Raw genomic sequence first — 67,570 nt, 5'->3', positions numbered from 1 at the left:
TGCCCTAGAGGTGACAGGCTCTGTATCCCTGTGCCCATCCCCTGAGCCCTCCCGTCCCCAGTGCCCTAGAGGTGACAGGCTCTGTATCCCTGTGCCCATCCCCTGAGCCCTCCTGTCCCCAGTGCCCTAGAGGTGACAGGCTCTGTGTCCCTGTGCCCATCCCCTGAGCCCTCCTGTCCCCAGTGCCCTAGAGGTGACAGGCTGTGTGTCCCTGTGCCCATCCCCTGAGCCCTCCTGTTCCCAGTGCCCTAGAGGTGACAGGCTCTGTATCCCTGTGCCCATCCCCTGAGCCCTCCTGTCCCCAGTGCCCTAGAGGTGAGAGGCTCTGTATCCCTGTGCCCATCCCCTGAGCCCTCCTGTCCCCAGTGCCCTAGAGGTGAGAGGCTCTGTATCCCTGTGCCCATCCCCTGAGCCCTCCTGTCCCCAGTGCCCTAGAGGTGACAGGCTCTGTATCCCTGTGCCCATCCCCTGAGCCCTCCCGTCCCCAGTGCCCTAGAGGTGACAGGCTCTGTATCCCTGTGCCATCCCCTGAGCCCTCCTGTCCCCAGTGCCCTAGAGGTGAGAGGCTCTGTATCCCTGTGCCCATCCCCTGAGCCCTCCCGTCCCCAGTGCCGTAGAGGTGAGAGGCTCTGTATCCCTGTGCCCATCCCCTGAGCCCTCCCGTTCCCAGTGCCCTAGAGGTGAGAGGCTCTGTATCCCTGTGCCCATCCCCTGAGCCCTCCCGTCCCCAGTGCCCTAGAGGTGACAGGCTCTGTATCCCTGTGCCCATCCCCTGAGCCCTCCTGTCCCCAGTGCCCTAGAGGTGACAGGCTCTGTATCCCTGTGCCCATCCCCTGAGCCCTCCCGTCCCCAGTGCCCTAGAGGTGACAGGCTCTGTATCCCTGCGCCCATCCCCTGAGCCCTCCCGTCCCCAGTGCCCTAGAGGTGACAGGCTCTGTATCCCTGTGCCCATCCCCTGAGCTCTCCTGTCCCCAGTGCCCTAGAGGTGAGAGGCTCTGTATCCCTGTGCCCATCCCCTGAGCCCTCCCGTCCCCAGTGCCCTAGAGGTGACAGGCTCTGTATCCCTGCGCCCATCCCCTGAGCCCTCCTGTCCCCAGTGCCCTAGAGGTGACAGGCTCTGTATCCCTGTGCCCATCCCCTGAGCTCTCCTGTCCCCAGTGCCCTAGAGGTGACAGGCTCTGTATCCCTGTGCCCATCCCCTGAGCCCTCCTGTCCCCAGTGCCCTAGAGGCGACAGGCTCTGTATCCCTGTGCCCATCTCCTGAGCCCTCCTGTCCCCAGTGCCCTAGAGGTGACAGGCTCTGTATCCCTGTGCCCATCCCCAGTGCAACTGTGTTAAATTCTAACAAACTTGAAGGTTTCACAAATAGATTTACAAAAAAAAAAAAATGTTTTATTGTATTTTCCTGCTACATTCTGCTTTAGAAATGTTATCGGCCATCCCTATCCCACGGGATGGAAAAAGCCCCTGGGGGTGTGTGTGTGTGTGGGGGGGGCTATGACACAGTGCTCGCACCCCCCACCCCCGTCCCCCCCCCGGTTGCAAAGTGCGTCAGCCTTCATCAGGAGCGATCACCAAATATCAGAAAAAGAGGAAGTTTGTCCCCTGAACAGTTCCCAGGTGCCTGCACTCCTCCCTCCTTCATCTCCCCCCCCCCCCCGAAATGTGCTTCAAGGATTCCCCCCCCCTCCCCAAGTCAGTCAGTGTGGGGGGAGAAGCTGTCGCTAGACGCCCCTGCTCCTCCTCTTCCCCCCCCCCCAGAATCAGGGTTGGGGGGCGTCTCCCTATCCCCCTTCCGCCCCTGCTCTGCTGGGGGTCGGGGTAGAAGGTGCTGGAGGTGGGAGGGGTCTCGCTCCGGTCCTAGGTCAGCCACTTGGCGATGCAGGTCTCGTAGACGGTGACATTGGAGTGCCACATGGTGTGGGGGACGCCGCACACGGTGTACAGGGCCACGGACCCCCGGGCGTGCAGCGTCTTCAGCCCAAAGGAGTCCTGTAGGTACACCTGGGGGGGGGAGACAGACGGAGAGGAGTCAGGGGGGGTCCCCGGGGGACCAGCGAAGACTAAACCACACCAAGACAGATACAGAGAATAACCCCATGGTGGAGAGCCTGTACTCCCCACCCCTGAGGATCCTCTGTGCCCGTCCCAGGCTTCACCCCTCACTCCCCCACCCCTGAGGATCCTCTGTGCCCGTCCCAGGCTTCACCCCTCACTCCCCCAACCCTGAGGATCCTCTGTGCGCGTCCCAGGCTTTACCCCTCACTCCCCCATCCCTGAGGATCCTCTGTGCTTATCCCAGGCTTTACCTCTCACTCCCCCACCCCTGAGGATCCTCTGTGCCCGTCCCAGGCTTTACCTCTCACTCCCCCACCTCTGAGGATCCTCTGTGCCCCTCCCAGGCTTTACCCCTCACTCCCCCACCCCTGAGGATCCTCTGTGCGCGTCCCAGGCTTTACCTCTCACTCCCCCACCCCTGAGGATCCTCTGTGCCCGTCCCAGGCTTTACCCCTCACTCCCCCATCCTTGAGGATCCTCTGTGCCCCTCCCAGGCTTTACCCCTCACTCCCCCCATCCCTGAGGATCCTCTGTGCCCCTCCCAGGCTTTACCCCTCACTCCCCCATCCCTGAGGATCCTCTGTGCCCGTCCCAGGCTTTACCCCTCACTCCCCCACCCCTGAGGATCCTCTGTGTCAGCACGAGGTTTTTTGAATCCCAGTACCATTTTCACCCTCCCCTTCCCATTTTGGTCTCACCTCAGTCTACCTACCCCCGAGTCTCACCCTACCCCTCTGCCCCTTTAGCCCTCCACACATGGAGGAAGAGTAAAGCCTCCCTCCCTACCTTCTGCTCCTCCATTGCCGTCACTTGCTCATCCTCATCGTAGAATCCAAAGTGACTGAGGGGGAGACAAAGAGAAGTGTGAGACGGACAGACAGACGGGCGAGGTTTTAAACAAATTCTTTTAGGTGGGAGTCTGGACCGTGTGTGCATGCGAGTGCGTACATGTGCGTTTGTGTACTTTTGTGTGCATATCCAGGTCTCCTCCTTGTGCGAGTGTGGGTGGGTGTCCCTTTCTGTTACGTGCGTGTCTCCGCTCTGTGCGTACGAATGCGTCCGTCTGCATCTCTGCTTCGTGCGTCTGCGTGCGAGTCTCTAGCTAGATTTTCTGTTTTGTTTTTTTATTTATGAGCGGTAGACACGACAGCTTCTCGTGGTGCCTTCTGAAACGCCGGCCTACGGTTCTTTTCCTCCCGCGCGCGGGAACGCCGGGGAACGCCAGCACTGACGTCCCCCCCCCCCCCCCCCCGGGCTCGGTGGCGCTCACCTGGACTGCCAAGGCGTGATCACCCCGTCGTCCGGACCCCCGATCAGGACCAGCTTCCGGATCCGCAGGAAGTTCTTCTTCCAGTCTAGGGGAGCGGCAGGAGAGGATCAGACCCCCCTCCCCTTACATAATACGCACCATGCTCCCCCCCCCCCCCCCCCCGCTGTTATTCTCAGCTCGGAGGGCCCCACCCTGTAGATGATCGCAGCCCCATTTCCCTTTACAGCCGTGAGAGCGCAGTGCGGGCTCGCAGCGCGCCCTCCCCCCCCCCCCCCCCTCCTCCTTCCACGAATCCGCTTCGCCTGCGCCGAGGCGGATGTATATATTTTTTTAATGGTGTTAAAGGGTCGGCGGTGGGGGGGGGGGCGAGGAGGGGTGCTCCCCCCCCTTGGCTCCTCCTACCTGTGGCATTGGGGTTGCTCCTCTCCGCGTTGAGCGGCGCCAGGTACCTACTGCTGTTCAGGTACAGGTCTCGATGGTGCGGATCTGGGGAAAACACACAAAACCGGGGGCAGGGGGGGAACAGCGGCTGAAATTATAAACTGGTACCCTAGACGTACCCTGGGAGAGGATGAGAAGGAGGAGGGCCTACGAGCGATCCCCACCCGGCAAGGTCCGATCTAGCCAGCCCGGCTGCACCCCGGCCCGGAAATCGTAAGTGCTGTTTCCCCTCCGACCGTGCCCCAGAAATGCCCACCCCAGTGAGTACAGAAGGGGGGCGTCCGTCGGAGACAGACCTCACCCTCACTGCGTACGGGGGGGGGGGTGCGTGCGTCTAACCCCCAACCAAAGGCTTTCCGGGCTGTGAATGGTGGGGAGACGGGACTGTGGATCCCCTGCGTGTGGGGGCTCGACTGACGTGAATAATTACTGATTCACGCTTGCTGTGACCACAAGCTGTCTCGCGCTCGTTTTCAGCCCCACTCTACCCTCCCCTCCCTCGCTCTCCCCTCTCTCTATTCCTTTTAATTACAGATGGAGAAGCCCTCCCCCTCCTCCACTCACCATTCCAGTAGTTACAGATGGAGAAGCCCTCCCCCTCCCTCCACTCACCATTCCAGTAGTTACAGATGGAGAAGCCCTCCCCCTCCCTCCACTCACCATTCCAGTAGTTACAGATGGAGAAGCCCTCCCCCTCCTCCACTCACCATTCCAGTAGTTACAGATGGAGAAGCCCTCCCCCCCCCTCCACTCACCATTCCAGTAGTTACAGATGGAGAAGCCCTCCCCCTCCCTCCACTCACCATTCCAGTAGTTACAGATGGAGAAGCCCTCCCCCTCCCTCCACTCACCATTACAGTAGTTACAGATGGAGAAGCCCTCCCCCCTCCTCCACTCACCATTCCAGTAGTTACAGATGGAGAAGCCCTCCCCCCTCCTCCACTCACCATTCCAGTAGTTACAGATGGAGAAGCCCCCCCCCTCCCTCCACTCACCATTCCAGTAGTTACAGATGGAGAAGCCCTCCCCCTCCTCCACTCACCATTCCAGTAGTTACAGATGGAGAAGCCCTCCCCCTCCTCCACTCACCATTACAGTAGTTACAGATGGAGAAGCCCTCCCCCTCCCTCCACTCACCATTACAGTAGTTACAGATGGAGAAGCCCTCCCCCTCCTCCACTCACCATTCCAGTAGTTACAGATGGAGAAGCCCTCCCCCTCCTCCACTCACCATTCCAGTAGTTACAGATGGAGAAGCCCTCCCCCCTCCTCCACTCACCATTCCAGTAGTTACAGATGGAGAAGCCCTCCCCCTCCTCCACTCACCATTCCAGTAGTTACAGATGGAGAAGCCCTCCCCCCTCCTCCCCTCACCATTCCAGTAGTTACAGATGGAGAAGCCCTCCCCCTCCCTCCACTCACCATTCCAGTAGTTACAGATGGAGAAGCCCTCCCTCCTCCTCCACTCACCATTACAGTAGTTACAGATGGAGAAGCCCTCCCCCCTCCTCCACTCACCATTACAGTAGTTACAGATGGAGAAGCCCTCCCCCTCCTCCACTCACCATTCCAGTAGTTACAGATGGAGAAGCCCTCCCCCTCCTCCACTCACCATTCCAGTAGTTACAGATGGAGAAGTCCTGCCCCAGCTGGGTGTAGCAGATTCGGTAGAGATTTGACTTCATGTAGTGGGGGAAGAGATAGCGCAGGTAATCTGTGTCTGAGGGGGGGGGGGGGGGGGAGAGGAAGGAGATGACAGGTAAGCTACAGGAAGAGCACTACTCTCCCCCCCCTCCCCTCCACTTCCATTTCACATTGCCTCCCGTTCTTCAGTCTCTCCCCTCTCGCTCCACCTCTGTCCCCGGCTCCCTCCATACCTCCGACTCTCTGCCTCGTCCCTCCCTTTTCTTGTCACTGTGCCCCTGTGACTCCCCTCTGCCCTCCCAGACACACCTCGTTAGCCCCTGAAAGCAGCCCCCCCCCCCCCACCGTCCCCAACAGCCTGAACTAAAGACCTAACAAACTCATCGCACCGCCGAGACCAGGGAGGTCGAGGACCGCTCTCCCTACCCTCACCCCCCCCCCCCCGTCCACACACTCACCCCCGTATTGCCCCATCTGGGGGGGAGGACAGCGAGATGAAGGTGTCCACGTTGTGATCGGGCATGGTCTCGAGGAGACCCCGGCATATCAGCCCCCCTGCGGGAGGAGGAGAGGAGATCGGTCACTCGCTGTGCGATACTGACAGACAAACACACACACGTGAGCGCGCCGGACGCGATACCCGAGGAGCTCAGGGAAGTCCTGGCCGGTCCGCCGAAGGACCCGTTTCATGGAAACAGGAACGAGCCTGTACGATGGGAAACTGCCAGCCCATTAAGCCTCACCTGTGGCGGGTAAACGGATGGAGGCTCCGCTGTAGGAGAGGATAGCCTGAAGCATCCAGCAGCCAAGATTAGAGTGGGGGAGGCTCGTTAATAAACCGAGCAGCCGGGGATGGGGTGGGAGTCATTGGGTTAGGAACGGGGTAAATGGAATTCACTCCTGAGGAGAGGAAGGTAACCAGTGGAGCGCCTCGGAGGTCAGTCCGGGTGGGTAAATGGAATTCACTCCTGAGGAGAGGAAGGTAACCAGTGGAGCGCCTCGGAGGTCAGGCCGGGGGGGGGGGGGGGGGGCTGGTTCCGTTCCACACCTTTGCGAGCGAATCTGCGGAAGGAAAAATTATCCCCATTTGCACAGCACATTAACATCTGGAACGGATCAGACACCTCTCGAGGAGGCAGACAGAACCAGAGGTGACCAAAGCAAGCTGGAGAAGCGGCCAAATGATTGATCGGTTAAGATTCAACGCTACGGCGTGCCGAAATCCGAGAGATCGGCCAACGATGGGGGGGTAGATACCGATGGGCACGAACCAGGAGAGAGACCTTGGGGTGATTGCGCCGGATGATGTCCAGGGTGCAGCACGGTAGGAAAAGGTTGTGACCATAGCTGAGGGGGGTGGTGGGTCCAAGAGGCTGGAAGGCATAGGGAAAGCTTTTAACCAGCACGGAAAAAAAAAAAAAATGCCTCCGTACAGGACGCGGGTGGCACCTCACCCGGAGTCCTGTGTCCACTTTTGGAGGCCGCGCCTCCGGAAGGACAGAGACAGAGTGGAGGCGGACCAGAGAGAGGGCAACCGCAGCGGCTGCAGGGTTTACCTCAACAGGCTTGAACCTTACACCTGGTTTACCCTTCCCCCCCCCCTGCTGCTGCGGGACAAGCCAGAGAGACGAGAAACCTGAACCAGAAGCAACCCTCCCGGGACGCCGGACTCTGCTACGCCCAGGGCGGCACCGGAGAAAGAGAGCCAGAACTGCGTTTCCCTCCTGTGCTGTAACGAGAGGCGCACATTCCCCCAAGCTGAGAGAGAAAAAAAAGCGGAGACGTCCCGCCTGAGGAGCAGGAGAAATCCCGTCTGATGCTGGGGGAAAGAGGAGAATTAAACAGCGAAATCTGGTACCTCCTGTCCCCGGGCCAGCGCCGTGAGCTGAGCAGCGCGGGGGAAACGTTATTGCCCTTTCAGTACTCTGCGGAGTTGTGTTTTACGGTTATTGCTTTTATAGATTTTTTTCCTCTGAGTTTATTTCTTTCAGCTCCCGGCCGTGCTGCTTGGGCAAGCACAGGGACCTGGGGTCCAGCCAAGGAAGGCTCCCGGAGACGAAGGGCGTTGTTTCTCGCAGAAAGATTTTCTTAGGCCAGACGCACAGACGCGCAGGCACCATCCCGTGAGCCGGGGGAAACCGATTTTCCTAGCAGGCCGAAGGAAAAGCGGGGAAACCCTCACCACCAGCGACGCGCCCTGTGACACCCCCCCCCCCCCCCCCGGGGCAAGGTGCCTTTCTCGCCCGCGGCTTTTAGATCGTAAGCTCTCCAGGGCAGGGACCCGTTTGTACCCGAATCCTTAACGACTGCCGGCACGGTTGAGAGGCGGCGAGGCGAGAGAGGCTCTAATATCTAAAAGGACGTCTTTTTTTTTTTTTCAAGAAACGGAAAAGGGAATCCGAACGAAAGAAAACAGGAAACAGCGTAAGCACACCGGCCACTCAGAATGAAAGCCAACGGATCCAGGAAGGCAAAGAGAGCATTTGTAAAGAAGCTCGCCATGGAAGCAAAAAGCTCATCGGGAAAACCTTTTCAGGCACCTGAAGGCTTGGAGGGGTGCCAGTGTAGCCAATCTTTAAAAAGTGATAAAGGGGGGCGATCCAGGAAATTACAGACCAGCGAGTCTGACATCTGTGCCAGGCAAAATGGTAGAAACTATCATAAAGGACAAAATTGCTGAACATATAGATAGGCAGCGTTCACCGACAAAACCAACAGAGATTTAGTCGAGGGCAGTCTTGCCTCACAAACCTGCTACATTTTTTTTTTTTGAGGGCGTAAATAAACATCTGGATAAGGGTGAGCCAGCTGCTAGAATGTAAGGCCCTCAGGTGAGACCTCCGAGGAAAATAGAAAGTCAGGGGCGAGGGGGGTTGCTTCTGATGTTATAAGTGAAGAAAATTCTAATAAATATATTTTGAAAAAGAAAAATACAGAGAGTAGGGTTAAATGGTAAATTTTCCCAGTGGAGGAAGGCGAATAGTGCAGTGCCCCAGGGATCTGTTCTGCGTCAGATTGTTTGTTTTTTTTTAAATATATTTGTAAATGACCTGGAAATGGGAACAATGAGTGAGGTGCTCAGATTTGCCGATGACACAAAATTATCCAAAGTTGTTAAATCACAAGAGGACCTTGTGAGACTAAGAGACTGGGGCATGCAGATGGAAAAGGCGACCTCATCCTGAGTACTGTGTGCAGTTCTGGTCCCCACATCTCAAGAAAGATACAGCAGAGTTAGAAAAGGTACAGAGGAGGGCGACCAGGATGAGAAAGGGGGTGGAACAGCTCCCTGATGAGGAAAGGCTAAAGAGGTTAGGACTCTTCAGCGGGGAGAGGAGACTTCTGAGGGGAGATAGGATAGAGGTCTATAAAACAAGGAGTGGAGTGGAACGTTAATCAGTTGTTTACGCTTTTGAAAAGTACAAAGACCAGGGGACACACAATGAAGTTACTGGGTAATACATTTAAAACTAATAAGAGAAAATATTTTTTTTACTGAATGCATAATTAAGCTCTGGAATTCATTCCCAGAGGCTGTGGTGAAAGCTATTAGCGTAGCTGCGTTTAAAAACTATTTGGACAAGTTCCCGGAGGAAATGTCCATAAACCATCATTAAGGTGCAGGTGCAGAAATCCCTGGGATAAGCAGCTTGGAATCCCATCTAACCCTTGGGATCCTGCCAGGCACTTGTGACCTGGATTGGCCACTGTTGGAAACAGGATGCTGGGCTTGAGGGCCACCTTGGTCTGACCCAGCATGGCAGGTTCTTAGGTTCTAATGCCGTGAGCCGCCTTGAGTCTCATTTGGAAAAGAGGGTTAAAGAAACATCACAGAGTTATTATTATTATTATGTGCATGAGTCAGGAACTGAAGGAAGAGGGGACCGAAAGGGAGCTTGTTCCCCCTCTGAATGAGAGCAGGAAGCGCGCGGGGGCTCTGTGTAGGGTATTTGGGACCGGCAGCCGAGCCGGGTGGGGGCAAAAGAGCCCACCCCGTTTATTCCGTTTTATTCCTTAACCATGCCCATACTTTTAACCGGAAAGCGGGAGGGGCAAAGTTCAGCCAGGTCAGCTTACCCTGGCTGAAACTGCCCCCGCTTTCTGGACCACACTGGCAAGACAACGGTCAACAGGTCTCCTGAAGAAGTTTGCAGGATCAGAGAGAGAATGAGAGGGAAAGGAGACAGAGAGAGAGGAGAGGAGCAGAACCAGGAGAGGTAGAGAACAGGGAGCGGGATACGAGAGTCAAGAACCGTGGAGACCCGGGTTCAAATCCCACCACCCGCTGCCACTCCTCAGGCCCTTCAGCAAGTCGCCTCGGGTGCCCACTTAAGACTGCAAGCTCTCTGGGGAAGGGACCTGGTGTAGCCGAGTACTGATAACGCCGTAAGCCTTCTTGAGCATTGTTTGGAAAGGCAGGCACAAAAAAATCCCCAAAAAATATTAATTCCGTGGTATGCTGACATCGCAGTGGCGTCTCCCTACCGTGACGGCGCCCGGACCACGGCTGGGAAAACAGCGGAGGTGGTGTGTGGGTTGTCCTTACCTTGGGAGTAGCAGAGCAGGTGGACCCCGTCGGCCGCGTTCTGCATGATGGGGTACACGGCCTCCCCAAAGCCCCTCACCTGCTCCCACAGTGGCTTCAGGCTCTTCTGGTGGTCAAAAAGGTCGATGACTGTCACATTAGTGCCAGGGTGTGTCTGTGAGGTGAGGTGAGGGGAGACAGAGAAGGGGGGGGGGCATTAGGGGCATGTCCCAAAAATAACCTCTCGTACCTGTAATTTTTAAAAGTCACTAAAACTTTGGAATCCTGCACTTTGGCTCAATGCTTAAAGGCCCCTCCCCCAGACAAAATCAAAGTGCCCGAGCCTTAAACCAGAGCCCAGAGTCACGCGGACAGGGCCAGGGTGGCTCTGGGTTCCAATCCCATTGCACCAGGGCAGGGCTGCACCCCCCTCCCCATATGAAAAAAGAGTAAACATTTCCCCCTGTGTTTTGGGGTCGGGTTACCCCCTTCTCCCTCAGTCTTGGACAACTTTCAAAACGAAAGAAAAACCAGCAAAACTAAAAAACAAAACCTATTATTGTTCTTAGGAAGGCCAGGGGAAGGGTTTGCAGCTCTGGTTGCATGGGGGGAGAGTTATTATTATTATTATTTTACACAATGGCACTACAGGATCCAAAGAATATCTGGGGGCCACAGCGTCTCCTGGGCTGGGGCAGGTCCGCATCCTTTACAAGCCGGAGTTAAAGCAGAGATCAGAATGAAACCAAGTTTGAGGAAGGGCCAGAGCGGTTGGGTGGCTGGAGGGAGATCACAAGATGAGCCCCCAAGCCCCAGGGGGGGAGAGAGAGGCAGATCCACAGCGAGAAAAGGAAAAGGACAGACCCAGAGGAGAGCGGCTCTTGATGCACAATCTTGTACTTATTTATACAGTTTTATTTAATAAATAAAAGAGAGACAAATCACAAGCTATGATCCTAGCTTCCCTCGAATTGCAAGAGTTTATTACCCGGAAAAACAAAGCAGGAGGAGGAAATTCTAGGAAAGGGGAAGAAGAAGAAGAGGAGCCCGGAAAGTTTCCAGCAGGTGAGGGCCACTGAGACCCCCCCCCGGGGAGAGAGAGGGAGAGGCGGCCATCGGACCCGAGACCCCCGGGCACGAACTCGGGCCAGAAAGTCTAGAAGACAACAGGAGGGGAAGGAGGAGAGGACCCTCGCCAGCACAATGAACTCGTTTTGCTTTCCAGGAGCCAGGAGGCTTGCCCCCCCCCAAGATGGGGCTGAGAGAGGGGGCGCATGTAGAAGGGGGGGGGGGGAAGGTGCCCTGATCCTGGACCCTGCCCCCCCCCAGAGATGGGGCTGAGAGAGGGGACGCATGTAGAGGGGGGGGGGGAAGGTGCCCTGATCCTGGACCCTGCCCCCCCCCAGAGATGGGGCTGAGAGAGGGGACGCATGTAGAGGGGGGGGGGAAGGTGCCCTGATCCTGGACCCTGCCCCCCCCCAGAGATGGGGCTGAGAGAGGGGACGCATGTAGAGGGGGGGGGGAGGTGCCCTGATCCTGGACCCTGCCCCCCCCCCCAGAGATGGGGCTGAGAGAGGGGACGCATGTAGAGGGGGGGGGGGGAGGGGCCCTGATCCTGGACCCTGCCCCCCCCCAGAGATGGGGCTGAGAGAGGGGACGCATGTAGAGGGGGGGGGGGAGGGTACCCTGATCCCTGATCCTGGACCTTGCCCCCCTGCCCCCTCACCTGGTTGATGAAGCCCAGCAGGTCCCTGAAGTCGGCGGGGCTGTCGAAGAGCCCGTGGACGATGATGATGGGCTTGTAGGCGGCCATCAGCTGGGGGGCTAGCAGCAGCAGCATCGGCAGGGCCAGGGGCCAGCGGAGCATCCTGGCGGCGACTGCAGGGAGAAGCCCCCCAAGCAAAACAACCCCACAAAACGTTTTAGCAAAGGATGCAAAGGTGCAGCAGGGAAGCGGGCATGCAGCCGGCCAGCAATGCCGGGGGGGAGGGGGGGGCACCGAGGTCACTGCCACCCCGCTGTCCCCTGCCCCGATCGCAGCTCCCGGGGCTCTTCCTCCTCTTCCCCTTCCCGCTCTGTTTACTTTCCCCAGCGCAGCCTGGAAGGGAGCCGGGCAGCCCCGCCTCTCCCGGGGGCTGCGTCACCTCCTGGGCCACGCCCCTTCCCTGGCAACCGTGCGGGCTTCCCTAGCAACGGGGCCTTCTCGGCCTCCCCGGGCCTTTTGGCGGGCTGACAGTCACTTTGTGCATGCGTTATAGGAAATGCATTTCTGCTTCCCTTTCTCCGGGTGCCCTGCAGGCAGAATCATGCCCTTTTTTTTTGGGGGGGGGGGGGGGTTTCCAGTTCACTCGCTCCCTCTCCCTGTCAGGTGACTTTTGCTGCTGCTACAAGAAATCAAATATCTACAAATCCCAGTGGACTAACAGGGCAACCACAACTTTTTCTGGGCTCCATATAAAACCAAAGAAGAGATAAAAGGTTCAGAAGATGGAGATCCTTAAAACTGCTTTGCCATGCAGCCTTTCCTCGCCAGGGCTGACCTTAGGAAGGGGGGGGGGGGCGGCTCAGGGCGAATGCTGACTTTATAGTATGGAGGCTATCATGGCTATGCCACCCCCCCCCCCATAGTGCACGGCCCAGGGCGGTTGCCCCTATATGCTACCCCCCCTTCCCCTCCCTAATGGTCACACAATGCTGTACCTGGTTACCCTGAGATTTCTGTTGATTGGGGTGGGGAGAGGAATAATATGTACCCCCCCCCCCCCACTAATCCACACTGCCTAACCCCTCGCCCCTTCCCTCCCTCCCTCTAGTGATGACCTCCAGCATTCTCCCCTTTCCAGAGACGGTTACACTCTCTCCCTGACACCAGCGCTCCCACTGCTCCCTGGCTCCAGCATCCTCACTGCCCTCAGCCCAGTGAGTGCCAGCCTGACTGAGCCGAGTCCCCTTGCAGCAGCCCCCTTCCCCCAGTGTCTCCCCACCCGCTGCCTGCAGTGGCTGCACTCCAGGAATACTGACTGAAGGCGGGGGAGTGGCTAGAGTGGTAAACAGAGAGGCCTGGAGCTTTTCAGTCTTTCCTCAGGGACCCCATAATAATTGATGCAAATTCCCTGAGACTCTGGGGGAAAGCTGGAGAGTTCCCAGCTATGCATTAAACTGGTTTCCAATTATACAAATTCCCTGAGCCGGGGCGGGGAATCCTGCGCGTTTAACTGGTTTCCAGCAAGCTTCCAACCATCTTTCCCTCCAATCTGGATTCACAGATCACTAAAGCCCACTTTAGTTTTAGCTCTGATGCAACTTTTTTTTGTCCTTTAACCTTGTTTGTTCAGCGTGTTTACAAATCATTTAAACCAGTTAGAGTTTCAGTTTGAAGCTGGTTTCTCTCCAGATTTTACACAGAGGATAACTAAAGATCATAAATATATGTGGGGAGGTTTAGCCCAGTTACCTCTTCCACCCATGGATGCCTGGATTTAGGGCCTGCATCCGCGTACATGAGCTACAGGAAAGGCATGCCAGATCATGCTAGATCACCCTTACGTGGCGCAGCAGGAATGCTGCCCTCAGAGTGTGTCAGCCAGGCCCGGGGTGCAGCTGGCTGCGTGGCCTCGTGCGGCGGGGAGCACGTGATGGCTTGGAGCGGGACACAGGACTCCTGGCTTGGGGAGGGACGAGGGGACAGCACGGGTCCTGGCAACTCTGAATCTGATTAATCAGTAACAGGCCAGCGCAGGCAGGTCACTCCTGCCCTGAGTCTGGTGAATGCCTCAGTGTCTAAAAATACATGATAAATGGATTTCAGTCCATTTAGACGCTGATAAGGCCTGTGGATATGTGCCCAGGATAAACAAATAACCTCAAGGAAAGATAGTTTGGTATGACAGGGAAAGGCCCTTCCACTCTCCCCCCACCAAACGTCCCCTAATTCCTCCTCTTTACTTCCCCCAAGCCCACACCTGAGCAGGGGTGTGACACACAAAGAAACACCCCAGCCTACCTTCTGATGCACGAACCCAGAATCACAGGCACACTGACATAAAATGGGCACTCAGTGTGACCCCCACTCCCCCTCTCGTGCCAGAGCTGTCTCTCCTCCAGCCTGCCTTGCCTCACTCTCTGCATGGGTGCGCCTCCCTGCCTGTCTGTCTGTCTGTCTCTCCTCCTGCCCTCTCTTGTCGGTCAGGCTTTTGACGTATCCTTGAAAGGACTTCAGCTGCTTTTAAGTGTTGTATAACAAGTCCGGCACTTCGCCTGCTGTTTACCCTGTGTCAACAACACCACCTGCTGCTGCCACCTCTGCACAGGAGCCGAGACACAGCCCGACATTCCTGCCCCCCCCCCCCCCCCCGGCTGTCCTCCACCCTTGCTCCCAAAGAGCAGCCCAACCCGGCCAAAAAAATATCTGCGCGGCTCCTGGCGCCGACAGCTGTTAACACCTGCAGACCCGGATCCCAGTGAGTCCCTCGGCTGCTACTTCCACCAGAGCCCAGAGCTGCCACGCGCAGGCGCCGGGTTCTGATCCCACGGCTGCCACCAGCTCTGACTGTGCGACCGCTTATGGCCGAGAGCTCAAAGCGGTGACATCGGCAGGCTTGGGGGGGTCAACTTTCTTGATGACTTCCAGCAAAGTCACTCACCTTTCCTGTAATCCAATATAGACCATAAGCAAGCTTTCGGAAGCAGGGACGTTGCAATCAAGTGAGCGATCATCAGCGCAATATATCTGACAGCAGTAGTACATATCGGGGTGTCAGATGTTTTAATTGTGGGTGTGGCCACACTGTTGTGTGTTTCCCCAGCTAATGTCAGACGGTGACTTTTCCCAGTCGTTAGGTGACATCAGCTACAGCAGGAAATACATCTTGGGCATTCTGTTCCAGTGTTGGGCTGCAATATCTGAAACGAGTTTAATCAGCAAACAGTGCAAATGTAAACTGGGAGTGAAACAGACCGGGGGGGGGGGGGGGGGGAGAGGGACAGCACCACGGGGTGCATCCCGAGGGATCAGGTTTGCACAGAGAGATCAGTTAAAACAAACAAACAAACAAACAAAACAACACATCCTGAGCTTTGTGCTCCAGTGTCACCCTGCAGCAACTGAATGTAACCTACAGTAAGATCTGGGACACGCACGTACCCACACAGACATGCAAGTGAGATCCAAAGGGATCCAGCTACAGGAACCGCAGCACGATTTGATCTGGGAATCCGCGCACACAGGCACACAGATGCCAGCTCTGTGGGTGCTAGCGCACCCCCAATTTTGAGCAAACCCCTTCACCGTGGTAACCCCCCTCCTTTTCACTTGTTTAGAAAAGTTGGCTCCCAGGCACCGGGGGGGGGGGGGGGGAGGTCAGCTGCAGAAAGCCCACCAGATGCTGAGCTTTGTGATTCGGTGTCACTCCGCAGCCAGCGGGTGCAGTCTGTGTTTGCGCACGCACGTCGGCGCAGCCGGCAGGCTGCACTGCCCCTTTAAGAGCAGCTTTGGGGCGATTTGGGCGTCTGTGTCTCCTCCTTCTGCTTCTCAGGAAGTGACAGAAAACCTCTTCCCTCTGGGGCGGCAGAAGCCCTCTGCAAACACCTTCTCTTGTTTATTTAGTTTTGTCCCATTCCTCTTCCCCCCCTCCCGCATTGCAAGGGGGGTGGGGCAGTTGCAAAGAGTAGGGGGGTGGGGGAGCTGGGGACCCCCCCTCAGGATGATCTGCAGACCCGGAGCCAGCAGGGAAGCCCTGCAGCTGATCCTGGTGAGTGGCGGAAGGGGGGGTGGGGAGAGCGCGGAATGCGACCACTCAGCTGCTTTTATTTTGGGGTTAAGTTGCAAAACGGTGTCTGCTTTTTTTTTTTTTTTTGGCGGGGGTTCTATTACTGGAAACCTCTTTCCTTTAATCCCCCCCCCTCCTCTCCCTACCCCTAACCACAATCCTGAGAGAGCCCGACCGAGGTTGCCTGTGGGAATTCGCGAAGCGCGCACACTTTTCGCTCCTTGTATGTTTAATAAATATAAATCGGTATTTGTAAACTGTAGCTTTGATCTTTTTGCAGAGGTTACAAAGTATGCTTTTTCCTTGTTTTCTCTCTCTCTCTTGCTGCTGGAGTTTTATTTCCATCGGTTACGCGTTTTTTTTTTTTTCTTGGAGGGGTCCTTTGTCCTCATCCCCCTCCCTGGTCAGGTCCTGGATTCAAGGTGTCCCCCCCTCGCAGTGTGGGATAGATAGCATAATATTTGTTCACCTGCTCTGGCACCAATTTTGCATGCAATGGAAGCCTCTGGCTACCCTGTTTTTTTTGTTTTTTTTGGGGGGGGGGGATATTTCTGGGTCTTCTGTGGTTTCAGTGCCTTAAGGCACTATATGTGCATTGATTGGTGCCATTGCAGCACTATACATGCAATCACTGACTAGTGCCTCCTGTCACCTGTAGCACTACATACATACAGTGAGCTGGGTGTAACCCTTGCTGCCTCTCCCCCATTTGCAGGGCTTGGTGAAGAATGCCCCACCTCAAGGACCCCGATCCCCTCTACGATGCCTTTCCAGCTCCTTTCCATTGCCACGGCAGCCAGTGCCGCCCCTCGCGCAGACGCTGGAGCGCTACCTGCATGCGCTGAAGCCTCTGGTGAGTTCGGAGGAGCTGGAGCAGACCCACGAGCTGGTGCAGGACTTCGGGGGCCCGGACGGGGTCGGAGAGGCCCTGCAGGCACAGCTGGAGAAGAGGGCCACAAAGACTGAGAACTGGGTGAGCAGGCGATGCTGGGAGTGTAATTTTAGATATTTATTTCATATTTTATATATCACAGCAGCCAATGTTCTGTCTGGTGTACAAAATTTCCAACATACGTAGTAAAGGACGGCATAATGAAAAACAAAATTAAAAGCATAATTACAAAAATAGTAAAACACTTAATATACAACAAAAAAAATCCACAAAAAAGCAAATAATCTAGCAATGCTGCTGATAGGCCTGTTTTAAACATATAAGTTTTTAGTTGTTTCTTAAAAGTAGATAAATACATCTCCTTTTGTAGTTCTTGTGGAATTGAGTTCCATAATAAAGGTCCAGTGATAGAAAACGTCCTGTTTCTCTTGTCTCAGCCAAATGTACCAGTTTAAGAGATGGAACATCTAACAAATTCTGCCCCCACTGATCTCGGACTAAGAGATGGGTCCATAAATCTTAAGAAGAGAGCTAAAGACATCAGCTGCATGGGGAATGAGAGCTTTTTTTAATGAAAAGTAAATTTTTTGAGGCTAATCCGGAAACGAATTAGGAGCTAATGTAGCGAAAAAAAGTACTGGTGTAATGTGATCATCATAAGAACACAAGAAGTTGCCATATTGGGTCAGACCGAGGGTCCATCAAGTCCAGCATCCTGTTTCCAAGAGTGGTCAATCCAGGATACAAGTGCCTGGCAAGTACCCAAACATTAAACAGATCCCTTGCTACTAATGCCGGTAATAAGCAATGGCTATTATCTAAGTCAATTTGATTATTACCAGTTTATGGACTTCTCCTCCAGGAATTTGTCCTAACCTTTATTTAAACCAAGCTACTCTAACTTCCTTAACCACATCCTCTGGCAATGAATTCCAGAGCTTAATTGTGCATTGAATGAAAAAAGAATTTTCTTCGATTTTGTTTTTGAGTGTGCTACTTGCTAACTTCATGGAGTGCCCTCATTAACTTATTACTGAAAGCACAACTTGTGAGGCAGCATTCTGCATGCGTCGTAAGGCTTTAATTGTTGTAAAAGGTAAAAATAAACCGAGCTGACATCATTGGGAACAAATGCATGTAAGAGTTTTCTGAAATCATCAACAGGGAGTAAGGGTTTTAGTTTGCTAAGTTGCAATAATAAGAAAAAAAAATTTTTCTTTACCACATTCCTCACCTGTGAGATGGATAACAAATAAACTCCAAGGTTATGTATTCTGTTAGAAATTCATGTTGCCCCTTCCCCTGTAACCGCCTGGCGTTTCCTCGCAGCTGACTGCATGGTGGCAGCATGCAGCGTACCTGGAGAGCCGCCTGCCACTGGCGGTGCATTCGAACCCGGCCGTGGTGCTGCCCAAGCAGGACTTTGACGACTGGCATGGACAGCTCAGGTCAGTCCGTCCGTCTGTCTGTCGCGCTCTGTAGCTCTCCTCTCCCTTCTACAGCACAGAACCTCCCCCCCTTTTTCTCTTTTTTTTGTGTTTCAGGTTTGCCGCCAAGCTCATCGCGGGCGTCCTCGATTTCAAAGCCAAAGTGGAGCGGTGAGTCGGGAGCCGCCGATTTGGCCGACATGCTTTCACCCTTCCCCGCACCCCAGAATTGTAAAAGCGGGGGTCCCTTTCCTCCCCCCCCCCCTGGCTGCCAGGCCTCTCCGCACCGGAGGAGGCTGCGTGCCCCCAGAGTGCTGCACAGAAAGCCCTTTGGGAGCAAATTCAAGTGACAGGCACTGCAGAGTTTCATTAAGTTAAAAAAAAATGTGCAGCCACCTCTAGGGTGCATACTGCAGCTCCTAAAGTTTGTGGGGAGGGGGAGGGACTAGAAGAGCAGTGGAGGTACAATCAGCAAGGGGAGGGGGGGGGCAGGGATTTCTGACCCTCTTTGACAGCCCCTCCCTTTTCCTTCATCTCGCCAAAGCCACCTGCTGCTGTCGGAGTACATGCGAGGCCGGCCGCTCTGCATGGACCAGTACAATAAGGTCTTCTCCTCCAGTCGCGTGCCCGGATCCAAGCACGACAGCGTGCTGCTCTACTCCCGCTCCCGCCGCCCCCCTGTCCACATCACCGTGGTACGCAACTTCCAGGTGAGGTGGTGGTGCTGGGAGAGGGGCTGTAAAGGGTTGCAAGCTTCTCTGGCTTGGCTGTGTTTTACCGATGCTAATCTTGCTGAAATCTAGGGAGGAGTTTTTGCTTCTGTGCTTATCGTCTTCAGAAATCCCTTTTGCTGAGAAATAACAACATATATATGAAGACCAAAATTTAAAAAAAAACAAAACCCCAAAGGGGAACTTGGAAAAAAACAAATCAGAGGAGGAAGCAGATTGCTTTTATTTCTCTTTTCTGTAGCTTCCTACTTCTTTGTTCGCCCGTGGGTGGGAAGGACGGATAATAGGGTGTTTCTGATCATTTGGCTGGGTTTGAGGATTTCTCCGGGTCCCAGATTCCTTTCCTTTGCCCGGCGGGGGAAACAAAGGCCATCCCCTTGCAGTGGGGGGTTCTGGTTGTGCGGATTTTGGGGGGGATATGATTCCCAAGACTGAGTTCTACCCTGGTTTTGGCACAGTTCTTTCAGCTGGATGTGTACAACAGCGATGGGACCCCGCTAACAGTCGACCAGATTCAGCATCAGCTGCTCCAGATTCGCCACCATTCCTGGAAGACTGACAAGGAGCCGCTGGGGGTGCTGACGAGCGACCACCGGCACACCTGGGGAGAGGCGTACAACACGCTCATGAGAGGTGAGACCTACCCTCCCTCACTCGCCCCAGCCTGCTCCTCCATCCACCCTTCTGTCTGGTACTGCGTCCACTCCATTTGCCCCACCAAGCATTATACCCGGGAGAGGTGGACAGCACGTTCATCCAGCAAGCCGTCCATCTGCTTGTTCACCCACCAGTCTATCGATTTAGATCCACTCCATTTAATGTATTCATTAATTTAAAATATTTGTTGTCCGTCCTTTCTGCCGCCTGGCACACCTGGGGGGAGGCTCCACCCATCCACGCTCTCATTAGTTTGCCCATCATTGCATCCACTCCCCCGACCCCCACCCACCTACTGCCATATTTGTGGAAAGATGTACAACATGCTGAGGCACTTTCTCCCTAACCAACGCATCCACCCTCTGTCACACCGGGGGAGGAGGGGACAGCGTGTAAACACACCTGTTGAGAGAGGAGCATTCCCCATGCCATCCACCACAGGTCGGTCCACTTTCCACCATATCCTGGAGGGGGGGGGGGGGAGTTGTATAAAGACACCCATGAGAGAGGAGCATTCCTCCAACCCATCCATCCTCCATCCCACCTAGCACGAGGTACCTAACATGCTCAGGAAAGGTTTTTAAACCCCCCTCCGTACGGAAGGTCCGTGGGGATCTCTTTCTGGAGAGTCCTATAGTCCCTTCCGCTATCTCGTGTCCAGGCGGTTTACAGAGCGAGGAGAGCGAGTGGATGTAGGGTGGTTTTTTTTGTTTTTTTTTTCCCTGCCAGGGCTGAAAAATTCTCACATTGTGTCTGGATTTTTTCCTAAAGATCTGCCTAGCCTTCTGAAAGGTAATATGGTTTGCCTCTGTTCTTTCTCCCCTCCCCGCCTCCTTCTTTTTTTTTTTTTCTTTCCCCCACAGACAAACTCAACCGGGACTCAGTAAGCACCATCCAGCGCAGTATCTTCACCGTCTGCCTGGACGCCCCCGTCCTAAAGTTCTCTGAGGGCCACTACTCCAGCCGCATGGCTGCCCAGATGCTCCACGGTGGGGGTAGTTACTCCAACAGCGGCAACCGTTGGTTCGACAAGACCCTGCAGGTAATAGGGGTTGGGGTGGGGGAGGTGGGGTGCAGGATGCCTGGGGCTCTGCTCTGGCCGGGAGTGCGGGATTGGTAGAAGACCTCTGTTCAGTTCCTGCCGCCTTGGGCTGGGAGTGCTGGAGAGGTCAGTAGATCTGAATCCCATCCCCGGCATCTTCTCCCTGGTCGGGGGAACGTAGCCATGTCTTATTTGAATCTGCTGGCTGCTAGGGTTGGCCCGGTTGCTTCTGAGGGGAGGGAGGGGGAAGGTGGCCCAGTCATCATTGAATGGTGATGGCTAGTGACCCAGACATGGGGTGCGCTTATAACCAAGGTCTGGAGAGAGCCACTGGCTGTGACCTCCTGACTGAAGGCTATCGCTCTGATGGGTGGGCTCGAAGGGAAGTGGGGGAGGGAGAAGGTTAAAAATGAGGGTAGAGGGGGACCCCCAGATAGTTGCAGATGAAGACTCATGGCTCTGTAGCCCAATGAGGCTGGTTCTGATTGAACTGGAAACCCCCAAAGGAGCAAGCCAGGCCCAAAACCCCTAAGTACTGATCGGGCATGGAATTCTTCTGGTGCTATTTCTCTTTATTGTTTCTCTCCTTCCCTCACTGCAGTTTATTGTTGGTGAGGATGGCTCATGTGGTGTTCTCTATGAGCAAGCCACTGCTGAGGGACCTCCCATCGCCACCATTCTGGACCATGCCCTTGAATACTGGTAAGAACATAAGAAGTGCTAGGCTGTATTGGACCAAGGTCCACTGAGCCCAGCATTCTGTCTCCGGTGGCCAGATAGTCAGATCCCCCAACAGTTGACCTATTTCTTCTATCTCACTCCCAGGGATAAGACCTGGCTTTCCCGAATCTGCCTGGCTATAATAGCTGTGTTTGGACATTTCCTTCAGGAACTTGGTCCATTCCTCCTTTGAAAACCCCACTACAGTACATTAGTTGCCTTGACCACATCTTCAGGCAATAGATTGCATAGCTTGATTGTGCAATCAAGTGGAAAAAAATATATACGTCCTACGATTTGTAAGATTCTCGCCCCCATTTTTTCTGGGCGGGGGAGTTCTCGAGCTGGGTTCGACCTTTCTGGGGCCCAATGCTGCTGGGGAACCCTATCTGAACAGACCCAGAATTCTCATGGGTAAGCGACTTATTTTATTTTATTTTTTCCACAGCAGGAACCCCGACACGGTAAGGAGTCCCATGACACGCCTGCCCCTTCCTCGGAAACTCTACTTCTATATCACGCCAGAGATCAAGAGGGACATCGAGCACGCCAAGCAGAACCTGGACATGTGAGTTCACGGCAGCGCAGGGAGAGGCACATTGAGCGTGCAGCAGCGCAGGGGAGATGAAAGATATGTAATGAGGGGTGAAGCAGTACCCGTCGGGCTCTGTGTTGCCTGAACAGGGGTGAGAGGAGAGGTGCGCCGATAAGACCAGGCTGAGGGATATTGAGAGGTAAATCAAGATGGGAGTGTGGACAACAAGTGTTTGAAAGGGGGGGGGGATGTAACCCACCTTATAATTCACTTTTAGAGATTTTGCCCTTCTCTGCTTTCAGACTTATCAACGACCTGGACATCACCTGCTTTAACTACAAGGAATATGGCAAAAACTTCCCTAAGCAACATGGCTTGAGTCCTGACTCCTTCCTACAGATGGCATTACAGCTGGCTTATTACAGGTGTAACAAGAGTCCCTATGCAACCCTTGGGAATATGTTACTGGTGTAACAGGAGCTTTGAACAACTGAACACAAGGGAGGAGAGATTTGGTGTGGGGGGGGAGGTGTTGAGAAATTTGACTAGATGTATGAGAGGGGCACCCCTGGCAAAACTGCCTTTACAGACCTGAGAGCAGGAAAGGGAGATAGCCAGCCTCTCTGAGGCTGAGAACCGAGACACCCGAAGCAAGAGAGAGAGAGTTGGGTATCGCCTGAGACATCATGTGGAGATGTCCTGCAGGTAAAAATGAGGACGAGGGAGAGCCCTTGTAATCCAGTGAGTCGGTTGCATATAGTGCTCACTATGCTGCTGTTTTGCCTCCTTCCTCTCTTCCCCCCCCACCCCCCCAGGATGTACGGGTGTTTGTGTGCCACCTGTGAGACCGCATCTCTGCGCATGTTCCACCTGGGGCGCACAGACACTATCCGCTCCTCCTCCCCCGAGGCGCTGGAGTTTGTTGAGGCAATGGAGGACCCCAGGCGGCAGGTACAGGACCTGGGAGGGAGGGAGGCAGCTAATCTTGCAGTGTGTACGGTTCCACCACTGGGGGGGGGGGCTGCATGGGCCTGTACTGTCCAGGAAATGTGGACTGTTGTCAGTTAACCTTCCCCACACCAGTCCTAATTCCCTTTATATTAAACCTAAAGTCAAAGTTTCTGATCTCGGGGCCTGTGAATTGTATAATACCTGGGGCTATTAAGGGCAAGGCCCCTTGGATTATGCATATCTTTGCTCCTATGCGGCTTGGCTCAGGGACCCTTCATAAGCTGTGCCGAGAAGGAGATGGGAGTAGGAGGTGGATGGGAGAGTGGATTGGGGGACGGACGGACCCTGCTGTCCTGATATAATGCTCCGCTTAATCCCACAGATTGCAGAGAAGGTGGCTTCGCTGAAGAAGGCCGTCTTGTCCCACAGTGCCTACACGGACCAGGTAGCGCTCACATTTTTTTCGGGGTGCACTCTCCCAGCTCAGTTTGCTAGTGCTGCTCATGGATGCAGCACTCTACCAGATACGGTCCCTTCCCCCCCCAGAGCTTACACATGGGACCCCCCCAGCCCAGGATATTTTACTTTGCTGAAGGCCACCCAGTGAAGGCTTTGGGGGTGGGGGTGGCAGATGCTGGGTTCGGGGAACCATGGCATCCAGGGTCGTAATTCTGCCTTGTCAGCGCTGTAAGAGAAATCTTGGAATGCCCCTGTATTTTATACAAAAGGAGACAACTCTCGGCATCTAATCACTTTTTTTATAGAGCAAGTAATCATTCCCCCGGCCTCTAATATGTTGTACAGTAAGAGACGGCGTCCTAATGACTTACAGAGGCAGAGACCAACCCCTTCTCCATGCTGCACTGTGATTCGCTGCATGTCGGACGTTTTGCTGTTAAGCGTGACTGTGCGCCTGAGCACATCCTGCTGCTGCTATTCGGCGGCATGGCCTTCATCCTCCTCCTCCTCCTCCTTCTTTCCTCTCAGGCACTGAAGGGGCAGGCCATCGATCGGCACCTGTTGGGTCTGAAGCTGCAAGCCATCGAGGGCGGGGCCAGGGTTCCTGACATCTTCATGGACACCTCGTACGCCGTCGCTACCCACTGGAAGATCTCCACCGGGCAGGCGAGTCCCAGTAGCACGCTTGGGTTTGGCTCCCCTTCCTGCTGCTATTCCCTTTGCTTGTTCCCCCCACCCCCCATTAATCTTCCCTTCCATCTATCCGCTTGCTCTTTCATCCATCAGTTTCTCTGGGTTCTAGGGGTTCTCTGCTTCTCTCGGTCCCAGATCATTTTACTTTCTCCTCCTCCTGCTTTCAGTGCCTCCACCTGTTCTCCTACCCTTTTATCACTCGCTCCCCCCCATCTCCCTCGCCCGCAGGTGGCTGCGCGCACGGACTGCGTGATGTGCTACGGGCCGCTGGTTCCGGACGGCTACGCCGTGTGCTACAATCCCATGGCCGACTGCATCAACTTCGCTGTCTCTGCCTTCAACTGCTGCGAGGAGACCAACGCGGAGAAGTTGGCCAGGAGTCTGAAGGAGGCCCTCGACGACCTGCAAGGCCTCCTCCTGCACGGAGGAGAGACGGCCACTTAGAAGGGTGCTCGCCGTGTCCTTCCCCCCCCCCCCCCCCCCATCCCACACGGAGAGCTGCGGGGAGGGGCATGGCCTGGAGGCTCGTGGTCTTTCATTTTAGGAGTGGGGAGGGAAACGCGTGGTGCGCGATGCTGATTTCTTCTCCATTTCTGATAGACAGGGTCGAGGGCTGGTCTTGTTATTTTAGGGGGTGGAGGGGAGGAGGGTTTGCACCCCCCTCTCCTCCCTCCCCACACCAGTAGGAGCTAGGTTTGGAGTCTGTGCACCAAGTCTTGTAATATTATTGTTAAGACTTCTGCGCTCTTGGCTTTCCTGCACTCACCTGGATCCTTCCTCGTCCCGCTCACAGGCTTCGGGCCTGTGCTACTTCTAGCCCCCTCCTTTTGCAGGTTCTGGGTGCTGATTCTGGGCCCACTTCCCTGGCCTCGGCCACCCGCTCCACCTCTCCTCCGCCTCCAGCACAGGGAGCCCTCCACTGCGTGCTCCAGGCTTCTGTGCCCATGCTGACAGGTTCACTGCCACTGCCTCCAGCCTCCACCCCCACCCCCCCCGGCAGGCAGGCCTGCACCTCTTGCTGATTCGGGGCTCCCGCTTGCAGGCCTAGGTAGAAATGTAGCAGCCTTGGAGGGGGGGGGGGAGAACCGTTTTTGGATATGGGTCTCTGTTTGGGGAACAGGGCCAATAGTGAGTTCGGAAGGGGAATTAGCTCCTCCTCTATCCCCTCTTCCCTGCAGAGACTCTCCTCCTTGTCTTATCTCTCATGTACATAAGATTCCTTCAGCAGAAAATCATAACTTATTCTGTTAATAAAAGCTTTGCAAAAAAAAAAAAGCTATTTTGAACAAGGAATGATTATTGCTTTTTGGTTCATTTCTGTCACTACAGGAGATAAAAAGGGTGGTCGACTTGTGCTTTCACATCCTGCATCCAGGACAAACTCCATAAGTGTGGCTTCTGGAATGTCCTCCCCTGCATCTAATGCAGATCTGTGGGAGTCCCTGCAGCATCTCACAGCACCTCCCCTGTATCTAATGCAGATCACTGGGAATCCCTACAGCATCTCACATAGCAGGAGACAATGTCCTCCCCTGTATCTAATGCAAATCTCTGGGAGTCCCTGCAGCATCTCACAGTAGCAGGAGACAATGTCCTCCCCTGTATCTAATGCAGATCTCTGGGAGTCCCTGCAGCATCTCACAGTAGCAGGAGACAATGTCCTCCCCTGTATCTAATGCAGATCTCTGGGAGTCCCTGCAGCATCTCACAGCGGCAGGAGACAATGTCCTCCCCTGTATCTAATGCAGATCTCTGGGAGTCCCTGCAGCATCTCACAGCAGCAGGAGACAATGTCCTCCCCTGTATCTAATGCAGATCTCTAGGAATCCCTGCAGCATCTCACAGCAACAGGAAACAATGTCCTCCCCTGTATCTAATGCAGATCTCTGGGAGTCCCTGCAGCATCTCACAGTAGCAGGAGACAATGTCCTCCCCTGTATCTAATGCAGATCTCTGGGAGTCCCTGCAGCATCTCACAGCGGCAGGAGACAATGTCCTCCCCTGTATCTAATGCAAATCTCTGGGAGTCCCTGCAGCATCTCACAGTAGCAGGAGACAATGTCCTCCCCTGTATCTAATGCAGATCTCTGGGAATCCCTGCAGCATCTCACAGCACAGGAGACAATGTCCTCCCCTGTATCTAATGCAGATCTCTGGGAATCCCTGCAGCATCTCACAGAGGCAGGAGACAATGTCCCATCCTGTATCTAATGCAGATATCTGGGAATCCCTGCAGCATCTCACAGCACCTCCCCTGTATCTAATGCAGATCACTGGGAATCCCTACAGCATCTCACAGCACAGGAGACAATGTCCTCCCCTGTATCTAATGCAGATCTCTGGGAATCCCTGCAGCATCTCACAGCACAGGAGACAATGTCCTCCCCTGTATCTAATGCAGATCTCTGGGAGTCCCTGCAGTATCTCACAGGAGCAGGAGACAATGTCCCATCCTGTATCTAATGCAGATCTCTAGGAATCCCTGCAGCATCTCACAGCAACAGGAAACAATGTCCTCCCCTGTATCTAATGCAGATCTCTGGGATTCCCTGCAGCATCTCACAGCACAGGAGACAATGTCCTCCCCTGTATCTAATGCAGATCTCTGGGAATCCCTGCAGCATCTCACAGGAGCAGGAGACAATGTCCCATCCTGTATCTAATGCAGATCTCTAGGAATCCCTGCAGCATCTCACAGCAACAGGAAACAATGTCCTCCCCTGTATCAAGCCTGTAACAAGCCAGGGGAGTAGCTGGCTTGTTACGGCGGTTACTACCCCAAACCAAATAAGCCTAATACTTCACTTTCCAAGCATATACAGCATAGTTCTCTGCTTCAAAGGCAGGGGAGAAGAAAAGAGGGTTCGCACTCACAAAGCGGGGAGTAGCTGGCTTATTACGGCGGTTACTACCCCAAACCAAATGTGCCTGATACTTCGCTTTCGATGCATATCCAGCATGGCTCTCTGCTTCATGGCATGGGAGAGGCTGATACATCAAGCATTTCCAGCATAGCTCTCTGCTTCAACAGCAGGGGAATAAAAAAAGCTGAGGCTTCACGCATATCCAGAATAGCTTCAACTGCAGGGGAGAAGAAGAAAAAAAAAAAAAAAAGGATTCGCACTCACAAAGCAGGGAGTAGCTGGCTTGTTACGGCAGTTACTACCCTAAACCAAAAGGGCCTGATACTTCACTTTCAATGCATAACCAGCATGGCTCTCCGCTTCAACGGCAGGAGAGAAGAAAAACAACCAATAGGGGCTGTATGACATAGTCTGGGTAAAGGGAATAAACATGGGTGTAGCTTGCTTATTGCAGCAGTTACTACCCCTACTACCCCTAACTAATCAAGCTAGGTATTTCACTTGGATGCAGCTCCATCACTGCTCTCTACATTAATGGTGGGGGTGGAAGGGAAATAGAACCAAGAGTTAAGAGAAAATGATAAGTATGAGAGAAAAAAATGTGTGAAGCTTGCTGGGCAGACTGGATGGGCCGTTTGGTCTTCTTCTGCCGTCATTTCTATGTTTCTATGTTTCTATGTAATGCAGATCTCTGGGATTCCCTGCAGCATCTCACAGCACCTCCCCTGTATCTAATGCAGATTTCTGGGAGTCCCTGCAGCATCTCACAGCGGCAGGAGACAATGTCCTCCCCTGTATCTAATGCAGATCTCTGGGAGTCCCTGCCGCATCTCACAGCAGCAGGAGACAATGTCCTCCCCTGTATCTAATGCAAATCTCTGGGAGTCCCTGCAGCATCTCACAGTAGCAGGAGACAATGTCCTCCCCTGTATCTAATGCAAATCTCTGGGAGTCCCTGCAGCATCTCACAGTAGCAGGAGACAATGTCCTCCCCTGTATCTAATGCAGATCTCTGGGAGTCCCTGCAGCATCTCACAGCAGCAGGAGACAATGTCCTCCCCTGTATCTAATGCAAATCTCTGGGAGTCCCTGCAGCATCTCACAGTAGCAAGAGACAATGTCCTCCCCTGTATCTAATGCAGATCTCTGGGAGTCCCTGCAGCATCTCACAGTAGCAGGAGACAATGTCCTCCCCTGTATCTAATGCAGATCTCTGGGAGTCCCTGCAGCATCTCACAGTAGCAGGAGACAGTGTCCTCCCCTGTATCTAATGCAAATCTCTGGGAGTCCCTGCAGCATCTCACAGCAGCAGGAGACAGTGTCCTCCCCTGTATCTAATGCAGATCTCTGGGAGTCCCTGCAGCATCTCACAGTAGCAGGAGACAATGTCCTCCCCTGTATCTAATGCAGATCTCTGGGAGTCCCTGCAGCATCTCACAGTAGCAGGAGACAGTGTCCTCCCCTGTATCTAATGCAGATCTCTGGGAGTCCCTGCAGAATCTGACGGTGCAGGAAGCAACCTGATCAAGCTGCTCGCCCACCCTTGTCCCTCTGAACTTGTAATTTAGAGTCTGAATTTCTTTTCCCCTCAAGAATTGGTTCAAGCTGTTTCCTCCTTCTTCCTCCCCAAAACCCAGCTGTGTACTGCAGCTGCAGGAGAGCCTGTCCCCCCCTACTCGTGAGGAATGGCTCCTAGGCTCTGGAGGTTCGCCCTCCCTGCGAAATCCCGGATCTGCTGGAAACTGAGCCGGCGGTTGAGACTCTCCTCCCTTACGGATTTTAATATATATCTGTATGTTATCATTTCAGCCCTCTGGGGGAGAGGTGAGCTGCATCATTTGGATACATAGACCACTCTCTGCTTTGTTTTTTTTCCAGGGTTCTCCATCAGGGCTTGAGGATAGGGAGAGCATGCAGGGAGTTGTGTGTGTGTGTGTGTGGGGGGTGGGGGGGGGGAGGTCGCCCCAGAGGACCCCACCCCCACCACATTCCTCCATCCCCTCGTCTTCCTCCCCCCCCCCCTCTGTTTATCTCGCCTCGCCGTTTCCGCGATTACAGAAAAAAAATAAGGTTGGGGTGGTGGGGGGGGGGGGGAGAGGGCTGGAACGGAGCAGCGCTAGAACGGATTTGGAGGAGGAGGAGGAGGAGGGGTGTGCGGTGGAGGGGGGGGGGGGGATCTGCTATCGCTCTGGAAACGCACCGGAATCCTTGAGCTGCGATGTCTTCGGAAAAATCAGGTGAAGCGGCGGCAGACGAGTCCCAGCCACCCCCACCCCGCTCCCCACGCCTTCCGTGAGGGGTCGGCTGCATGCCCCCCCCCCTCTCCCCCTCTCCCCATCACCACCATCCTGGCTTTTCAGCTCTTCCTGTACATATATCCGTGTATCCCCCCCCCTCCCCCGCATGCAATGCTGGAGGTCGGAGAAGCGAGCGGGGGGGGGGGAGCTGTTTTTTGGGGGAGGGGGTGTATTATTATTAGGAGGGGGGAGCGCGCAGCTCGGGATCCGGCATAGCTGTTCCTGGATGCAGCCGGTGCGGGGGGGGGACAGATCGGGGCCGGGGCATGTCCTTGGATGGGGGGGAGAGTGGGGAGATGACCCCTGTTTGCAGATATTTTGGGTCACCCTGGGGTGAGGGCGGGGGGAGTTGCTTTGTATCTGCTGCATTGGTCGCGATGTGAGGACAGAATTTTAGGATCCATGTTCCAGTCTCCCTCCACCCCAGCCCCCCCTCCCAAACCCCGCTACTGTTATTTGTTTTTCAGTGCGCTGAGACCCCCAGCTCTCCCCCCCCCTGGAAACGGGCTCTCTGGCAGGTTAAGGATTACTGGGGACCCGATAGCTCCTCTCTCTGTCAGTGGAGGGGGTGGCGTGGGTCCTCAGCACGTCCTTGGTGGGGGTTCGCTGCAGCAGGAGGAATAGTGACCCGCTTATGGAGAATACCAGCAATTAGTGCATGTGTGTGTAGTATGTGTTTAGTATGTGTGTGTGTGCATGTGTGTAGTATGTGTGTGTGTGTGTGTGTAGTATGTGTGTGTGTACATGTGTGACCGTGTGTGTGCATGTGTGTAGTATGTGTGTGTACATGTGTGACCAAGTGTGCATGTGTGTAGTATGTGTGTGTGCATGTGTGTAGTATGTGTGTGTGCATGTGTGTAGTATATGTGTGCATGTGTGACCAAGTGTGCATGTGTGTAGTATGTGTGTGTGCATGTGTGTAGTGTGTGTGTGCATGTGTGTAGTATGTGTGTGCATGTGAGTAGTATGTATGTAACTCTCCTCAGCTCGATTCCCCCCCTGCACCTGTGCATGGCAATCTCCCTCCTCCCTCTAGTCTTTCTGTGTGTATAACCCCCCCCACCCCCAGCCTCACTATTTTGTGTGTGTGTGTGTGCATAAGCCCCCCAGCCCCCACTATTTCTCTGTATCTCCCCATCCCCCCCCAGTCTGTGTGTGTGTGTGTGTGCATAAGCCCCCCAGCCCCCACTATTTCTCTGTATCTCCCCATCCCCCCCCAGTGTGTGTGTGTGTGCATAAGCCCCCCAGCCCCCACTATTTCTCTGTATCTCCCCATCCCCCCCCCCAGTCTGTGTGTGTGTGTGCATAAGCCCCCCAGTCTGTGTGTGTGTGTGTGTATAAGCCCCCCAGCCCCCACTATTTCTCTGTATCTCTCCCCATCCCCCCCCAGTCTGTGTGTGTGTGTGTATGTGTGTGCATAAGCCCCCCAGCCCCCACTATTTCTCTGTATCTCTCCCCATCCCCCCAGTCTGTGTGTGTGTGTGTGCTCTCTCTCTCTCCCTTCCTCCATCCTATGCCTTGTTTCCATGGAGGAGGTACCAGCTGAGAGCTGAAGGCTGTCTCCTGTTTCTGCTGTTCCCTTCTGGAACGGGGTGAGGGTGGTGGTGATGGTGGGGAACAGGGTGCATCTATGCTGAGGATCCGGGAGGAGAGATCCTTCCATCTGTGCCGACTTCATTCACAATCTGCCACCTCTTCCCTTCCAAATCACAGTCCCGCTCCTCCCTCCCTCCCACCCCGAGCCGCAGCATGCTTATCCTGCTGTCACTAAGCATTTCTGCAGACGACAACTCACCCCTACCCAGGAAGACTCACTTCCCTTTGGTGGGGGAGAGGGGGCTATGCAACCTTCTGCACCCCAACACCACCTGCTCCTTCAGTGGGATCCCAATATTTACCGCAGAGGGTACCCCCAACCCACACACATACACAGTCTCCTCCACCCCAGTAGCCCTGGCTCCAACAGTGGGACCCCCAACCCTACCCTAGAGGGACCTCCCCCCACCTACCACCACACACTCTGTCCTCTCCACCCCAGTAGCCCTGCTCAATCAATGGGACCCCAACCCTACCCTAGAGGGACCTCCCCCCACCTACCACCACAAATTCTGTCCCCTTCTCCCCAGTAGCCCTGCTCAATCAATGGGACCCCAACCCTATCCTAGAGGGACCTCCCCCCAGATACCACCACACATTCTGTCCCCTCCTCCCCAGTAGCCTTGGCTCCATCAATGGGACCCCAACCCTACCCTACAGGCATTCCCCACACACAAACTTCATTGGTGGGAGGGGGATTCAGTGACTCTCCAGTCCTTTGGATGGCAGGCTGTCTCCCCACCTCCCCCTCCCCCACGCGCTGTGTATCTCTGTCCATCTGCCTCATCTCCCCCCTCCCCCATCTCTCTCTCTCTTTTCCGCTCTCCCTAGTTACCCCTCTTCTGCCTTTTATTCCCAGGTCTGCCGGACACGACCCCCCACACCTCCCCTCCCCCCTATAACCCCGTGCAGCCAGAGGGGCCCTGTAATGGGGTGATCCCCGGCTACAACGACCCCCCTCCCCAGCCACCCTCCGCCACGCTGCCCCGCCCGGAGTCCCATCAGAGCCACGTGCAGGAGACGCAGTTCAATGGCAACCCCCAGGGCTACGTGGTGCAGACGCACCCATCCATGGGGACGCTCCCCGCCGGAGGCTACATGCAACAGGCATACCCCATGCAGCTGCAGCCCTGCACCGCCTACGTCCCTGTCTATCCCGTGGGCACGGTGAGTACCTGAGTGGTGGTGGGGGGAGGGGGGGGGGCGCTGGGATTCCAGACTCCACTGCTCACCCTAGTGGTGGGGCAGGATCCTGCAACTCGGGATGGGTTGGGGGGGGGGTCCCTGCAGGTAAAGGGTGTGCGGACAGATCATTATTAATCTCTCACTGCTGACTCTGGAGGGGAGCGGGTGGAGGTGGAGCACTGGACCTGTGGGAAGAATGTATTTTTTTTATTATTATTATTATTATTATTATTATTATTATTTTTCTCTCCTGTGGTTGCAGCAGCCGTACCCGGGCGGCAATGGAGGGGCCCAGCCAGGGATCGCCGCCCCCCAGATGCCCCCCGGCATTGCCATCCTGGAGCCCCGGAGGCCGCCCCACGACTACCTCCCCATCGCCGTGCTGACCACCATCTGCTGCTTCTGGCCCACGGGCATCTGCGCCATCTTCAAGGCCGTACAGGTGAGAGCTCGGGCGCACGTCTCGCACCTTCCCCTGCCCTTCAAAGGGGGCCACCCCAGTGACCTTCCAGGCCTTGAGGGCTCTTGAGGGCCCTGCTGGGTGATGGACCCCAGCCTCATGCTGGGCGTCTGGTCACCTCTCTCTCTTTTTTTTTTTTTTCCACCTCCTCCTCCCCCTCTCCCCCCCCCCCCTTCCACAGGTGAGGAACGCCATCGCCCGGGGGGACATCTTCTCTGCCGAAATCGCCTCCCGGGAGGCCCGCAACTGCTCCTTCATCACCCTGGCGGTGGGCATCGCCTCCATGGTCCTGTGCACCATCCTTACCGTGGTCATCATTATCGCCGCCCAGCACAACGACAGCGAGCTCGATCCCTGACCTCCGGCACGGGGGGTGGGGGGGCGTCCTACCAGAAATAGCATCTCAGACGCCCTCTCCCCCCCCCCCCTGCCCGCCCGTCCTCTGCACCTGGCCAGGCAGGATCTCCTGATGAAGCCTTCACCATCTCCTCTCTTCCTTCAGGACTGTGCAGCCCTCCCTCCTCTCCTGCTTTCTATCCCTCCTCCTCATTCTCTCTTCAGCTATCCTTCAAGGGCACCAGGCAGGCGAGTGCCCGGGGAGAAGATGTACTATTCTGATGATATTTATTACTATTATTATTATTATTATTATGCTTATTTATTCTTTCATAGTATTAGCTTCAAGAGCCATTTCCGGGTGGCGGGAAGAAAAGCCAGCACGTGGCGGCGCGCTCTTTCTGCGGAAGGGGGCGGTCGCTATTTCTTCCTCCTCTCTATGCGTGCGGCCCCCATCGCCCTAGGATCACGTGATTCTTCGGGGTGGGGCTGGGGGAAGGGTCAGAGTCTGCTCCCGAAGGGGGGGGGGGGGGGTGGGGAGAAGGTGCTGGTGGCATTGGGGGGTGGGGTGGGAGACGATGCTAAGAGATCCGCGCCCCCTTCCTCTGGCGCACCGGACGCCTTGAGATAAAGCAGAGGGAGTCAAGACGGGGAGGGGATCGACGGCCAGCGCCTGCCCTTACACGGATGGGGTTTAACCTGGGGAAGCATTAACTGCCAGTGATTGCCCCGGCCAGAGGAGATGATGGGAAATGCCCCAGAGACTTCTTGATCCAGAGAGGCTTTCTGTATCTATAAAAGTGAAAAGCATCGCGGCGGCCTGCCGCTGCCGCTGGGGTCCACGCATGGGTGAGGGGGCGGACCACCGACGGTTGGCCCAGGGCCTGCTCACCATACCCGTGACCGACCGTGGTTCCGGCACTGTCAACTGCCTTTACGAAATGTTCTCGCCGCGCGGCTGGCAGCTGGGATACATCCTTGCCACTGTGGACAGGAATAGCTGGGCAGGCCCATTGGTCATTTCATTCTGGCCATCGTCTGCCATGCTACCATGCCGCACCACGATCGGCGACTGCAGTCACAGTGCTGTCACACCGTGGTCAAAGGCTCCAGGCCACAGCCGGCGACCGCAGTAACAGTACTGTCACGCCGTGGTCAGTGATTCCTAACCATAATAAAATAAGAACCGTGGGCCAGGCAGACTCCTGCTGGGGTAAGGCAAGCGGGTTTGAGCTCTGGCAGGGATGGGGTGGGTGGGACAGAGGGGGGAGCCGTGGAGGTGAGAGGGAGAGAGGGGAGAACGCTGGGTTTGAGAAGGTGAGACAGGGGTGGGTGGGACAGAGGGGGGAGCCATGGAGGTGAGAGGGAGAGAGGGGAGAACGCTGGGTTTGAGTAGGTGAGACAGAGGGAGAGCACTGGGGGTGAGTGAGTAGGTCAGAGGAAGCCCTGGATTGAGGGAGGAGGGGGAGGGTGCATCCTAAACGTGAGTGAGCAAGTAGGGTCACAGGAGGGGTTGAGTGAATGGGACAGAGTGGGGGTGGGGGTGCCCTCAGGGTGAGTGGGTGGGGACAGTGAGGGGGAGAATGAGTGTGTGGGTCTGACAGAAGAAAGGAATTACATTGGGGGTGAGTGTGTAGGTAGGATGGGGGGGGGGGGGAGGGCACCCTGGGAGTGAGTAGGATGAAGGGTGGAATGAGTGTATGGGTGGGATGAATGAGGGTATTCTGGGGATGAGTGAGCGGATGGATGTGACGGGGAGGGGGACATGCTGTGGGAGTGACTGGTTGAGATGGAGAGAGGCACCCTGGGGATAAGTGGGATGGAGAGGGTGAGCTCTGGAGGTGAGTGGGTGGGAGGGAGCCAGGGTATGCCTTTGGGATAAATAGGGCCAGGGAACCCTGGAGGGGAGTGGGTGGATATGGCAGAGGAGGGGTTGTAGATGGGGTGAATAGGATTGGGGGGGGGGGGGCACCTTGGAAGAGAGTGGGTAGATGTGGTGGGGTTGGGTGGGGGGATGTCCTGGTGGTAAATGGGACGGGAAGAGCACCCTGGAGTGAATGGGTGGATAGAGGGAGGGCATCCTGCTGATGAGTGGGTGGGACAGCGAGGGATGTGTCCAGGGGGTGAGGGAGTGGGTGGATGTGTCAGAGGGAGGGGGAGTCGGTGAGACAGGGGAGGGGAACGTGCACTGGGGTGACTGGTTGAGAGGAAGGAGGTGCTCTGGGGGGTCAGTGGGGGGCTCTGAGTATGAATGGGATGGAGGGGGTCCTTCTAGGAGTAAGCAGGACAGATGGGGGAGCCTTAGGATTAAATGGGACAGGGGCACCCTGGAGGTAAGGGGCTGGACGGGGGGGGGGGGGGGGGGGGATCTTGGGGTGAATGGAAGGTGAGTGGGTGCATAGGATGGTGGGGGTATCCTGAGAGTAAATGGGACGGGGACCCTGGAGGTGAGTGGGTGCATAGGATGGTGGGGGTATCCTGAGAGTAAATGGGACGGGGACCCTGGAGGTGAGTGGGTGCATAGGATGGTGGGGGTATCCTGAGAGTAAATGGGACGGGGACCCTGGAGGTGAGTGGGTGCATAGGATGGTGGGGGTATCCTGAGAGTAAATGGGACGGGGACCCTGGAGGTGAGTGGGAGCATAGGATGGTGGGGGTATCCTGAGAGTAAATGGGACGGGGACCCTGGAGGTGAGTGGGAGCATAGGATGGTGGGGGTATCCTGAGAGTAAATGGGACGGGGACCCTGGAGGTGAGTGGGAGCATAGGATGGTGGGGGTATCCTGAGAGTAAATGGGACGGGGACCCTGGAGGTGAGTGGGAGCATAGGATGGTGGGGGTATCCTGAGAGTAAATGGGACGGGGACCCTGGAGGTGAGTGGGTGCATAGGATGGTGGGGGTATCCTGAGAGTAAATGGGACGGGGACCCTGGAGGTGAGTGGGTGCATAGGATGGTGGGGGTATCCTGAGAGTAAATGGGACGGGGACCCTGGAGGTGAGTGGGAGCATAGGATGGTGGGGGTATCCTGAGAGTAAATGGGACGGGGACCCTGGAGGTGAGTGGGTGCATAGGATGGTGGGGGTATCCTGAGAGTAAATGGGACGGGGACCCTGGAGGTGAGTGGGGGGTTAGGGGTGACACCCTGGTGTGGGTGAGTGACCCACAGCTGTGGGCTGGTGATGCTGTCTTGTGACAGAGAAACTGATAATCTGGCTAATTCCTCAGTATTTATTGGGAATAGTCTGGGTAGGGGGGGGTGGCGTTTCTTTGTAACGTGGTTAATTTTTCCTCTGCAGAATCTGATGATCTCTTATTAACCGTGTAACAGAAGAACATTTATTTAAAGAAAATCAATAAAAATTTGAAATTAAACTTCTAAACCGCTGGTGGTCCTTCCCTCCCGGCTTCGTGCGAAGGCAGTGGCGTGGCTCCGGCCACAAGGGGGCGACTTTCCCGAAACCGGTCGCCCACCTGGCGACCGAGCGCGGGGGGGGAGAAACAGCGCGTCTGCCTCTGGAAATCCCCTGTCCACGCGCGCTGTTTGACTGCCTCCCGGGAACACCTTGTTTACAAGGGGACACTAAAACTAGGCACTGGCTCTTAGGCACCAGGCATTACCGCTTGCAGGTCATGAAAATCCCCTGCCCCTAAGAGCTTGCATTCTAAGGGACGGACGCAGAAAGATGCAGGACGCGCTAATCCCCTTATAATCATAAGAGGCTGCGGAGGCGCGGCCAACCAGAGGTTTAAACAGCGCGCTCGGCAGAGCGCACCTTATTGCATCAGCCTGCTAATGGGATGACTGCTTAGCGCCCTCTGGTGGAAATCCCATGCACATAACCAAAGAAACGTCATCGATTTTGTGTCGTCTCTAATTTACCATGAAACAGCATATTTTGTGGTTGTTGTTGTTGTTTCTCTGTTGCTGTCAAATGGATGCATTTCTGGAGTTCTTGACTGCCTTTCCCTGCGGGCTACAGAGGAAGCCGCGTGGTAGCCCACGTCTAAGCCCCTTGTTCAGGCAGGCTTTCTCTTATACTATAGGAGGGAACGCAACTGCAGTTACCACTGCAAAAGCTACCGGCGCGCTTCTGACCCCCGAGGCGAGCAGAAACAGGCGCCTCCTTGGCCTTGGATATATTTGGCTTCCTTCAAAATTTGGTGTCCCTAAACCAGGGCCTCTGGGGTGAGGAGGGGGAACAGGCAGGGGGCGGCCGTGCTGGAGGATGCAGTTAAAATAGAGGGAGGTCAGAGCCGGGGATTAGATCTGAGCCGTAGGGGGATGAGGTGACGCATCCCGAGGTCAAACACACAGGGTCAGTGACAGAGCCAGGGATTAGAGGCATGGCACAGGGGATAAAGCGATTCACCATGAGATCACACACAGAGTCAGTGACAGAGCCGGGGATTAGAGGCATGGCACAGGGGATAGAGTGATTCACCATGAGATCACACACAGGGTCAGTGACAGAGCCGGGGATTAGAGGCATGGCACAGGGGATAGAGTGATTCACCATGAGATCACACACAGGGTCAGTGACAGAGCCGGGGATTAGAGCCATGGCACAGGGGATAAAGCAATTCACCATGAGATCACACACAGGGTCAGTGACAGAGCCGGGGATTAGAGGCATGGCACAGGGGATAAAGTGATTCCTCCTGAGATCACACACAGGGTCAGTGACAGAGCCGGGGATTAGAGCCATGGCACAGGGGATAGAGTGATTCACCATGAGATCACACACAGGGTCAGTGACAGAGCCGGGGATTAGAGGCATGGCACAGGGGATAAAGTGATTCATCATGAGATCACACACAGTCAGTGACAGAGCCGGGGATTAGAGGCATGGCACAGGGGATAAAATGATTTGCCCTGAGATCACGCACAGGGTCAATGACAGAGCCGGGGATTAGAACAATTCCATGTCAGAAGGGAGAGGCTGAGCCAGCCCTGGTTTTACTCTCTGCCATGCATGGACTTGAAATTCTCATTTTGGTAAGAAAGGTGGGGGTGGTGGGAGGGAACTACATCTCCCAGCATGCAGTGGGGTACTAAATCCAGGACCTTATGACCTGGCATTGTTTGGTTGGTGCGGCTGGCGCTCCCCTGGCTCCTTTTCCAGCCCAGGGGGTAGGGTTGCCAACCGGCTCCAGATTTTCAGGACAGGTTGATGCTGGGACAGATTCTGCTTTACCCATTGCCTGCCCTCAGAAAACGAAGAATAGAAGTTCCTGCGGGCAGGGGAATAAAACCAGGACCGGATCGACTTGTCCTGGAAATCTGAATCCAGGTGGCAACCCTACCAAGGGGGTGGTATGCCATGCTGAGCCCCCAAGCAGAAATCATAATTGCCTGGAGTGAGGGAAAGCAAGCCGATCCCTGGCCTCAGGAGGCAACGGGTTAAAAGGCGGAGCCAGCGGTGCTGCTTGTCAGGTGACTCCTTCTAGCCGGGGAGTGGGAGTCTCCTGCTGACTCACCCCCAGCTCTGACTCAGCACTGTCAGGAGTCGCCAGGGAGGAGGAGGTGAGGCTGTCAGCAGGCTCTGAAGGTGACCTCCCCCCCCCCCCTCGCTCACAGAGACGGACAGGTGAGACCCCCCCCCCTCAGGTGCATGCGACGCTGGCTGTTTACCTGCGCCAGCCTGAAGCGCAGCGGCAGCCCCGCCCCTGAGCAAGCACCCGCGGACGGGGGCAGACCCTCCCCGGATACAGAGTAAGGGGAACCCTGAATCTTTCAACCCCCCCCCCCCCTATCCACCGGCTCCGGCGCGGCGTCCCTCCCCCCTCCCTCAGGTGCATGCGACGCTCGCTCTCTCTGTTTACCTGCGCCAGCCTGTAGCGCAGCAGCAGCAGCCCCGCCCCTGAGCAGGCACCCGCGGACGGGGAGGGAGGGGGAACCTTCCTCGGGTACACAGCAAGGAGCACCCTGCTTCTCTCACCCTTCCACTACGGGCGCCTCTGCCCTCACCCACCGGCTCCGGCACGGTGTCCCTCTCTCTCGCCTCCCCCCTTCAGCATCCAGCTCTCACCCTCCATCACCTCCCGCATCCCTCCTCCCGCTGTCCACACTACAGCTTATCTCTCCTCCCGACCCCCACCACCAAGCTGATCCTCCCTCACTTTCAACCCCATCCGCTCTTCCTCACCCCCTCCCTCCCAAGGTGGTCCTCTCTTTTATCCCCCAGTCTTCTGTCATTCCCCCTCAGCCAGTCCCTTTCTCCAGCTACTCCAGCCTTCACACTCCTGTACCTGAGCCCTCCCTTATCCCAAATAAATGCCTCCCTCGTGCAAGGGTGAGCAGCAGCATTTTCCTCTGGGTACTGGGGCAAACGTGGATGACAAGTGGTGGGAAGAGAGAGCAAGGTGGTTTTTTTTTCTTCTCTCTTGATCAGGTTCAGTGGTGGGTGAGGAGGAGAGGAGCAGTGGCAATCTCCCCCAGCCGGTGAGCACTCGACCCCCACCCTGACCGTGATCCGCAAGCGGCTGCGGCAGTTAACATGGGGGGGGGGGGGGGGGGCGAGCTCCCAGTCCCCGCGCCGGTCCCCATCCTCCTCAAGCGAGGCTCCCCCGTGGCCGCAGAAAACTCACGGGAGAGTGGGGGACCATTCGCCGGGGGCGCCGGCCGTTTCAGGCACTTGCGACCTCGGCTGAAGGTTTTGTGACCCCTGACCCACAGTTTGGGAAGTCCTGCTCTACCCCCCCCCCCCCCGTCTCCTACCTTGCCCCCCGAAACCTCTCCACCCCTGCCCGCCCAGCGTCCCCAACTCTCCGCAACCCACCTGGCTCCGGCTCTCACATCTGCCCCCGGGTATTCTCCATTCCCTTCCCCTGTAGGCTGCTGCGCCTTAAACGCAGGTAGCTCGCACCTGGACATTTCAGGGGTTTGATACCCCCCCCCCCCCAAAACAATGTCGGTGCCCTAGAAGACAGCCATGTAGTTTGCCTAATGAAAGAACTGGCCCCGGTAAGTTGATTTTATTTTTTTTCCTATCGCAGCTCTAAAACCTTCACCTGGCCAGAGGTGACGGGGACCCCCGGGAACCGTCCTTGCTATGGTCTGCCCGTCGCAGAAATAGGATTCTCGGTTCTCCGTGCAAAAAAAAATAAAAAAAAATTTGACCGTCTCCTTTCCAGCGCCCGGCCCGGGTCTCTGCTTTGTGAATGCGTGCACGGCCTTTTTTTTTTTTTTTTCCTATTAAATGTTGTTATGACTGTCATTGATTTAATTGTTTTGTATTATTTTGATATATATAATGTTTGTTTCCTCTTAATTTCATCTGATTGTAAAGCCCGTTGCTGATTTATTGTTCATTGTAAACCGAGGTGATGTTCTTAACGTGCCGCGGTATATTAAAAAAAATCACTAAATAAATAAATGAAATATTATTAATAGTAAGACCGCCCAGAGCTGTATGAGGGCAGTTTATTAAATCAGAATAAATATAAAGATATTAAAGGCATGGCTCGTTTTTGGTTTTCTTCTTTTTCTCCCAGCGCAGGAGAGATGGACGGGACGGAGAGCGGCGCTCCGAGACCTGGCCAGACGGCCATCGACCTGCGTCTCCCCGCGGGCCATCCCGAGGCGTGCACAACGGACTCCCGGCACGCAGGTTTTCCCCCGAAGGGCTTTCTCCCCCCCCCCGTCCGTGACCCAGGCCGGTCCGAAATCCAAGGATTTCCCCCCCCCCCCTTCCCGAATGTTTGGATCGCAGGGGCCTCTCTGTGTCTCGGGCGCAGAACCCTCAGCCCCTTCTTACCCGCTCTCTTGTGCTTCCCACGGAAAGACGGGTGTGGGGATAGGCGTGGGAAGCCGGAGGGCGTCCGGGGTTGCAGGCCAAAATAACACCGGACACTCGTCCGGGGAGGGGGTGGGGGGGTAAGACCTTAGGAGGCGTCGCTGCAGATCTCCGAGACCTTCTGTTGTGCGAAGGTCATGGGGGGGAGGTTTTTGTTTTGTTACCGGGGACGGGCGCCGGGGCACACACGGCGTGACTCGCGCGCGGGGGTCGAGGAAGGGTTTTTCTCGTCGAGCACGGCGGCACCCCGGGGGGGGGGGGGGGGTCGGCGCGGCGGGCACGGTGGCCACCTCGCTGCTGGTGGAGGGATTTCATCTTGCCTGGTTCTCTCTCTCTCTCTCTCTTCCTTTTTTTTTTTGGCTGCAGGTCCGGAGGATCCGGAGGGGAGCGGGTGCCTCCAGGACCGGGCGGCTCCCCTCTATAACGGACGCGTGCTCCTGACTCTCGGCACCGGGGCCCCCTGCTGGGGCCCGGGCTTTGATTACGGGGCTTGCGGGCCAGCCTTCGCCCGGCATGGACTGCGGGTGAGTAGGGCTCGGTCCCCCGACTTCTGACCCATTTGTCCATGGCTTCTTGCTTGATTTTTTTATCTGCGGCCAAGTCCCGGGGCAATAGAATTCAGCTGAGATCAGTGCAACTTGTGGCATAGGTTATTAATGCTCTGCCTTTAATCAACTTTCTCTCCCTCCTCCTTCGCTCTGCGACTCTTCCCCCACCACAGGTCCCATCAGAGGATTACGAGCTGCCCCTACGTCAGGCCCTGGACGCTCCCGAAGTCAGAAGGTTTCTCTGCTTCAGCTCCTGCTGGTTCCTGACTCTCCTGGCTCCCGTAAGTCGTCCCTTCCCTTCCCTTCCTGAGCTTAGCTTTACCAAGACCTCCGCCGTTTCATGATCCCAGCTAACTTATGGGCCGATTCAGTAAAAAAAAAACGCGGGAGAGTGGGCGATTCAGTAAACAAATTAATTTAAATTAGGCCCGGCGGTAAAAAGAGGCGCTAGGGACACTAGCGCGTCCCTAGCGCCTCTTTTCGGACAGGAGCGGCGGCTGTCAGCGGGTTTGACAGCCCACGCTCAATTTTGCCGGCGTCGGTCCTCGAGCCCGCTGACAGCCACGGGTTCGGAAACCGGACGCCGGCAAAATTGAGCTTCCGGTTTTTAACTTTTTTAAACTTTCGGGACCTCCGACTTAATATCGCCATGATATTAAGTCGGAGGGTGCGCAGAAAAGCAGTTTTTACTGCTTTTCTGTGCACTTTCCCGGTGCCGGCAGAAACTAGCGCCTACCTTTGGGTAGGCGCTAGTTTCTGAAAGTAAAATGTACGGCTTGGCTGCACATTTTGTTTTCTGAATCGCACGGGAATACCTAATAGCGCCCGCAACATGCATTTGCATGTTGCGGGCGCTATTAGTTTCGGGGGGGTTGGACGTGCATTTCGGACGCGCTATTACCCCCTTACTGAATAAGGGGTAAAGCTAGCGTGTCGAAAACACGCGTCCAAATGCCGGCTATCCGTGTGCTCCGTCGGAGCGCACTGTACCGTATCGGCCCGTAATTAGGCAGAACCACTGTAGGAGGAAAACACACCCCGAGCTTTGTGCGTCTGTCGGTGTCGCTCCGCAGTAACTGAGCGCAGAATGCAACAACGATCCTGCTCCGATATCTCCTGCGATTTCATCTCCTTCCCCCTGGTTTAAGAACATAAGAAATTGCCATGCTGGGTCAGACCAAGGGTCCATCAAGCCCAGCATCCTGTTTCCAACAGAGGCCAAACCAGGCCACAAGAACCTGGCAATTACCCAAACACTAAGTCTATTCCATGTAACCATTGCTAATGGCAGTGGCTATTCTCTAAGTCAACTTGATTAATAGCCATTAATGGACTTCTCTTCCAAGAACTTATCCAAACCTTTTTTGAACCCAGCTACACTAACTGCACTCACCACATCCTCTGGCAACAAATTCCAGAGTTTAATTGTGCGTTGAGTGAAAAAGAACTTTCTCCGATTAGTTTTAAATGTGCCCCATGCTAACTTCATGGAATGCCCCCTAGTCCTTCTATTATTCGAAAGAGTAAATAACCGAGTCACATCTACCCGTTCTAGACCTCTCATGATTTTAAACACCTCTATCATATCCCCCCTCAGCCGTCTCTTCTCCAAGCTGAAAAGTCCTAACCTCTTTAGTCTTTCCTCATAGGGGAGCTGTTCCATTCCCCTTATCATTTGGTAGCCTTCTCTGTACCTTCTCCATCACAATTATATCTTTTTTGAGATGCAGCGACCAGAATTGTACACAGTATTCAAGGTGCGGTCTCACCATGGAGCGATACAGAGGCATTATGACATTTTCCGTTCTATTCACCATTTAGACGCTGTACGTCCTGGCCTGGTGCGCCCTCTTCTCGACCTTTCACCTCTTCCTGCGCCCCCTCGTCGAGGAACACCTCGCCGTCTCCTGCTTGGGGTTCAGCGCTGCGTCGGTGCTCTTTGCCGGAGCCGTCGCGCTGCTCCTCGGCCGCAGCCGGGGACAGGTAAGCAAGAGGGGTCGCCCGCGCCCTGGCCACGATCCATCCCCCCTTTATTCCCCCCCCCCGTGACCTCTGATCTCCAGCTTCCGCCCCCCCCACCCCTTTTTACAGGTCACCATGAACAGCGATGTGCGCCTGATGAGAGCCAACGAAGGGCTGCGGGGCCACCGGCTGCTGGTGGGACTGTCGGACTGCATGGAGAGCTGCATGGGGCGCTTGCAGGTAGTGTTCAATAGTGCAGCTCGCCGGGCTGGGGGTCAGAGGGGCACTTAATGTGTGCAGCTGCGACCATGGTCGGTTAATGACATGCGTGTGCGTCTGTAAAACTGCTCGTTCATGTGTGTGTTGTCCCATGTATGTTGTACTGTGTTTTTTTTTTTGTTGTTGTTTGTTTTCTTTTTCTCTCGAGTCTTTTGCCTTTCCCAGCTCACCTTCTGCTTTTTTGATGTCGGGGACTGTCTGCAAAGACTGATCCAACTTCTGGAGGGAAGACCGGGCTCCCAGAATCCCCTGCAGGTGAATGCACCAATCCATCCTTTGTGCATGAAACAGATACAGTGGGGAACTGAGCCATCTGATTAACTGTAAGGATTATCCCACTACTGCCACCATTTTTTTTATTTTTGCCCTATGTGACAGCCCAGTACGGAGGGCCCCAGGCACCAATCCTACCGTTGCCACTAGCTCTCACTGCTCGACCTGAGGCCAGTCTCTTAACCTCCCTATTTTTTAAGAAATGCTCTGTAAAACTGTAACCGTTCCCATTTTTCTTTTTTTATTCTGGGACAGGCGGGGGTGCGCCGGAAAATGGGCGGATTCTGCGTCAGCGTGATGGAGAACGGCCCCGTCCCCCTGCAAGCCGCCGGAGCCAAGAGCATGGATTCAGAGGAGACCCCCTTGCTGCACGGGAGCAGAGAAGGGGAAAACGACGGTGAAGCTTCCGGACAGGGAAGGCTTCGCTCGGCCCCAGCCCACACCGTGGTGGTCAGCCTGGTGCCCGGAGGCACGCCGCAGGTATCCAGGCCCCGGGGTGAATCTCCAGCCTTCCGGGCTGGGCTCGAGAGAGGCCTTCGCCTGAGGAGCTGACCCTTAACCTCCGCACTCTTATTCTCATTAAGTGAAGGCCCGCTGCCGACCCATGCACGTTTCTCTCTCTCTCTCTCTCCCTTTTTTCCTGCAGGAGGCTGCGTCCTGGTTGCTCACCCTCTATGGCGCCTGCTACGCCGGGCTGCTGGGCGCCGGCCGGCTGCCGCGGACGTCGCGCTCCCTCCACGCGCGGGAGGCTGCCGTGCCTTGCCTGTGTCAGCACATCGAGCGCTCCCTGCTCGGGCCCTGCTCGTCCTGAATCCTCGCTGCCTTCACCGGGCCCCCGTCCGCATCGTGAGCCAGGAGACCCGGGCCCGGCGATCCCAGAAACCTTGCGGGATAGGTGCGGAGGGAAGCCGGGATGCCGCTCAGGAACGACGGGGGCAACGAAGCAGGCTTTGTTCGGATAGACTCGGGGGGGGGGGGGGGGGGGGGTCAGCAGAGGTCGGCTGAGAGACGTCTGCACGTCCACCACGCCCAGGCCGATGCGGACGGCTTAGTGCGTTGCTGTCGGACGATTCATTCGTTTACATTTTATATTCCGCTTTTCGCACTTTACACAGGGGGGGGGGGGGGAAGGAAGCGACGCTGCCTCTGTACGTGTCGGGGCCGAGACCTCGCCTGGAGTAATTTGTGTTCGGCTCTGGAGGCCATCAGATGGGCTGCAGGGGGGGGGGGGGTCCAGAGCGAGAACCTCCCCCCCCCCCAGGAAAAACCCCAAACACTATGGGATGACAGAAGAGACGATGCTACAGACAATCAGATAAGTCAAAGGGGACCCCACTGAGGTGAGAGCTGGGAGGCTGGAGCCGGTGTCGGAAGGGGACAGAGGGGCAGAAATAAGCAGGTTGTGGGGGATGAGATGGGGGGGGGGGGAGGGAGATGGGGCGAGAGCGGCAGGAGGTAAGAGAGAGAGCTGGGGTTGGGGGGGGGTGGATGGAGGGCTACAGCAGGAGAGAGCAGGGTGGGATAGGAAGGGGGGAGAAGCGACTCGACAATGGGTGAGGGAGGAGAGGCAGGAGCGGACGGACGGAGAGACCTCCGCACACGGAGGGTGAGAATACTTTACCGGTTTTCCCTTTTTATTTTGTGAACAATTAATGACCGCCCTGTGCCCGTCGAAGGGACTCGTTACGCTGCTCTCCTTCTCTGAGTAGAAAGCACTGAACGGCTCTTATTATTTTTGGAGGGGGGGGGGAGATGATATTTACCAATCCCCCTTCTCCCCCCCCCCCCCTTCCTAAAGGGACCCGTCTAGCTGGGGAAGCCTGGAAGGTGGGTGACAGCAGGGGGGGGGGGGGGGAGAGAGCCTCGTCTTCGCCTGCCGTTGTGGCCTCTTTATAGGACAAGCTTGGGGGGTAACGAGGGGGGTGGGATTCTTTGTGGGGGTCGAGGTGCCAGGCGCGCCGCGATCCCGGCTGTCAATATTTCAGTTTAAAATGAGTTTGGTTTTGGGAGCGCAGGAAGCATCCAGCGGTCTCTGCAAGGTGGGCCCAGGCCAGCAGGACCGGTTCTGGTATTCTAAGCTCTGATTTGCCAGCATTTATAAAAAGCCTCTTTGTCTTTCCTGCTGTTTTGCTGTTGTAACCTTTCCACTGAGGTATTCAGTGACCTAAATATGGATACGCGGGGGAGAAGAGGCACATGATACATAAGAACATAAGAAATTGCCATGCTGGGTCAGACCAAGGGATCTAGCAAAGAAAACTTTGGCAAAATGCAGAGAGCGCAGGGGCTGGAAATACCAGAGGGGAGACTCCGGCAAAATGCAGAGAGCGCAGGGGCTGAAAATACCAGGGAGAGACTCCGGCAAAATGCAGAGAGCGCAGGGGCTGAAAATACCAGGGAGAGATTCTGGCAAAATGCAGAGAGCGCAGGGGCTGGAAATACCAGGGAGAGATTCTGGCAAAATGCAGAGAGCGCAGGGGCTGGAAATACCAGAGGGGAGACTCCGGCAAAATGCAGAGAGCGCAGGGGCTGGAAATACCAGGGGGGAGACTCCGGCAAAATGCAGAGAGCGCAGGGGCTGAAAATACCAGAGGGGAGACTCCGGCAAAATGCAGAGAGCGCAGGGGCTGAAAATACCAGGGGGAGACTCCGGCAAAATGCAGAGAGCGCAGGGGCTGAAAATACCAGGGGGAGACTCCAGCAAAATGCAGAGAGCGCAGGGGCTGGAAATACCAGGGGGGAGACTCCGGCAAAATGCAGAGAGCGCAGGGGCTGAAAATACCAGAGGGGAGACTCCAGCAAAATGCAGAGAGCGCAGGGGCTGAAAATACCAGAGGGGAGTCTCCGGCAAAATGCAGAGAGTGCAGGGGCTGAAAATACCAGAGGGGAGACTCCAGCAAAATGCAGAGAGCGCAGGGGCTGGAAATACCAGGGGGAGACTCCGGCAAAATGCAGAGAGCACAGGGGCTGGAAATACCAGAGGGGAGACTCCGGCAAAATGCAGAGAGCGCAGGGGCTGGAAATACCAGGGAGAGACTCCGGCAAAATGCAGAGAGCGCAGGGGCTGGAAATACCAGGGGGGAGACTCCGGCAAAATGCAGAGAGCGCAGGGGCTGGAAATACCAGGGGGCAGACTCCGGCAAAATGCAGAGAGCGCAGGGGCTGAAAATACCAGAGGGGAGACTCCGGCAAAATGCAGAGAGCGCAGGGGCTGAAAATACCAGAGGGCAGACTCCGGCAAAATGCAGAGAGCGCAGGGGCTGAAAATACCAGAGGGGAGACTCCGGCAAAATGCAGAGAGCGCAGGGGCTGGAAATACCAGAGGGGAGACTCCGGCACAGGGAGTAGACCTGCCAACGTGCGCTTCGGCCTCACTTATACAGCTGAGCGTCCATGCCAGCGCCGGGCACCTGGGGTTAGGGGGTCGACGACCTCGTAGGGGGGCGGGGGTGTTCGGCGGTCCTCCAGAACCCGCTGTGCGAGCTGGAAACGGACACCGTCACGCGGAAAAGGGATAAGGACTGGGCCTAGGCCCCTCACCCCGCGCACGCACACGCGCCAGCCAATTCATGTTCCCCCGCATCTCCCTCCCCCCGCCCCCCGTTTATAAACGCGCACGCCGCGGACTTTTAAGGGGAGGACCGCCACGCCGCAGGTGGAACGGGGCCCAGTGGAGTTTCGGCAGGGCGTGGGAGTAAGGAGGAGAGCCCGAATACGGTGGAGAGGTGAGTTTTGGGGGGGGGGGGGGGGTTTTGTCCTGCCAGAGTTCCACCAGAATATCGGGCTGGTGAGGGTGGAAGTTTAGTAACAAAAAAAAGTTTACTGAGGCGAAATGGCCACTGGATGTTTGCCCTTTCGAAAATGTAAATGCTGGAGCCCGACGCTGATGACGTCACGCCGGCCACACGGTTTGGGTGGTGAAGTCGTCGTGATGTCATCAGTTCGTGCCGGGTTCCCTAGGGCCGTGGTCCCCAACCCTGTCCTGGCGGCCCGCCAGCCAGTCGGGTTTTCAGGATCTCCACAAATTTGCATGTTATGGAGGCAGTGTATGCAAATTTTCTCTCATGCATATTCATTGTGGAGATCCTGAAAACCCGACTGGCTGGTGGGCCCCCAGGACAGGGTTGGGGACCACTGCCCTAGGGAACCAGACCAATTATGGATTTTCCGGGGGGGGGGGCGTGCGCGTCGATGGCGTGACGCCGTACGGCACGCGATGTTTAACTTTTGGATATGACGTTTAGCCAGACTTGGCAATAAATAGGAGGTGAGATTATGCGGTGCGTGACATTAAGTGGGTGCTATCCGAAAAAAAAAAAAGAGTATCAGATGCTCCTCCTGTTTACTTTTTTTTTTCTTGGGGGGGGGGGGTTGAGTGGCGAGCATGGGGGCAGTCGCTGGACTAAACCGTGCCCCGGGCTGACTCAAAAGGGGTGATGCGGTGCCTCGGCTTCCTCTCTCTCCCCCCCCCTCCCGACTTGCCGCCCAGGGTGGTCGCCCTTCTCGCTCACCCCTGGCACCGGCCCTGGTGAGCCCCTCCCTTTCTTGGCGGCATTTTCTCCTCCTTTTCCCGATCCATCCTGGACGCCCCCTCTCCATTCCTCCTGGGATTTGTCGGAGGTGCTTTCCGCTGTGACAGCTCCTCACGCCCCCCCCCCCCCCCCCCCCCGGATGCCTTTTGACAGTTGTGTCCTCCTCCTGGGCTGTGTGTGTTGTGGAGGGGGAGGAGGGATGCTATTTACCTCTTGTATTTTGATTTAATTGTGTTTTTTATTTAACATAAGGGTTTTATATGTGTGTAATTTTATGCTCCATTGTTTTTGTTTTAACCGTTGTACACTGTTTAAGATTGTTTTAAGATTTGACGGCTTATAAAAGTGATAAATAAATAAAGGGGGCTCTTGCATTAGCAGATCTGACGCCCCAGGAGGGCAGAGAAGAAGGGAACATGTTTTATAGCCGCGCGCAGACTCTCGTCTCGCGTTGTGTGTTCAAATATCTCTGTTTTCTTTCCCTTTCTTTGCTACAGTGGTGCGCAGGCCCCGGGCTTTGGTTCCTATCCTAACGTTTTTACAGGCAGAGAAGCCCCTTCTAAACTCTGTTTCTCAGGGCCAGACTTTGCTTTTAAGGATTTTCCTGAAAGGGGGGGGGGGCATCCCGTCCCGTCCCCAGGGGCTCTGGCCACAAATATGGAGAATCACTCACCCCCTCCTACCACACCGAGCCCAGCGCCCAGCCCGACACCATCCAGCCTGGACTGTCTTGGGGCAGCTCTGCTCGACTGGATGCCCCTCCTGCTCCTCACTGGTGGCACAGATATTTGGGACCAGATGAGGCACAGCTGAACCGAGCAAGAGAGAGGGCGTGGGCTACAGAGAAGAGTGTGTGTGTGTGTGTGTGTGTGTGTGTGAAGGTTTGTACTGCTGTGCCTGTTCTGGGGTGGCGTGGGCATGCTGTTGGTGTTGCTGCCTGCACTGTGCCTGTTCTGGGCCGGGGCAGCGTGGGCATGCTGTTGGTGCCTGCGCTGTACATGTTCTGTGCTGGAGCTGTGTGTGTGTGTGTCTGTTGCTGCCTGCGCTGTACATGTTCTGTGCCGGAGCAGTGTGTGTGTGTGTGTGTGTGTGTGTGTGTGTGTCTGTTGCTGCCTGCGCTGTGCCTGTTCTGGGCCGGGGGCGTGCTGCTGCTGCCTGCGCTGTACTGTGGGTAAGTGAAGCCCTTGCGCTGAATGCTACTTCTCCCCACCCATTTCAGATCTACATTTAAAGTGCGGTGGTGCTAGATGAACGGTCTTAATAACGAGATGATCTCGCCTTTGATGAGGAGAAAGGTCCCCATGCTTTCAGGACCAGCAGCTTGTCGTCAACGTGCCTGGCTCGCACTAGCCCTGTGTGTTGCCGCGAGCCCTTCCACAGGTGGCACAAGATTTGCCGGAAGCCCCCATGCCACGGTAACGAGAACAGATAGTGAGTCCCTTATCTGGCTGATGGTTTATCTGTAAGGAGTCGGCACCTCTCACCCCATCTGCTTCTTCTCCAAGGGATCTCCGGAGCCAACGTCCTGGGTGGAGGGCATCCATCGACCTTAAAGGATCTACGAGCCCTGTACAGCCTCCTGCCTGTACACTGAGGCTTCCCCGGTGGAGGTGCGGTGTAGGATTGAGCGGTGGGGGTGGTGGTGCTGCATGGAAGAAACGAGGTGCATGGACAGAGCTGTGGAGCAAGGAGACGAGCGCCTGAACACTACTTGGATGCTCCGGGGCCTGTTGATCGTCTGCCCTCAGAAGCCTCCCCCTCGGTGGTTGACTGCTGCTGCTCGCCTGGCTCTGAGGAGAGCATCTGGCCCCCTCCCATCCTTCTGTCAACAGGGGGGGGGGGGGGGGGGGTTGGCACCTGCCTCAAAGGTCCACTCCAGGACACAGATCACTGCCGAAGGCGACCAGTCAAAGAGGCTTGCCCCCCGCCCGCAGGCCTACTTTTTTTTTTTTTCCTTTTTCTATTTTTGGTTTGTTGTTTGATCTGCCTACACATCTGAAGGCCCCTCCCTAGACTTGTTTCCATCTCAGGATGCCATGCAAGCCACAGGAGACAGGTATTGCCTGTTTGGCAGCTCCAGGAAGCTCAAGTGCTACTCCACGCGTGTGTGGCGAGGATGGCATGCGGCGAGGGGGGGTCCGCAGTTTTGGGGGAAAGCCCTGCGGTTGGGAGAGAGGGACCCACAGCGAGGGCGGTGGGGCACGGTGCAGAACGATGACCTGCTGCCAAGGCTGGGAGCCAGGCTTTTGCGCCTGGAGGGCCGGCATTACAGGCTCCCGTAGGCCTCTTCTACGGTTACTATGGAGATTTCACGGCATGTCATCTTTGATTTAAAGAGAAAGCTTCTTCCTGAATCACCAGCCAGGAAAGGGAATATTTTCACTCTAGAAAGTTAAAGCGGACTCTCAACAGAAGGACATTTTGCTCTATTACGCTAGACGTGGCCAGCTGGAACCAGAAGACTGTCCCATCTTTTACAATGGCACTTGTTCAAGGTGATTTAGTTAATTTGCAAAGCGTGAAGATTTTTCGAAATTCTCTCTGCTGCTCTAGAAATACGCATGCAGTTAAATACTATTTCAGGCATAAAATAGTTTAGCTTCATGCAGTGAAAGCTTTTTTTGTTTCATTGTTTGTTCATCTCATTTCAGCATGCGCTATAACAGAAAACAAAATGAAATTCCATTTGTTTCTGTCATTTCGTGTTGAAAATGAAACGAAATGACTGATGTTGTTGATTGCTTCTGCGTCATTTTCAAAACGAGAGCACCTCCCTGCAAAAAATCGATTTCTGGTTGAAGGTGGGTCCGTGCCACAGGAATATCTTGCCACAGCCCCCTATTTCTCTTCTTCACGTTTCTCCTGCAGCACAAGCCTGTATCGCTTAGGCGGGGATTGAAGACCTCTGTTGGTGCCTCCACCTCCCTGCCTAAATTGTTGACGACGACGTGCATTTTGGAGCCTGATAAGGAATGGCTTATGAAGCTTTTCTTTCAAATCTAATTTATTTTTTTTGGGGGGGGGGGGTTATGGGGGTAATATTCAAATGTCTGTGGGTGGTTACGAAGGCCGCAGTTACTTCTCCCTGTGGACTTTTGCACCATTTCTCAAAGGGAAAATCTGCACTTATCTTCCCTTTTGAAAATTGCCTTGGGAGAGAGCACCGTGGAGATTTGTACCTGTTTTTTGTCGTCGTCCCCCCCCCCCGTGGGGTACGTTTTTCCTCGCAAAACAAATGCATATAATTTTGAGAATGAAAAATCTAGGTGCGGTGTTGCCTCCCCTGACCTCTGACCCTGCCTGCTTTTCCCGTGGGTACAATTACCGGCATCGCTGACCCCCCTAAGGACCCTGGGGCGGGAGGTTTTGGACCTCCTATTGATCTGGGTAAAGGACGTTTGAAAATTTGAACTGTCCAGGGGTCAGGCTCTTCCCAGATGCCTTGCGCGTGACGCAGACTGACAGGGGGGGGGGGGGGGAGCTTCTGGCTTTGTATTCCAGTTTCCAAGCTGGGCTGTACATTTTCATTGCGATAACCCCGCTGAGTGCAGAGTCGTGTAGAAGATTTTTTTGGACCCAATTCAGTTCTTTAAAAAAAAAAAATAAATAAATAGTGGCTCCAGCGCCTGACTCCATCCCTGATGAACTGAGCTGAGCTCCATTTTGCTTATTTACTCTTAATTTGTAATTTTTAAATCAAATTAACACACAAATGCCGTCTTGTCATGCGAAGCCTCAAGGTGGATTTTGTAACGATGGTGGGACCTTTGTGGGGCGGCGTAGTTGACGCAGCTTGGAAGGCAAACCTATTAGCCCCACGCCTGACTGACACTCCTAGGGCCGGGACGAGGCCGCGCCTTCACCTCTATCAGCCCCGCTCCCCGCTGGCTGAGCCTTTGGGTTCCAAGGGCCTGCACTCGGGCGAGAGTCCCGCAGGGGCCATCAGGAAGGGATAGGTCAAGGTCAGGGCAGGCGGTGGTGAGGCAGTTCCCAGAGTCGGGGGGCGAGGGTCGAGGCAGGTCGGCGGGCAGGACGTAGTCGAGGTTCAACGCAGAGGTCAGTGGCCGGCTGCAGGCAGAAGAGCAGTCCAGGTCCATGGCAGAGGTCGGTACCGAGGCGGGCGGAGTGAATGGCAGAGACAGGGCGCTGCTGGAGGCAGGACGGACTGGGCAAAGCCGGGCAGGCTGGACGAGGCAGGAACAGGAACAAGGCTGGATCCGGGACGCTGGAGCAACACGCACTGCAGTAAGCAAGAGGACCCCGTTTTTTGCTGCGGCTGCGAGATTAGGGAGCGCGGCCTTCACGCTCGGTCACGTGATGTCGCCGGTGCCCGCCGGCAACCCCGTTTCCCGCCGCGGGATCTTCAAAAAGGCGCTGCGCCGCACGCGCGCCTAGGAGGCCGAGGGTCTGGTGAGGTCAGCAGCCTGATGGCGGCCTTCAGGCCGTCCGGGTTCCCGGGGGAGTGCTGCCAGTCCCAGGGCAAGCCTTCCACCGGCAGACGTTACAGATTTGCTGTTGTCTAATTACTTATCAGTTCCTTCGGTTTTTGTTTTTTTGTCTCCTCCGGTCTTGTGGACCTCTTAATTATTTGTATTAATGGTCTGGACAGGCAGACGAGATTGGCTGTACGGTCCATGTCTGCCGTCATGTTTTTAGCTTGCATTGACTAAATTGGCTTGCTTCTTGTTTTATGGCCATATTGTCGTAAGGGGGTGAGCCCTTGCTGCTGTGGCGAAGTTGATGTAGCCTCACGGGCGGCCCCACGAGGGGCCGACAGCTGGCGAACTGTGCCCTGCAGCGGGACGAGCTGGAGCTTCACCTATACCAGCTTCCTTCGCCCACAAGCTGAGTCCTTGGGGTTCTGGTGGCCGGCAGGACTTAGGTGAGTCCCCAGGATGGTCTGGTCAGGAAGAGTCCAAGGGGTCAGGACAGGCAACAGACTGCAGGAGTCAGAAACAGACCGAGGTCAGGTCCAGGCATGAGGGCAATCGTGGTCAGGTCCAAGCAAAAGGTCAGAATCCGGAAGTCGGGCTGAAAGCGGACGAAGACCCTGGACGAGACGGTTTGAGGCGGCAAGGCTGGTGGCAGAGTCGAGAATCGGGAGCATAGGTACAAGCCGGGAGACACAGGAACGCCTCAGCAACGTGCATTGCTACCAGGCAGGAGACCCCGTGGCGGAGGGAATCAGCTGCTCTCGGAAGGAGCTTATAGAGTGGACTGCCGATGATGTCATCAGAAGGCGCCGGGGCTGTCTTCTTTTTAAGATGGAAGACGTCCTTCGGGACGAGGAGAGCCGGAGGGCAGGGCGGCGTCCTGTGCCGCATGAGCAAGGCTTGGCTGCTGGCATCGTCCTGGCCACCGCTGGGGCTGTGGTACTAGCCACATCTGCTCCAGTCTTAGGATGCCCTTAGTAGGTTTAACCCCCGTAAGCATGGGTAAAACCTACGGACAATTCAATGGCATACGTTGTAGCAATTTTCAAAAGCCCACACTTTTTCACGGGTAAAGTGCATTTACACGTGCAAAATCCAGTTTTAAGTGTACAAATGCTTTTGAAAATCAGGCCTGGTTCTATCCTGCGCCTTGAACTCTTCCCTAAATTCCTTCACTCCCTCTCTTTGAAGGCAGGCACACCCCATTGCTTCGACCCTATCCCTCGGAAAGCGAGTCCGACAGGTTAACTGCACAGGGCGTGAAACGGGACGGGGGTGGTGCCTGTTAGGTCCCTGTCCTGCACCTCCGGGCGTTTCTGATTTTTCTTAGTTTGCATAACCTCTACCGTACCGGCGTCTCTTCCCCAGGCTGCAGAGCCCCCTCACCCCTCCTGCCAGGGGCCCTGTTCCAGACCCCCTGATCCTCTCTGCTGCCCTTCTCTGTACCTTCTTCCGGGTGCAGCTGGTGCTTTTGAGACAGTGGGATTCGTAGAATGAGCTTTTCCGTTTTTTAATCTGACGGCAGACAACCTCTGGTGCGGCTGCCCGAGATTACTCCCACTTTCACTTCCCATCCTTGGGGCCTGTCCCGGGCTTTCCCGACTTCTGCTACCGTCTTTCTCCCCCCTCAAAGGCGTTTCGCCCACCCTCCGCCCGTGCTTCCTCCTTTGGCCTGTTCCCCAAACCCCCATGGCTTATGCGGCGAACCCAACCTTCACGGTGGGGGTTGCTGGAGGGGAGGGGAGGGGAGGGGAGGGGCCGTCGTCAGAAGGCTGTGGCTCATGCTTACGCGTGGGGGTAATTCCTGATCGCCTGTTGCACTTTGGGACGGCGTTTCGTCTGGGACCGTTCCCCAGAGACTCCAGGGTTCCTGTTGGCGGACACCACTCAGGACAAAAATGGCTCCTTTGGCACCTGCCCCCCCCCTCCCCCCCCCCGATTGCCCTGACCACGCTGGTTACCTTCCTCCAGGGTGAACACCACGGCCCTGTCTTAGGAGCAGCTGGGGGCCCAGGAGTGGGGCTTTTCACCCCCGGGACGCTCGCACGAAGGCTGAGGAGCTCCGATGAATTTACCAGACACGCTCGTTGGATGGGTTTTAAATATCTTTTATTTTCTTAAGCACTGGTTTGCAACAGCAAGCGGTGAACCCCTGCCTCCGGCCTGCTCATTCCCCGGTGGCTGGGAGTTGCTGAGCCAGGCCTTCATTCTCTCGCCGTTGGGGGGACACAAAAAACAAAAAACGTTTTTCATGCTGTGGTCAGAGAAGGGAGAGCGTGAGACAGGACGGTGGACGAAGGGGGCAGGATGGAGTTACCCACCACCCTGCCCGGCGACCTTTTAACTTCGGGCGCCGCACCTCTGGATGGCCTGCTCCGACCGTGGCCCCGGCACGGGATCAGATGGCGCCGACCCTAGCAGTGCCGGCTCGTTCATCACTGCTCTCCTCTCACCTACAAAAAAATATTTATATACGTACATTACTGTCTGTGTCAGAGGGTGGGTGGATGGATAAGAGGGAATGATTGAGATGGAGAGGGCAGGATGGATACTTGGAAGGAAGGGGGCAGGGTGGGAGGGAGGAGAACAGGAATAAGAAGGTAAAGGACTTTGAAAAAAACATAGAATGCTTCCAGACAAAATCCAGCTTGCGTTCCACGTGCGGAGAAAACTTTAGGCTTCTGCTTGTTCTAAATAAAATATTGTACACCCCTGGTTCCTTCCTGCAGGCCTGCAGCCTGATTCGCAAGGCATCCCTAAGCCTGAGTGGGTACCACGCCTGTCGCCCAAACTGGGGAGCAGCTGGTCCCTGCCGATCCGGGCTGATTAGGGGTTGCGGAGAAAGGGTGGCAGTCTCGGGGGGGGGGGGGGCACAGGGCCCAGGACGCTGAGGATATCGGGAGTGGGGAGGGGTACAAGACTCACCTTTTGCCAGACCGTAGGATGTTTTTATAGCTGAGGATGCCTCCTCTGCCTCCCGTCTCTGATGGCTGGAAGAGATCTTCCGGGCCACATAGCGGCAGGCTGTGAGGGGGGGGGGAGAGAGGGAGAGATACAGAATTATTGGATGAAAGATCCATGGAGAGACTTAGGAATGGGGAGGAAAGAAAGCAGAGGGTGGCCTGGTTCTCCGCACTTTTTAAACGGCAGAAGGCGAAGAAGTCAAGGACCCTCAAAAGGTACAAAAATAGTCCAGGAAAACACTGGTCTCGTCTTTAAATAAAAGACAGTCCTGAAAAACCTGTGACTGGAGTTTTGGGAGGAGATGGGTCAGTGGCCGTACCTCCTTAGCCTAATAAAAACTGGGTCCCCCCAAATCAAAGCCCTCCTGGGATCCCGAGAAGGCAGGCAAGCGGTGCTCTTATAATGAATGCAGAGAGGGCCTGGGGGCGATCCCCATTCATACGTTTGTTGTAGATGCCAGCTTAAAAAAACTGCTAGCCCGACAGCTTTTGGAGGGGCACAGAGGAGCCAAACCCCTTCCCCCCCCTCCTCAAAAAAAAACAACCGGCCTCTTCTGCAGTCGTCCCTCCTCTGAGCAAGAAACCCTTACAGAAATAAGAGAACATCTGTATGGAAAGGAGGCTCCCCCATTGGCTGGAAGAAGAAGACAACAGCGCCTGCCATGTTGATCGACTCAGGAAATAAAAATAAATAAATAAATAAATACTTTCCTCTGGGCCCCTCAAATCGTCTTCCTCTCATTCCCCCCCACCCCCCATAAAATCAATCATGACATCATAATGAAACTGCTATGGCACTAATTTCTCACCATTTATGATTAATCAGACCATATTGCTACAGCAGTAGATCTGCAGGGCTTTGCCAGTTTCCCGTCTCGCTCTCTTGTTTGCCTTTACCACACCCCAGTTAACACAGGGACTGTCATGTAAGTATCCGGGAGGGGGGCGGAGCCACTGGGCCAAGGAGTTCTGGGATTTGTAGTTCTTCCCCTCTCGCTTTCTGGCCTTTTGCGTTTTTTTTTTTTTCTTTCCTCCTGACCCTCAGATAACTCCGGGAATGAGTGCAGCGGGGTATCCGGCCCTGCTCTGACCAGGTTTATTCAGCACAGACTGATCCAGCCCTGGTTTCCCTCCCTAAAAAAAAATATAAACTATAGGGGGGAGGTCAACGCATGCCATTAAAAGCGGCTTTTCCTGGGGTCAGTTCAGTGGCAGGATACAGGCCAAAGGGCCCTGGGGTGGGGGTCCTCTTTCCCCCGGGCTGGGGCTCAGGTGCCCCTCTCCCCCCTTCAGTCCTTCCTGCCCTCTCTGCGGCTGCTGCAGGGCTCAGGAGCCTGGAAAAAAAAGTTTTTCCTCTTTATTTGGGGGGGTGTATTTGTTTGTTTTTCAGGATTTTCTGCAATCTTCTTGACAAGTGCAATCCGGCCCCGGGCTCAGGAAAGGCCGTTTTCACCGCAGTGCATGCTGGGACCTGTAGTCCTTGCCATGCTGGCGAGGGGACCGGGGACGTGAGCCCGGGCGGTCGCTAGGGAGGTGGGGCAGAGCCTGGGAAGGAAGGTGCGTCTGTCGCCAAGGAAGTGACGTCGGTGAAAGGCCGAAAATACTCCTGTGCATATAGGGGATGCTTTCAGGGTTTGCCGCCGCGGGGTGTGTTTGCATGCGGTGCACGTAAGTGTAAAGTGTGATTGCTATGTCTGCATGCTGTGAGCTTGCAGAGTGGACGTATAATTAATAATTTGCACGCGGTGCCTCTGCGGGCGATTTCTGTGCTTGCACGGTGGGTGCCTGTAACGTGCGAGCCTGCCATGCATGGTGCCTGGGGTGTGCGAGATCTTCGCTTTCTATAAGTGATGCATGGGGCTGCGTGCACTTTCTGCAGCTCCCCCTACCCCACCCCACCCCGGCCCGGCCACGGAGCGGGATGTGGAGAAGGTGAGGCACGGCATGGTGGAGGGGAGCGCTAACTTGGGGAATGGCCTCTGCTATTAATTGCATCAGTAGCAGGGGATCTTCTTGGTGTTTGGGTAATTGCCAGGTTCTTGTGGCCTGGTTTGGCCTCTGTTGGAAACCGGATGCTGGGCTTGATGGACCCTTGGTCTGACCCAGCATGGCAAGTTCTTATGTTGTGTGTACCGATGTGACTGCAACATGTTTAAAAAAAAAAAATAAATCCACAGAAACACAGACCCGTAAGCACAGGAGACTCCAGGTCTATCTCTGGCTTTTCCCCTCACTTCTTCGCGTGTAGAGATCCTGTCTGCCTATTCCAGGCTTTCCTGAATTATGGGACTTTTTTTTTTATTTTTGCCACTTCCCCCAGATGGAGGTTTCAGGCACCCACCACCCTTTCCCCGAAGAAATATTTTTGGATGTGGGTCCTGGCTCATCGGAGCTCCGGTGGTGGCAGTGGCCCTCTTCCCCTTCCCCTCAGTTCAGAGCTTCAGGGTGACTCCCTCCCTCTCTCCCCCCCCCCCTTCATTGGCTTCCCTCAGATCAGGCACCGACCCCCCTGATTTATGTCTTTGAAATATTTGAATGTATGTATCATATCCCTCCCCTCCTCTATGGAACACACATATTTAGATCCTTAATCATCACTGTTTTGGTGGTCGCGATCTGGGCTGTCGCTGGCTTGTCTGTCTCCTTCCAGAGCTATGGCCTTCAGGACTGGGCACGGTACTCCGGGAGTTTGCTTCCTAACACCCTGTACGGGGGGGGGGGGGGGGGCATTACTGCCTCTCTCAGGCCGATGCAGTTAGATGTGCGGTAAAACAGGAGCCGGTATCGAGCACCCGTTTTCCTACCGTGCACATAGCCACCTCTCCTGGGTGCCCCATGCTATGTTAAAATGAGCTGCTGCGTTACAAAGGACGCGCTAGGGAGAAATTGTGCGTCCCTAACTCCCAGGAGAGGTGGCTGTGGGCTTATTACTACGGGCGCTCGATACGAACCATAGAGAACACTGTCAACTAGAGCATTAATGACATAAATCCATTATAACCTTTTCCTGGACGCACAGTATACACGCACGATAGCAAAGGGCGAAATCGGCCTGGAGCGTGTATACCGTGCGTCCAGAAAATGTTTTTTTTGATCGAACTGTTACATTCTTTAAAAATTCTTCATCAACACAAGCAGTAGATGTACTGTTGATTGTGGTTCCTCTTCACATCCAAAATGTGCGTCCAGTCCACTCGTTAACCTGTGCACTAGGCTGGGCGCACTTTATTGCATATTTATACATCCCAGTATCCCATGCCACCTTGTTGCATTGCTCCCTTCAGGTCCTCGGGCACTATCACCTCGAGGTCTCTGTCCTAGTGGGGTGCACCTTGTGTATGGGTGCATTTGATTTTTGCAGCCTGAATTCCTGATTTTGCACTGAATCTTGATTTCAAATCACTTGACCACTCTTCAAGTTTCCAAGCCCAGGGTCGGCACAGTGGAAATGGTGTATGTGAAGCGTGACCAGAGCCTGGTTCCGGTCCCAGGTTTTCCGCTTCCTCGGGCTGGATGGGTCTGGAGATGCTGCTGGGGCTGAGAGAGGCTCTGCTTTGTCCCCCCACCAACCATCTCTGAAGGAGAGGATGTTTTAATCATTGTGCAATAGCGAGCCCTAGTGGCCAGATTTAGGTCAGGCAGGAACCCCTCAGTGCGTGGGCCCTGGCTGCCACAGTGATTGGATTAAGGTCAATTGGAAAGGGGATAGAAAACGGGGAATTCCTGCGTAACTGTGAATAAAGGTTCATCATGGGGCTGGATCTCTATCTTGGTTCTAGCTGAGCTGGAGGCCAAAAGCAGTATGAGGAAACTTCGAACCTTAAAAATAACAGAAATTTGTGTTTAAATCACTTGACTTAGAGGTAAAAACCAGCAGATTTAAAATCTTTCTGAAAAATCAAGATGATATTTTAAGGTTTATAAAGCTGTTTTTTTTGTGGGAATTTTTTGGCTCCTGCTTTAGCTGCTTCTGCGGTGGTGAAACTGATTAAATCTTAAATTGTTCTGCTGGATTCTGGGAGAGGGGAGGTGAGGAAGGGTTGTGTGTAATGTTTATGTGAATTCACTTCTTTGATTTCCCTCAGATGCGTCTGAAGTTTCCTGATCTGCAGCGAGGCACCGGGCGAAGCATCCAGAATCTTCCACGGAAGCCTCCAGGACTGAGTTGGTGATCATAGTTTCTATAACTTTCTGTGAAGGGTGCAAGTTTTGGAAAAAAAACCCAAAACCCACGATTGAGTTTTCTGATACTTCCTACAGTAGGTTCCAGGGTTGAAGAATCGTGGTGGTGGTGTTTTTAGAATTTCTGCGTTTGCATCTTCGCCATGCCCAAAAAATCCCTCCCAGGGGGATCATCTCATTGAGGCGAGAATGTCCAAACACGAGGCCGGAGGACCGAGCTGACAGCCAGTTTGAAATGAGTGACCTTTGCCCTGACGACCCCAGCCCCTGGGTCAGCCCAGATGGCAACTTTCATGAAGACGGTCCTGGTGCAGGGCACCGGGGTGGAGAAACCCCAAGGAGGCTCGCTGTGCCATGTGCACCTTGACCTGGAAGGCGGCGGGGCACCTGCAGGGGAAGGGGGATTCCGGTGCGGCAAACCGGCGAGTGGACAGAGCTGACCCTGGGGGAGGGTGACGTGCCTGCTGGGACGCTGGTGCTGGACCAGTGCCTGGAGACCATGCTGGACGGGGAGTGTGGCCGAGTTCGGGCCTGCCCAACGCAATACAGTCCCGGCTGCGCTTTCACCCTCGGCCTGGCGGGCTTCACCCCCGGCAGGGATCGTGGGAAATGACATTTGAGGAGAAGTGGAGCCTGGCCCTGCGCGACAAGGAGCGGGGAAACCCAGAGCTTCCGGCAGGGCAACGGCCTGGGGGGCTGCGCGACGCTACGAAGACCGGGCGCGCTGCGAGCTTCCTGGTCTCCGTGGCGACCGCCGTCCCGCGGAGGTGGGGGAGGAGTACGGCCGAACCAAGATGGCGCTGCACGCCAACCTGGCCGCCTGCCAGATACGCCTGGGCCAGCACGAGAACGCCGCCCACAACTGCGACAAGGCGCTGGAGAGGGAGCCGTGCGCCGTCAAGGCGCTGTACCGCCGCGCGGTGGCCCACGCCGCCCTGAACGAGCTGGAGAAGGCGGGCGTGGACCTGCAGGAGGTGCTGCGGCTGGAGCCGGGGAACGCCGCGGCGAGGCGGGAGCTGAGGCGACTGGCGGAGAAGCGCGGGAGCGCGATAAGGAGATGGCGAAGAAGATGCGAAAACTTTTTGTGTGAAACCACTTTCCTCAACTCCTAGCGGTGAGAAGCTTTCCCGGCCTTGAAAACCAAGTTGTCTTACTGTCTTGTGGTTGATCAGGAAGTGACTTTCCTCTCTACACAACTGCAAATTATATTTTTTGGTTTGGCTGGAGCAGTCGATGGGAAGCACGGACGTCAATGGTGCCAAAATGGATCCTTGAAGCGCGTTACTGTCATCTACTCTAATGTAAAACATTTAATTTAAAAAGTGGAATAAAACCCAAATAAATTCACTCTCTATCCGATGTTGTCTTTCTTCACAAGAAGGAATAAAATATATTTTTTGTATGATGGTTTAAGCATCACCTTTAAGGTCCTCGAGGGCAATTTTTTGGCAAATGGGGCAACTTGACACATCATGCACGCTTCTCCAAGTGGTTCCCGATGGGGGCGTGTGAACACCTGACTCTTATTTTGTGGTGGTTCTTGCCTAGGGAGGAGCTGGACTTCATGTCCCAGAATGCTGTGGGGGAGACCTGGCCCTGCTGATGATATCACAGTTCCCCTTCTTGTGTGGGAAACTGTGATGTATTAGCGAATGACCTTTCTTGTTGGGGGCAGGGATGGATGGGAAGGCTTAGTTTGCTGGTCACAGGTGCTAATTTAGAATTGGCAGAAGCCAGAAATCTAGGCCCAGTGTCTAGGATTTGGGTGCTGAAGCCATTCCCTGGGTGCTGTGTCCAGCACCCTTTCACTTATAGGTACAGAATTGTATGAATGTATTTGAAAGACGTCTCAAAGAAAACACTGATGAGGATGTGAAACAGTGGGTACTTGATGAAAAATGTAGACTTTTTAGGTGATGAATCGGCCATCTTGGGTGGTTGTTGGTGTTTTTTTTAACCAGCTGACATGTAGATAGTAGGGAAAGATAGGGGTGGAGGATCTGAATGTTTTACGGAAGCAGAGACCAAGTTATTTTCAGGACCAGAGGCTTAATCTTTATTAATGCACTGCACTGTGAGGAAAAAAATCTGAGTTTTATCCTCTTAAGGGGTTTTGAGAGCCGGGGCTATGGGGTTAAAAGGAAAGTAAACAGGGTCTCTCCCCCAGTTTCTGGTATAGTTCTGCTATAGGAAACAACTAAAACTAAGTCAGAATGAAAACTAAGATAATGTTTGGAAAATGCATGGAGGAGACACCAGGGAGAGAGGAAGGGAGAGGGCTGCAGCTATCGGCGCACTCTCCTCAGGCCCTGAAGGTTTAATCCTCAGTCTGATGTTTTTTTTCCTTTTCCCACTCCTTTTGTGTATAGAATATCACTAACCGTGATTGTGGGGGATAAGAGACAGATGGTATTCCCTGTGATTGTGAGCTGAGAGGAGAGATGTGGCAGGCACCTAGTGAGAGGGGTAGCAGAGTTAGAGGCAGGCGGCACCTTATAGACTCACCCATTTATTGAGGCAGAGCTTTCAAGGCCAAAGTCCACTTTGGCAGATGCATGAGGTGAAGGCCAGAGGTGGGTACAAAATATTGGCAGTAGCCTGGATTATAATGTTTCTCACTTAGTTTCCACACCCTGCCTGCCTGTTCATTGCCTCTTTCTTCTGTATCTCCCCCAGCTAATTTACCCCCTTCATGCATCAGACAGAGACCACGGTCAAATGTTTGAGAAGTAACAGCAAACAAATAAAGCAGTAAGAGGTAAGAAATGCCATCCTGGGTCAAACCAAGCCCAGCGTCTTATCTCTCTCTGCCAGTGACCAGTCCAGGATCCAAAGAATGGATCAATTCTGTACATAAGCAGGGATAAGCCATGGCTTTCCAAGTCTGCATGGCTAACGGTTATGGACTTTTCTTCAGGAACTTGTCTAAATCTTTTTAAACACAGCTCTCCTAATTCCTTCCACCACATCTTCTGGCCCCAAATTCCACAGTATATGTGTGCACTGAGGAAAAAAATACTTTGATTTTTTTAAGTGTGCTATCTCTTAGCTTAATGGAGTGTCAGATCAAATCAAACTAATAGGAAGGGTCATTTATCTTTTGGAGGATATATTACGGTTTTGGTGGTGATGTACAGTGAATTCACGGTGACATCATCAGATTCGATAAATAGTCAATGATTGGGGGTCTGCCTGGTCTTTGTGACCACAGTCAGAGACAATGCTGGGCTCCATGGACTCCGGTGCGACCCACCATGGCACTTCTTTTGGGTTGGAGCCCCATTATCACTGTTTAAAGCTGATGTGACCTAGACCTCGTTTTTAAAACCTGTAAAACCAGAAGTGCTGGCAGCCAAAGCCTGAGGGACTCCAGGAGGAGCAGCAAAACTACATCCCCAGAAGCCTATGCAGTGCCTCTGCGCACGCCGCTCCGATGCCTGCTCGTAAGTCCCGCCCCCAATGGCCTTTAGCCACTCGTCAATCATCCCGGCCCCCCAATAGGCGCCAGGACTTGCTGCCGGGGGCGGGCAAGGGGTTCCGAGGACGGGCGCCGATTGGCGGTTGCCCCGGGTGACGGCGGCCGGGATTGGCTGGGGGCGGGCCGGAAAGAGCGGCGGAGCGCAGACTGTGTAGAACCCGTCCGGACCCGGAGTCGCTGCCATCGCCACCATGGGCACGGAGCTGTACATCAGCGAGCTGGACAGCCGCTTCTTCCGGGACAACCTGCTCAGCAACGAGGACTGGGGTGAGGGGACCGGAAGCGGAAGTGTATTGTGAGCGCTATCGGAGAGGCAGGGGCATGGAGCGTAGTATAACGCGTGGGGAGGGTGGAGTGACGTTGGGCCCTCCCGCTGTCTTCTTCCAGCACGGGGGAGAGGGCGTGGAAGATGTAACCGTAATACTACAGTTCCCCCCCGGTTGTACTGCCAATAGTGATGCTCAGAGTAATAGTTGCTGTAAGCAGTACATTCTCAATGCTGTCTATGCAAATGAATCTCATGCATATTCATGGTCGCTATCCTGAAAAGCAGACTGCCTTTTGGGGTCATAAGGACAGCTCGGGGAAGGTGTGTGGATTGTAACCTGTTTAGGTACCACTTGTGTGCCCTGCGCATATGCAGAGTGGCCAGTCTGAAGGGAAGGGCCAGACGGACACCTGGTTTTTCAGGATGTCCACAGTGAATATGCATGAGGCCTATTTGCATGCACTGCTTCCTTTAATTGCAGATCTTGCATGTTCATTGGGGATATCTAGGAAAAACAGTGGCTCTGCAGGACTGGCGTGGACGACACTTGGTATCTAGGGACCTTCGTTTTCAGTTTCTATTTTATTTTCTCTGGGAGTTTGCCAGTGTTAGTTATCACCAATGAAAATGAGAAAATCATTGGGGGAGGGGGATCTTTTTTTCCCCCACTGATTTTCTGCCATTTGGTTAATTATAATAAACACTGATATCTTCCCAGGGAAGATAAACCCTGGAAACTAAGACTCCCATGTATATGCACTATGCATCCATTACAGGGATTAGTGTGTGTGTACTTATTATACATGTTGCAAATAGGTTGCATGCCTGTGCATGCAAGGTATCCCATCTGGTTGTTAGGCTGCGTGTGTGCTGCAGAGCTGTAATAGCTGTGCCAGCGCTGCTTCTGCATGGTGATGATATCTTTTACTAGACCAACACACAATGAGCTTTGAGAACTGCACAGGTCTCTTCCTCAGCTGTGACTGCAAGGTTGAAGGCAGGGAGCATTTATATATTGAGAGAGTGTTGGGTTTTGAGGACATTCCCACAGATGAGGGCTCCAGGTAGAAACAAATTGACATGATATGAACAGTAGGATGTATTGCAAAAGAAAGAAGGTAAGATGCGCCCTGTTGAGTTAGAACAATGGTTCATGGAGCCCAGCAGCCTGTCTCTGACAATGGGCCGGCCTAAGTCTCTTGAAAGTATCCCTTTCCTGTTGCTCATTCCTATTTCTACTGGGATAATAATAGTTAATGGCTTTGTCTTCCTAAGCAACCAAATCTTTCTTAGACTCGGCTTTCTTTCCTGCATTCGCTCGGGCTGAGAGAAAGGCAGAGGTGTGTGGAGGCCACTGCCAGACTCCCAATGCTTTCTCTCATGCTCCAAGGGGTGGGCAGGAGCTTGCATTACGATTTAGGAAAAGCCGTAATACTGAAACCTTGTTCTTATCCATGGTTGATAACTGTTTTCTGGGGCCAGATGTACATCCTGTTATGGTTGTGTCATGAACATTTGACCCTTGGGATCGTTAAATTCTTTGGTTTGGTGTCGGAGGGGTTGCATTTAAGTGCTTTCCTTCATATCTCAGTGGGTATTTTCAGCAGGTTTGTGCTGCTGGTGTGCCTTCTGAGTGTTATTAAGGGCTCAGCAACCCTCTTTAATATCTGTGTGGCCCCTTGATATAAATTGCTGGCAGAGTTGGGCCTGACATTTTGTGTCTATGCAGATGATACACAGTTCTTTGTACCAAGAAATCGTTCCGTAGCTCGTGTTTTGAAGTTAGTTGAAATTTATTTAGGTACAATTCAGAAATGGCAATACTTTCTGGTATTAGACCTCTCCAAAACCGAGATTATTTTACTTGGGAGGTGACCTGTATCCTTGGATTTTCCTCTCATTAGATCATGGAGGTCATGTGTTTAATTTTTCTGATCATGTATATGATCTCAGTGTTCGACTTGATCCAAATCTTATCTATGAAAGTACACATTACTAACATCATTAGGGCCGGTTATTATGGGCTGCGAATGTTACGAGCCTTAAGCTTCTCTGTCTCGGGATGATTTTCAAACAGCATTGCAGTTGTTACCCTTTTCTGGGATCGATTGCTGTGGGGCGCTCTTGCTTGGAATTCCAGAGGATTCCTTACTGGCTCCGCGTGCTTTACAAAACTCGGTGGCCCGTGTGTTGACTTGGGCGTCGAATCGACCACATAACCCCTGTATTGGTATCGCTTCAATGGTTGCCGAGCCACTGTAGAATAACATTTAAAATCTTAATGCTGATCTTTAAAACTACTAAATAACGAGGGTTCTTGCATGGTGATTTTTGTAACTGGGGGGGTCATTTGTACAAACATGGTTTAAGGACAGCAACAGAAGCGTCGGTTGTTTTTTGGTCATTTAGTGTGTTTTTAAATGTTTTTATTGTAAATTGCTTTGACCTTTGCAAAGCATGATTAACAAATAATTTTAAACAAACACTGTGACTGTCACACGGTGAGAAAAGAATCCCATCAGCTTTAGTTACAGCGACGCAGGTACCCACCATTCCTTTTCGGTTCCTTCCATGATGAAGCTGTTCCTGTATCTTTCTGGCCATGTGACAGGACTTAGAGCCGTGCCTTGCCATCTCTCTCTCTCTCTCTCTCTGCTGCTGTAAGTGCTTTCATCTCCTGAGGAACCGGTTTGAATTCTGCAAGCTTCTGCCAGCCCACTCTGGGTACATGATGGGGCTTGGGTGTAGTTCCTGGAAAACTTGTTCTCTCAGGCTGAGCTGCCTCCTTTGTTCTAAGTTTTTGTTGGTTTTTTTTCAGTTTAATGTCTCCTTCCATTACAAAATAGGTACAGAACAGACAGCAACACACTGAGCCCTGATTTCATCCATAGCTGTGTTTCGTTTCCCTGGCACTTAAGTCTTAAACTGCACAGCCTGGTGTGGGATGGATCCTTTTCCAACTAAGGGGTGCCTGGATGTGTGTTGTGTTTCACCTTTTGGTGCAAGGTTGGTTATTATATGCCATCTTGTCGTGGTTTGTATGCTTTGTGTGTGTACTATAATAAAGGCAGAGAGATCTGTATGTCTCATCCTCTCTCCCTCTGCATGTGTTCTCCGCAGCAGAGCTGTGTATATTTGCATGACTGCGGTTACAGCATGCTGTAAGTGTACCTTGTTTGACATGCTCATAATGCAGTCTGAGCTCTGCGTTCTCACATTCGCACGTTCTTGGCTGTTTGGGACAGAATCTGCCTCAGCACACTGCAGCCTACCACCCTTTTCTGTGGATAGAGGTCCCTCTAATGTGGGGACCGGCAGAAGGAGGAGATGGCTGTTGAAGATCCACCTGCTCCCCATGCCCAAGAGCATCAGGGTGTGAACTACTAGCAGCCTTGAATCGGGAGTCGCAGCGCAGAGTATATCAGAAAGATGTGCCTATGCGTATGCTGAGAGGGGAGCATCCCAAAGTGGTATATGCCACGAGGAAAGCACCTTGCATAGAATCCCAAGCTCCTGTATGCTGCAAAGCCCTGTATATCTGTACAACGAGAGAGCACTCTGTACGTGTGTATCCTGAGTGGAGCGTGCCCACTAGACATGCATGCCATGAAGTAAGCACCCACACCCGTGTACACCTGTACACTAAGAGGAAAGCACCCTGCATGCATATGCACCATGAAAATAGTACCCTATAGATGTGAACACAGGAAGGCGAGCACCACCTTGTACGCTGAACTGCAAGTGCCTGGACACCTGCATGCTCTTGGGTGCGCCATAAATTTGCACCCTAGAGCAGAGTGGCCTAGAGATGTGTATAGTGAGAGGAGAGCATCCCATGATGTGTGTGCCATAAATTTGCACCCTAAGAGCAGAGTGGCTTAGAGATGTGTATAGTGAGAGGAGAGCATCCCATAGATGTGTACAGGTCAAAAAGAGCGCCACATAGATGTTCAGCCGAGACAGGAGTGTGCAGCAAACCGGTACATCGAGAGAGAATGGGATCTGGAAGACCTGCGTATCTAGCGATGTTAGCCAACTGTTCCTATTTAGAAACAGGATGCTTTCCGATTAATTCATTTTTCTTTGATGAGATGTGAGTTTAAAATCTGAGATCTAAGATTGACCTCTGACCTCTTGATTTTCTTGGGGATCAGGAAGTATCTGGAGTAAAAGTCCTTCCTTTTTCGATTTCTGGGCACCTTTTTCTATTGCCTTCTTCCGGAGCATGAAGATTACTTGTAGACTCATCTATCTCTGTGTTGTGCGGGTAGACTTACTCAGTGCGTGCAGTTTAACACAGGGG

The 67,570-nt window shown here is 54.5% G+C and overlaps 5 protein-coding genes and 2 long non-coding RNA genes across 9 annotated transcripts in view; 5 read left to right on the top strand and 2 right to left on the bottom strand.

Annotated features, from left to right (window-relative positions):
- The window catches only part of LOC115081437, a 13,915-nt gene extending 5,519 nt beyond the window's left edge, over positions 1-8,396 (top strand). Inside the window, exon 3 of the long non-coding RNA XR_003853800.1 lies at positions 7,796-8,396. This is a non-coding gene — a long non-coding RNA (uncharacterized LOC115081437). The remainder of the gene's footprint in view (positions 1-7,795) is intronic.
- LOC115081436 (lysosomal thioesterase PPT2-A-like) lies at positions 1,367-15,216 on the bottom strand. The gene is given in 11 exon segments (XM_029585894.1): positions 1,367-2,004; positions 2,845-2,899; positions 3,329-3,413; positions 3,731-3,814; positions 5,382-5,489; positions 5,872-5,893; positions 5,895-5,968; positions 9,960-10,113; positions 11,665-11,816; positions 14,582-14,840; positions 15,082-15,216. Coding segments are annotated over 10 exon segments (951 nt in total). The 5' UTR covers positions 14,655-14,840; positions 15,082-15,216; the 3' UTR covers positions 1,367-1,860.
- Positions 15,217-15,355: 139 nt separating this feature from the next.
- On the top strand, positions 15,356-25,088 carry LOC115081434 (carnitine O-acetyltransferase-like). Its single transcript, XM_029585893.1, has 14 exons — positions 15,356-15,688; positions 16,422-16,679; positions 17,928-18,046; positions 18,143-18,196; positions 18,570-18,735; positions 19,215-19,389; positions 20,277-20,455; positions 21,057-21,157; positions 21,624-21,743; positions 22,013-22,135; positions 22,526-22,661; positions 23,044-23,106; positions 23,649-23,786; positions 24,042-25,088. Exons 1-14 carry the CDS (start codon positions 15,641-15,643, stop codon positions 24,255-24,257), a joined length of 1,896 nt encoding a protein of 631 aa, XP_029441753.1. The 5' UTR covers positions 15,356-15,640; the 3' UTR covers positions 24,258-25,088.
- A 5,315-nt stretch (positions 25,089-30,403) lies between these two features.
- On the top strand, positions 30,404-33,032 carry LOC115081449 (proline-rich transmembrane protein 1-like). Its single transcript, XM_029585922.1, has 3 exons — positions 30,404-31,737; positions 32,018-32,197; positions 32,397-33,032. Exons 1-3 carry the CDS (start codon positions 31,642-31,644, stop codon positions 32,571-32,573), a joined length of 453 nt encoding a protein of 150 aa, XP_029441782.1. The 5' UTR covers positions 30,404-31,641; the 3' UTR covers positions 32,574-33,032.
- A 4,668-nt stretch (positions 33,033-37,700) lies between these two features.
- LOC115081443 (transmembrane protein 268-like) lies at positions 37,701-59,507 on the top strand. Of its 3 annotated transcripts, XR_003853804.1 has the most exons (10): positions 37,701-38,141; positions 40,048-40,163; positions 40,716-40,873; positions 41,071-41,178; positions 42,719-42,880; positions 42,989-43,099; positions 43,304-43,393; positions 43,667-43,891; positions 44,058-44,306; positions 59,425-59,507. XR_003853804.1 is itself a non-coding variant. In XM_029585906.1 (9 exons), exons 2-9 carry the CDS (start codon positions 40,058-40,060, stop codon positions 44,220-44,222), a joined length of 1,125 nt encoding a protein of 374 aa, XP_029441766.1. In that variant the 5' UTR covers positions 37,701-38,141; positions 40,053-40,057; the 3' UTR covers positions 44,223-44,724. The 3 variants fall into 3 exon arrangements, 2 of the variants coding, with proteins under 2 accessions (XP_029441766.1, XP_029441765.1); XM_029585906.1 differs by lacking the exon at positions 59,425-59,507 and having other exon boundaries at positions 40,053-40,163; positions 44,058-44,724; XM_029585905.1 differs by lacking the exon at positions 59,425-59,507 and having other exon boundaries at positions 44,058-44,724.
- Positions 54,469-56,299, bottom strand: LOC115081444. The gene is made up of 3 exons (XR_003853805.1): positions 56,149-56,299; positions 55,302-55,400; positions 54,469-54,829 (listed from the first exon to the last, which is right to left on the bottom strand). It is a non-coding gene; the product is annotated as an uncharacterized LOC115081444 (long non-coding RNA).
- A 51-nt stretch (positions 59,508-59,558) lies between the features above and the next one.
- On the top strand, positions 59,559-60,633 carry LOC115081448 (FK506-binding protein-like). Its single transcript, XM_029585921.1, is given in 4 exon segments — positions 59,559-59,807; positions 59,809-59,887; positions 59,890-60,123; positions 60,173-60,633. Coding segments are annotated over 4 exon segments (825 nt in total). The 5' UTR covers positions 59,559-59,756.
- Positions 60,634-67,570: the final 6,937 nt, after the last annotated feature.

The sequence above is a fragment of the Rhinatrema bivittatum genome, unplaced genomic scaffold (genome assembly GCF_901001135.1).
Source record: "Rhinatrema bivittatum unplaced genomic scaffold, aRhiBiv1.1, whole genome shotgun sequence".
Taxonomy (NCBI): domain Eukaryota; kingdom Metazoa; phylum Chordata; class Amphibia; order Gymnophiona; family Rhinatrematidae; genus Rhinatrema; species Rhinatrema bivittatum.
This window is presented reverse-complemented; position numbering and strand designations above follow the sequence as displayed.

What these genes read in the sequence shown, in the direction of transcription:
- LOC115081434 (XM_029585893.1), top strand. Translation starts at nt 15,641, where the DNA reads ATGATCTGCAGACCCGGAGCCAGCAGGGAAGCCCTGCAGCTGATCCTG. An exon ending in AAGCCCTGCAGCTGATCCTG is followed by an intron (nt 15,689 to 16,421) that starts GTGAGTGGCGGA and finishes CCCCATTTGCAG; the next exon opens with GGCTTGGTGAAGAATGCCCC. An exon ending in GGAAGATCTCCACCGGGCAG is followed by an intron (nt 23,787 to 24,041) that starts GCGAGTCCCAGT and finishes CCTCGCCCGCAG; the next exon opens with GTGGCTGCGCGCACGGACTG.
- LOC115081449 (XM_029585922.1), top strand. Translation starts at nt 31,642, where the DNA reads ATGGGGACGCTCCCCGCCGGAGGCTACATGCAACAGGCATACCCCATG. An exon ending in CTGTCTATCCCGTGGGCACG is followed by an intron (nt 31,738 to 32,017) that starts GTGAGTACCTGA and finishes CTGTGGTTGCAG; the next exon opens with CAGCCGTACCCGGGCGGCAA. An exon ending in CCATCTTCAAGGCCGTACAG is followed by an intron (nt 32,198 to 32,396) that starts GTGAGAGCTCGG and finishes CCCCTTCCACAG; the next exon opens with GTGAGGAACGCCATCGCCCG.
- LOC115081443 (XM_029585906.1), top strand. Translation starts at nt 40,058, where the DNA reads ATGGACGGGACGGAGAGCGGCGCTCCGAGACCTGGCCAGACGGCCATC. An exon ending in AACGGACTCCCGGCACGCAG is followed by an intron (nt 40,164 to 40,715) that starts GTTTTCCCCCGA and finishes TTTTGGCTGCAG; the next exon opens with GTCCGGAGGATCCGGAGGGG. An exon ending in TCGGCCGCAGCCGGGGACAG is followed by an intron (nt 42,881 to 42,988) that starts GTAAGCAAGAGG and finishes CCCTTTTTACAG; the next exon opens with GTCACCATGAACAGCGATGT.